The 71,655-nt window shown below is 46.8% G+C and overlaps 1 protein-coding gene across 1 annotated transcript; it reads left to right on the top strand.

Moving 5' to 3' along the window:
- On the top strand, positions 16,573–39,978 carry BAG3 (BCL2 associated athanogene 3). The gene is made up of 4 exons (XM_018041528.1): positions 16,573–17,163; positions 32,878–33,201; positions 34,968–35,372; positions 38,603–39,978. The coding sequence occupies exons 1-4, from the start codon at positions 16,978–16,980 to the stop codon at positions 39,416–39,418; spliced, it is 1,731 nt and encodes a 576-aa protein (XP_017897017.1). The 5' UTR covers positions 16,573–16,977; the 3' UTR covers positions 39,419–39,978.

Genomic DNA, 71,655 nt, shown 5'->3' with positions numbered 1-71,655 from the left:
TCCATTATACAGAGATATCCATGCTTACGAGGAACTGCCCTTCCGCTGGTTTCCTTTAAAAGCAATTGCTCCAAATATAATTCCATAGGCATCCAAATTAACCAAAGCTTTTTTTCAACACCAAGAAGGCCACCTCTACGTAATGGAATGATGTCATCAGAAGTCTGAGAAAAGTCTCCCTGTGGACTCCCCATCAGATAACTTGTCCTCCTTCTACAAAAAGCCTCCCAACCAATTCAGAATATAATGTCTGGAAAGTAACACTTTCAGAAGCTCAGGCCATGCTGCTGCTGCTGCTGCTAAGTCGCTTCAGTCGTGTCTGACTCTGTGAGACCCCACAGACGGCAGCCCACCAGGCTCCCCTGTCCCTGGGATTCTCCAGGCAAGAGCACTGGAGTGGGTTGCCATTTCCTTCTCCAATGCGTGAAAGTGAAAAGTGAAAGTGAAGTCGTTCAGTCGTGTCTGACCCTCAGTGACCCCATGAACTGCAGCCCACCAGGCTTCTCTGTCTATGGGAGTTTCCAGGCAAGAGTACTGGAGTGGGGTGCCATTGCCTTCTCCACAGGCCATGATAATAAACAGCTTATAGCAGATTCACGATTTCTACATAAGTGAACTTAGGTCCAAAGATGCCAGTTGCAAATTTTATACTTTAAATATCTGAGGGCCAATTTTATTTCTGGGCTTTCACTTGGAGTGAGAGTTGCTTTGTTGAAGCCTGGCCCTGGGTAGGAGGACCAGTAGGTTGTAGAAGCTCCTGGAAGCTGCATGGTCCATGGTTAAGAGCCTGCTCCCTGTTAATATGGTTAACAGCCAGCTTGTTGTTATTGCTCAGTCACCAAGTCATGGCTGACTCTTTGCCACCCCATGGACTGCAGCACACCAGGCTCCCCTGTCCTTCGTTATCTCCTGGAGCTTGCTCAAATTCATGTCCACTGAGTCAGTGACACTACCTCACCATCTCATCCTCTGCTGCTCCCTTCTGTTGCCTTCAATCTTTCCCAGCATTGGGGTCTTTTCCAGTGAGTTAGCTCTTTGCATCAGGTGGTCAAAGTATTGGAGCTTCAACATCAGCCTCAGTCCTTCCAATGAATATTCAGGGTTGATTTCCTTTAGGATTAACTGTCTTGATCTCCTTGTAGTCCAAAGGACTCTCAAGGGTCTTCTTTAGCACCACAATTTGAAAACATCAGTTCTCCGGTGCTTAGCCTTCTTTATGGTCCAACTCTAACATCTGTACATGACTACTGGAAAAACCATAGCTTTGACCAGATGGACCTGCCTGGGCTTATATCCTGACTCTGACACTTTCTACTCTGTGACCTTGGGTAAGGTTCAAATGTTGACTCAAAGTGCCCAGGTTCAAATCTTGACTCTCCATTCACCAACTGTGTGACCTTGGGCAACTTTCTTAATCTCTCTGAGCCTCGGTGTTCTCTATAAAACAACAATAATAAGGACTTCCCTGGCAGTCCAGTGGTTAAGACTTCACCTTCCAATGCAAGGAGTGCGAGTTTGATCCTTGGTTGGGGAGCTAAGACCCCACATGCCTTGGGGCCCAAAACCAAAACATAAAACAGAAGCAATTTTGTAACAAATTCAAGACTTTTAAAATGGTCCATATCAAAAAATATCTTTAAAAAAATGCAACAACAGTAATAATGACACCTAACTTCACAGGCATTTGTGAGGCTTGAATGAAATCACTCAGGTGCCTGGTACTTAGTTATACATTCAATCAAACCTAATTTTCATTACTATTATCCCTCTTCTAGGCCCAGCAACACCATCTCTCACTTAAATGCTCATGTTGGCCTCCTAACTAGTCCCCTGACCTCCAACCTTGCCTTCCTACAAGATATTCTCCTTATGGCAGCCGAAAGATTTCTTAAAAACACAAATCTGGGACTTTCTTTGTGCCCCAGTGGTTAAGAATCTGCTGCCAAAGCAGGAAACTTGGGTTTGATCCCTGGTCTGGGAAGATTCGACATGCCTCAGAAAAACTAAGCCCAAGCGTCACAACTACTGAGCCTCTGCTCTAGAGCCCACAGGCTGCAACTATGGAGCCTGTACGTCGAGAGCCCATGCTCCTTAAGAGAAACCACTGCAATGAGAAGCCTGTGCCCTGCAAGAAAGTAGTCGCAACTAGAGAAAGTCCCTGCACAGCAATGAAGACCTACCACAACCAAAAATAAATAAATAGATAAACACAAGTCTGATCGGATTACTCCTCACTTAAAATTCTGCAAATGGCTCCCCTTGTCCTTACCATAAGGTCCCACAACCAAAACTAACTAAATAAATAAACACAAGTCTGATCGTATTATTCCTCATTTAAAATTCTGCACATGGCTCCCATTGTCCTTACCATAAGGTTCCACTAAAGAGTCCTAAATGGCTCTGCAAGATAGGGCCCAGCTCACTTCACAGCGGAGCCCCATGCCACCACACACCCACCACACTGGCCTTGTTTCCTTTCCTGAAGGTTCCTTAACACAGACCTTCACACATCCTGTAGACTGGCTCCTCCGCAGTCCTCAGCCCCGCCAACTCCTACTCACCCAGCAAGGAGGGTGACTTCCTCAAAGATGCCTTCCTAATTTCTGGGCTAGGACGGCTGTTCCTTCTTGGTGTTAACAATTGTGACTAAATTCTTATCTGTACAACCTTCCTGCCCATATGGGAATTTGGTCTAGAGTCTGTGCTGTTCATGGAACATCCCCAGAGCTTGGCGTGGTGTGCAGTCCATAATGACTACGCAATACATATTTCAAGAATTGTGAATGGATGAACAGATGTGGCATTTCCTGGGAACTAACCCTCTTCTGCCCGTGCCGTTCTCAGAGCCCTGATTCACTTTGGCCTCTCTTGCTCTGTGTGGGTAGTGGTGAGGAAGAGGAGACACATTGTCTAGAAGCCAGCAGGCTGAGGACAGGCCGCCCCATTGCAAAATCAGAGCAGGCAAGTCATTTAGAGGCTGTTTGTTCAGTCTTCTTCCTTGTCCACACTGTCAGTGAACCAGGAGCTCATGCCTAACTGTGAGCAAGTTCTTCCCCATCTCAAACTTAATCCTGCCTTCTTAAAAGTTCCCATCTCTCCCTGAGATGTTCATTTTCTTCTGAGACTTCTGTACTTCCCAGCATTTACAGAGTTATATAAATTGCTTGGGTAGTTACAGAGAAAACAATACAAATTTTTAAATTCTAATCACAAAACCTAGTTTTGCTTTTTTTTTCTTCCTTCTGCTTTTTATATGGACAAGAAAGAAACCTAACTGCTGGCCTCCTCTCCCACATGAGGTTGGGGATGGAGTCCAGCTTGAGCATAGCTTGGCCTCCCTTTTCTCTGGGACTTTCCTGCTGTTGGCAGGGACCATGAGCTGCTAATAACTAGCAACTGCTTTTCCCAACTTTCTTTTTTTAAATATGTGTTCTATTTTTTAAATATTTTTAAATTTGTTATTTTTTTATATTATAAAGTGGTTTGGGTTTTTTGTTTGGTTTTAAAGGGATAATGTTTTGGCCATGCCACATGGCATGTGGGGTCCTAGTTCCCTGACCAGGGATGGAACCTGTGCCCCCAATGCTGGAAGCTCAGAGTCTTAACCACTGGACCGCCAGGGAAATCCTTTCCCAGCTTTCAAATGCACCTTTACCAGCCTAGCGCTGTGGGTAAGGAACACAGTATGGACTCCCAGGGGCCCACCAGGCCTGTTCCAGAGCGTGTAGGTTGTAGATACTGTGAAGGTAAAAACTGCTTGCTCCAGTTCCCAAGTAGGTCTTGGTATCTTGTGGCCCAAGAAACAGTATGGGATAGCTCGATGGGTAAAATGAATAAAATTAATCTGGGAAACAAAAAAATTTTGGAAAACTAAAACAGACTTTTCCTAGGTGAAAGTGAAAGTTGCTCAGTTGTGTCCAACTCTTTGTGACCCCATGGGCTGTATAGACTGGAATTCTCCAGGCCAGAATATTGGAGTGGGTAGCCTTTCCCTTCTCCAGGGGCTCTACCCACCCCAGGGATTGAACCCAGGTCTCCCGCATTGTGGGCAGATTCTTTACCAGCTAAGCCACAAGGGAAGCCCTTTCCTAGGTACAGGTGGGCTAAGCTCTAGCCTACACCTGTAAGAACAACCGTAAAAAATGCCGAGAAATAACAGATTAAGACATTGGATGAAATGCTCCATTTATAAGTGAGTAAGTGAAGTCACTCAGTCTTGTCTGACTCTTTGCGACTCCATGGACTGTAGCCTACCAGGCTCCTCTGTCCATGGGATTTTCCAGGCAATAGTACTGGAGTGGATTACCATTTCTTTCTCCAGCGGATCTTCCCAACCCAGGGATTGAACCGGGGTCTCCCGCATTGTAGACAGACGCTTTACCATCTGAGTCACCAGGGAAGAGCTTAAAATTTAAAGCACATTTTCAAACAACAGTGCATCTTATTTATTATTTATGCACCCAAAATGAACACCACTAAAATAAATCCAAACAAAAACAAAGGAAATGCTGCTAATTATTCCCCTCTATTTACTAAGGATAATGCATCTTTTGGTGACTGAAGAGTGATAAAAAACTAAACCAGTTTGGCCTGTCAGGGTGAATAGTTGCTGCCCAGTAGAAGAATTCGACCTTTAAACACAAAAACGAAACCCTCCCCCAAAAAACATTAAACTAAAGAGGCTGAGTTTCCAGGGAAATCTAAGGAAAAAAATGAAAAGGGTCCTTCAAATTGAACACCCCGTTTTGTATAAAATGGAAATGGCTCCAGAGAAATGCCCTGAGAGGTCTGTTCCCCACAGCCTTGGAAGGGGAAAGGAAAGCGTGTATGCAAGCGCAGCAACAACAAAAGACTGTGTGTGCAGCAGCCAAAAGGCCTCCCAGGAACACCCAAGCTGGGCAAAGCTTGGATTGTGTGAGACTGTCTCTAATCTGCCCAACCCTCCTGGAAGGCAGGGAAACCCTGTGTCTGACTTTTACCTTTGTTTTCAGTCCCTAACACACAGCAGTAGGTGCGCAATGAATATGACAGTCCTGGTTCAAGAGCAAGGAAAATTCTGACAATGTGGCAATAATAACAAGCATGGTGATTAAAAAAATTTTTTTTGTTAGAGAGGAGACTTCCCTGGCAGTCCAGTGGTTAAGACTCGGCTCTTCCTCTGCAGGGGACTTGGGTTTGATCCCTGGTCAGGGAACTAAGATCCCACATGCTGCGTGGCCAAGAAAAATATTTGTTTTCAACTGAAGTATAGTTGATTTACGATGTTGTGCTAGTTGCTGCTATACAGCCACGTGAACCAGTTATACATATATCCACTTTTTTCAGATTCTTTTCCCATATAGGTCATTACAGAGTATTGAGTAGACTTCCCTGTGCTATACACAGGTCCTTATTAGTTATCTGTTTCATATACAGTAGTGCGTATATGCCAAGCCCAATCTCTCAATTTATCCCTCCCCCCACTTTCACCCCTTTTGGTAACTGTAAATTTGTTTTCTCCATCTGTGACCCTATTTCTGTTTTGTAAATAAGTCCATTTGTACCATTTTTTAGATTCCACATGTAAGTGATACATGATATTTGTCTTTCTCTGTCTGGCTTACTTCACTCAGTACGACAACCTCTAGGACCATCCATGTTGCTGCAAATGGCATTATTTTGGCAGTTAAGGGTGATTTAATGTTATTTAATTTCCATCTCATTTCCAGGCAGTGGGACTACAGAAGTTCTATTTTCTATTTGTCTGCATTGTCCGAGTTGTTCACGAGTACGTTTTTTAAAAATAAAGGAATAAAATTATCTTCCCATTGGGACATAGTAATTCTCTTAAGCATCACTGCCAATTTCTTGACCCCTTTTGGAACAAGGTTGGGAATTCATTCTTCCATAGATTATAATTCAATATGAGGACAAAGTGAATGCCTTCACTCCATAAATATTTATTTAACACTGACTCGTGAAGGATCTAGGCAGGCATGGGGAATACGCATGCTCAGAAAATACCAGTTTCCAGCCTGAGATGGAGTCAGACATTAAGCACGTACTTCCACTAACAAGGTCCAGTTCATCTGACAGCTGCAGAGGAGAAGGGGCCTGGAGCCAGGAGCCCTGTGTCTCTGTCGTGTCTCCTGCGTGGGTCTCAGGCCACAGCTTTCCTCTGCTGTCTCCCCTCCCAGAAGGCCCTTCCCCCCTTCTTGCACCTACGCAGACTTGACCTTGCTTCAGAATCCTCCTCAGCTTTCCAGGTCTTGCTCAAGGTCCCCCTGACTCCCGAGGCCCCCGCTTCCTCCCTCCCCTCAGCATGTCTTTCCACCTGGGCTAAGTCAGATACTGCCTGGAGGGCCACACAACCCACAGTCATTACATTCGTCAGAGTTCTCCAGACAAACAGGACCAACAGAGTCCATCTATCCAGCTATCTATCTGCCTATTTATCTACAGAGTGAGACAGAGGAGAGAGGGACAGAAAGACATTTATTTTAAGGAATTGGTTCACACGATTGTGGAAGGGCAAGTCCAAAAGCTTCAGGATAGACCAGCAGGCTGGGGGCCCAGTAAAGAGTTTTAATCCAAGTGCAGTCTGCTGCAGGACTCCGTCTTGCTCAGGGGGACATCACTTTTTGTTCTGATTAAGACCTTAGTGGATTAGACGGGGTCGACTCACATAATGGAGGGCAATCTGCTTTACTCCGAGTCCACTATTTTTAAACCTTCATCTCATCCAAGACACATCTTTACAGAAACATCCAGAATGTTTGACCAAGTATCTGGGCTCTGTGGCCCAGCCAAGCTGACACAGACTATTAACCACCACAGTACTCTTATTCCTCTAATTAGGGTCTAACATTTTGGAAGCCACAGGTCAGCTTCTACATGTCTGAGTCTGTGGGAACAGGGCCAAGCCCAGGGACTACTGTCAACAAATCCACCAAGAATGGAAGAATGGAACAATGAGACCTGACAGACGCTCTGGAAGCCACCTCATGCACTTTCTAGAAACAATAGAGGGTGTGTGACTGGCATCTACCTGATTCCCAGCGTACAAACCATGTGACCGCAGAGACACCAAAGCATAGCTTGATCCTTTCTCAGTTCTGAAAACAACTCTTCAGACATCCTCAGTCATACCTTCCAGGAAAATAAAGACAGGAGAACAACAACACAAAAGCATGTTGTGGCCTAGAGAGGAATTTCTGAACTTGGCCACTGACTGTCTTGTTAGGACATACGGTCCTGTTTCAGGCTTCATCTCTCTCCTAAATCGATTACTTATTCAAACCACGAGCTCCAACCTCTTACGCCCCTGCCTCCCCTCCACCAACTTTAATCAGCCCGTTGGAGGTAAACCAGGCTCAAGAGGAGGGACCTAGTGATTTCTCAGACAATTCACAGTCCAAGCTCAAATCTGCAATTCTAGACTTAGAATGTAATTTCCAGACTTCCCCTCGGTACCTGAGCAGGCTGTCGCTCAGGCTGGAGGAGGAGGAAAGGCCTGGCCCAGATATCTCAAGCAACTGCAGAGGTGGTAGGTCCTCAAGCTATTTTTCAATGCCAGTCCTCATCTTCCTGTGCCCCACAATTATCCAGTTCCCTTTAAAATTCCCTCTTTCTGCATCTGTAAAAATCCTTTTCATTCCTCCTCAGTTCCAGCAGAAAAATGGGCAAAGGATAGGTACAGGCTGTTCAAAGAAAAAGAATACCAAATATCTCTTAGACAGATGAAAAGATGCTCGATTCTGCTCATAATAATATAAATGCAAATTTAAAGTACAAAGGGAATATATCAGATTGGCAAAGATCGCAAAGTAAGGTACACAGTCTGGAAAGACTACAGGGAAGCAGGCACTGTAAACACAGTTGGGGCAAGGCTGACCTTTACTGACCTCCTTGGAGAACAATTTGGTAAAACATCTCAAAATGCACTGGTTCAATGACCAAGCACTTCCACCTCCAGGTATTAATAGATGTACTTGTATATTCATGCAAAATGACGTATGCCCAAGAATATACATTGTGCTGTTGTTTGTAATAGGTCTCTAAAGGTCTATGAACAGGGTTCCAGTGAAATAAATTATAGCCTATTGTACAGCCACTTAAGGAAATAAGGAAGGTCTGTGTGGACTGATGTGGAAAATTTCACAGGGTATTAAGTGAAAGGAATAAGGAGGTTGCCAGTGCATGTGATGTGCTAGAATTTGTGTGGGGGAAGAATGTACATACATTGCTGGGAAATGCATGGAGGACCCCTGGCGATATTGGTTGCAGGGATTTGGCAGCCAGAACCCAGCAGACTTGGGAACATCTGAGAAAAAAACGAGATTTACTTTTATTCTTAATACTCTTATGGGTTGAATTGTGACTCCCAAAAGTTATTTGCAGAAGCCATTATCCTCAGTATCTCAAAAGGAGAACTTATTTGGTAATAGGGTCATTGCAGATGTAATTAGCTAAGATGAAGTCACACAGGAGCAGTGTGGGCCCCTAATCCAATAGGCCATGTATCCTTATACAAAGGGAACATTTGGATCCAGACAGGCACACGGAAAACACTGATGATGAAGACAGAGATTGAAGTCATTCTCAGCAAATTGTTAGAAGCCAGGAGAGAGGCATGGGAACAGATTTTTTTTCCCTTGCAGTTCTTAGGAGCCATCAACCCAGCAGACACCTTGATCTTGGACTTCTAGCTAGCAGATCTATGAGACAGTACGTTTCCATTGTTCTAAACCATCCAGTTTGTAGTACTTTGTTACAGCAACCCTAGCAAATGAAAATAGTTTCCTTGGGTGCCCTTTGGAGGTGTGTAAGCAGGCAAATGTATTACCCACTAAAGAATAATTTTTTTTCCAGTATAAATGTCCAATGCTCCCTGAAGCCATCTCAGATTTACCAGTCTGGGTTGATTTCTCTGTCTTTCTAGCTCTTAGAACGTTTTATTCTCTGCCACAACATTTTTACTGTTTTGTTATGTGATATAACTGTTCATGAGGTTCTCACCTCCACAAAGGGGACTAAGCCCACATTTCATCCATCATTATGATCCTAGAGACTGGCCCTCAAGTGTTAGGTGGAGTGAATGAATACTTAGGTAACTAGGCATTTTTCACCCCCTTCCTCCATTTCTATTTTGTTTTTGGCTTGATAAACTATCAGTTCATTGATGGGTAGAATAATGTCACTGCAACCTGACCCTAAGATTTGGAGAATTTGGTAGGTGAAAGGAAAAGAAAAAAAAATCATTTAAAAATACACTTAGGGGACTTCCCTCGTGGTCCAGTGGCAAAAACTCACTCCCACTGCAGGGAGCCCCGGCTCTGTTCCTGGTCAGGGAACTAGATCCCACATGCCACAGCTAAAGTTCAGTTCAGTCACTCAGTCATGTCCGACTCTTTGCAACCCCATGGACGCCAGGCCTCCCTGTCCATCACCAACTCCCGGAGTTCACTCAGATCATGTCCATTGAGTTGGTGATGCCATCCAACCATCTCATCCTCTGTCATCCCCTTCTCCTCCTGCCTTCAATCTTTCCCAGCATCAGGGGTCTTTTCAAATGAGTCAGTATTGGAGTTTCAGCTTCAGCATCAGTCCTTCCAATGAACACCCAGGACTGATCTCCTTTAGGATGGACTGGTTGGATCTCCTTGCAGTCCAAGGGACTCTCAAGAATCTTCTCCAATAACACAGTTCAAAAGCATCAATTCTTCGATGCTCAGCTTTCTTTATAGTTCAACACTCATATCTGTACATGACTACTGGAAAAACCATAGCCTTGACTAGAAGGACATTTGTTGGCAAAGTAATGTCTCTGCTTTCTAATATGCTATCTAGGTTGGTCATAACTTTTCTTCCAAGGAAGAAAGTGTCTTTTAATTTCATGGCTGCAGTCACCATCTGCAGTGATTTTGGAGCCCAAGAAGTCTGTCACTGTTTCCATTGTTTCCCCATCTATTTGCCATGAAGTTATGGGACCAGATGCCATGATCTTAGTTTTCTGAATGTTGAGTTTTAACCCAACTTTTTCAGCTAAGGTTGGGCACAGCCAAATAAATAAGAATAATAAAAACAATATACAGAAACTCAAAACACATTCAAGTGTTTCACTTCAAATGAACTGAGAGTTTAGTATTTTGCAAGGGAGATCAAACCAGCCAATCTTAAAGGAAATCAACTCTGAATACTCATTGGAAGGACTGATGCTGAAGCTGAAGCTCCAATACTTTGGCCACTTGATGCAAAGAGCCAACTCACTAGACAAGACCTTGATGCTGGGAATGATTGAGGGCAGGAGGAAAAGGAGGTGACAGAGGATGAGATGGTTGGTTAACATCTCTGACCCAATAGACAGTTTGCTCAAAGAGTTTGAGAAAACTCTGGGAGATAGTGAAGGGCAAGGAGGGAGGCCTGGTGTGCTGCGGTCCATGGGGTCACAAAGAGTTGGACACAACTTAGCAACTGAACAACAACAAAGGAACTAATTCCTCAGACAAGGAAAGCTGATTTGGGACGATAAGGAATGAAGAAAGTCTTCCTGCCCGCATGGCTATTCTTAATGAGGGGCAAGTGAAACAATCTGTCAATTACGCTCCAAAGGGTAGTTCTTGTTATGGATTACAGAAGCAACGTTTGGGACAGGCAGTAGAGATTGAGAGTATGGCTGCTATATCAAGTTCCTACGGCTGCCTTAATTAAGTACTACAAACTAGATGGCTTAAAACAACAGAAATTTACTGTCTCAGGACAGGATCCCTCCTTAGCTCGCCCAGCTTCTGGTGCTTGTAGGGGAATCACTCCCATCACTGCATCACATGGTGATTTCCCTGTGTGTGTGTGTCTGTGTATCCACATTTTTCTCCTCTTATAAGGACATTTGTCATAGGATTAAGGGTTGCCTTAATCCCCTGACCTCACCTTAACTTGAATACATCTGCAAAGTAAGGTCACATTCCAAGGTTCTGGCTAGATATGAATTTGGGAGGAACACTATCCAAGCTGGGCTTCCCTGGTGGCTCAGTCGGTAAAGAAGCTGCCTGCAGTACGGGAGACACGGGTTTGATCGCTGGATCTAGAAGATCCCCTGGAGAAGGAAATGGCAACCCTCTCCAGTATTCTTGCAGGGGAAATCCCATGGACAGAGGAGCCTGGCCGGCTGTAGTCCATGGGGTTGCAAGAGTTGCACACAACTTAGCAACCACCAACTACCACCTATCCAACCCAGTACAGCTGCTCATCTGGGTCTCACTGAGGGTGGAGAAGCACAGGCTGTAGAATCAGACAGATTTCATTTCAAATCCTTATTCTACCTGCCGATCAACTGTGTGAATATGGGCAAGTTACTCACCATCTCTAAACCTGTGTCCTCCTCTGTGCAATGGGCTTAATGCCTCCTAGAATTGCTGAGTGGAATAAATAAGATCAGGTCCTGGGGTGCTTAGCACCAGTGCCTGATATTTAAAAAAATTAGATTTTAACACTAGAGTCCCCATTTCCAACGCTCCTGTCATCCTTTCAGGGAAGAACATAGACAGTTAAATAGCAAAACAGAATAGTTTATAATTAAAGGCCCAGCTGCCTGGAACAGGATGTACCTGCCTCAGGAGGTCAGAGAGCACAGGGCTGGCGCAGGCACAGACTTTAACTTTTAATAACAAACAGATGCAAAGTTAGTGCTGAAATCTGAAACTTTGAGCGAAACCATATTGATTTCCCCTCCCCCTCTGCAGGGCATATATCTAGAGCTTATTCTTGAGGTCTCTACAGCAGAACCAGACCAGGTATCTATTCCTCTCTCCCATTGACTACCTCCTGCCTGTGGCCCCCTCCCAATGAACCTGACCATCAGGACATTCCAAGAAGGCCAGAGCTTCCATCCTAATGGCCCTGGATTCCCCTAGTCTAGGCTGCCCATAGAGGAAGGGTCCCCTTGGGAGGCCCTGGCTGGTGAAGCTGTGCATGTGTTGATCTCTGAACACATCCCAAAGCAAACAAAAACAACTTGGGATAATCAGCATTTTGCACAGATCAGGGAAAACTGGCTGTTCTACACCAGCTCATGTGTTCCATTAGAAATGGATTAAATCATCCAGACAGAGATCTTTCAGGTGACATTTTCATTTAGAACTCACCATTAGAGCTGGGCTTGAGTCCTTTCTCGGTGACCTGCACTATGAGTCAGCCAAGCCCATCCACACCTTTGACAGGACAGGTTGTGATCATCCACAGCCGTCCGCTACTGCCCTGATTTCCTTGGCATTGAGAAGATTATATGCACGAAGCTCTGTTTCTGGATGTTAGTCACTCGGGCGTGTCTGACTCTTTGAGACCCCGTGGACTGTAGCTCGCCAGGCTCCTCTGTCCATAGGGATTCTCCAGACAAGGATACCGGAGAGGGTTGCTATTTCCTTCTCCAGGGGATCTTTCCAGTCGAGGGATGGAACCCAGGTATTCCACATTGCAGGCAAATTTTTTACCATCTTAGCTACTAGGGAAGGATAGGAACTAAATTTTTTTACCTTGGTGACTAGTGGAAAATAAGCCATCAATTCACTGACTGGATTTATCAAGTGCCTGGTTAGAAACATAGGCTCTAGAGTCAATTGACTGAGTTCAAATCTCACCTCTCCAAATCATGAGCTTTGGGACACTGGGCAAGTTACTTAGTGTCTTTAAACCTTAATTGAGGAGAATCTTAGTAATAAGTATCCATTAGGCTACCGGGAGGATTGTTCCAGGGTTAGTTCCTTGAGAAGCAGATGGCGAGAGAGAAATTGGCCAACAGGATTTTATGAAGGGATCCTCCTAAGAGTAACACCAGTAAAAGTGAGACCAGGAAGCAGGACTGGGCAGAGGGAGAAGCTGAGCTGGGATGCCGTCCCAAGCAAGTAGCAGCCCACCCCAGGAGCATGCTCTGGAGCTGGGAGAGCACGTTAGCAATGCCTTGAGATGAACCCAAAGGACAGGGTCCTGGCGCCCCTCCGTCAAACAGTCATCGGATCCAGGCTGCCCTGAGAAGGAGATGTGACCTTGGGCAAGGCAATTTTCATCAACTTAGTCAGTCTGCAAAGGACGCTGGTGATTGGTTTCCTACAGTGTTCTCAACATCTAGATCCTTCATTCCTCCAAGGGGATTACATTCACTGTCACAAAGATTAAGTGAGATTATCCACATAAAGCTCATACCACAGTATCTGGCATTCAGTAAATGCTTGCCACTTGGCCACCATTACAATCATTGTTTTTACAACTATTAATTGCCAGGCACTGTGCTAGAGGCTGGGGACTCAGTGTCAATTGAGATTCTGCTCCTAGGCTCAAGAAACTCAGTGCATAGCAAATCAGACCATCAGGCAAGCAACTGCAATGCAGCGCACTTGATAGGGTGCCCTAGGATTTGTATGGGAGCATCTAGAAAGGACACGTGACCCAGACTAGGAAGGCAAAGGAAAGTGATACCAAAGGTGATACCTGGAGATGGAGGGGAGTCAGCCAGGCAAAGGGTGTGGGAGCTGTCAGCAGTGGTGAAGAAGGTTGAGGAGGTAGTGTGCTCATGATATAGTCCAGCAGAGCCAGCAAAGAGTGGGCATCAGAGAGAGTGGAAGAAGGGTCTTTTACACACCAGGCCAATGAGTGTTGGATTTGGAGATAAAAAGGGCGATGGGGAGCCATTCAAGCATTCTAACCAGAGAAAGGACATGGCCCACTTGTGCTTGAAAATGGTCACTCTGGCCACCATTTCGGCAATGGATTGGACATGAACAACCTAAGAGGCTGTTTCCAGGGTCCACATGAGGGACAAGGATGACCTGGACTAGGCTGGTGGTACTGAAGAAAGAGAGGATACCCATAAACAAAGAGTACCGAGGTGGTGCCATCTACAGACTCGATGATGATTAGATGGAAAGAGAAAAATGGAAATTCAGGGTCATGCTTCAGCTTCTGATAGGCAAATGAACTGCAGAAGGCCTTGTGTCTTGGTCCATTCGAGCTACTATATCAGACTAACTCAGACCGGGGGGTGCTTATAAACAATAGAAATGTATTTCTCACAGTTCTGGAGGCTGGAAATTCCAAGATCAAGGCACCAGCTGATTCAGTGTCTGGCAGGTGCCAGAGGACAGCCATCTCCTCACTGTGCCTTCACATGGTGGAAGCAAGCAGGGAGAGAGCTCTCTGGTTTGGGTTTTGTTTTTTTTTTTTTGTATAAGGACGTTAAGCTTATTCATAAGGGCTCCATCCTCATGACCTAAGCATCTCCAAAAGGACCCACCTCCAAAAGGCATCACATTGGGGAATATGTTTCAATATATGAGCTTTGGGGGACACAAATATCTAGTCTATAGCCCCTGGGGAATGAGTGTCATAAGATCTAGAAAAAGAAAAAGCCATCAAGAGTAGACATATCCCTCATTATTCAGCATGGCTTAAAGGAGCTTCTTCTAGACAGTTCTCCAAGATTTATGACTCCATTGTAGACAAACCCACTTGAAACCCCTGATGGGCTATAACTCTCAGAAGCGGGGTATGTTAATCCCAGAGGAAACTGTTTCCTCTCTGTTTCTCTAGCAAATCTAACAAAAAAGCAAACACACGTTAACACTAGCAAAGAACGTTCCGTCTTTAAATGCAGTTGTAGTGAAATCGAGCAAAGGAAGAAAATACAAATAAACATTCACTTTGGAATCAACCTTCAATATGCATCCATATTTATTGAATACGGACTCCGGGCCCAACCTTCTGCTCAAGGCTTCAGAAATAAGGAAAAATATGAGAGCCGCTGGGATTTCCCTGGCAATCCAGTGGTTATGACTCTGTACTTCCAATACAGGGGACACAGGTTCAAGCTCTGGTCAGTGAATTAAGATCCCACGTGGCACCCAGTGCGACCAAAAGTAAAAATAAAAAAGAGGCCCACTGACTAGTGCACTTGCGGGCCCAGCTCTTCCAATAATAATACTTCTTATGGTAAATTGGTGCACTAGCATTTGGGTTTATACCTCAGTCTCTTATGTATTTGGTGGTGACTTGAGTCAGTTTTGTTTAGTCACTAAGTCATGTCTGACTCTTTTGTGACCCCATGGACTGCAGCCTGCCAGGCTCCTCTGTCCATGGGATTTTCCAGGCAAGAATACTAGAGTGGATTGCCATTTCCTTCTCCAAGGGGAACTTCCTGACCCAGGGATCAAACCTGCATCTTCTTGTTGGCAGGTAGATTCTTTACCTCTGTGCCACCTGGAAAGCCTGACATAGTACAGGGGCTTAAACATCTCTGTGTTTTCACAAAGCTGAGTTTTTGTACTTCAAAGCTGGTAAGTAGACCTATGTAAGTGAGACCCCCATTCCACTGAAAATGATTGGCAGTTCTCTTCAGCATTTGCTCTAAAAGGAGTAATTTGGGGGTGGGAAGAGACCCCAAAAAAGTGTTTCTGAGGGTTCCAGAATGTCCTCTGCATTTGAGTTGGAATATTGGGACCAATATTACTTAGCCCAAGGCATCTTCTCAAAAATGTTTCTGGGGAAGGGAGTGAGCCTGCAGGCCTAAAAATCTAAAATGAGACCTCCCAACATACCACCTCTGGGGGCATACTTTCTCTCTCTCTCTCCCAGAGGAAATGAGGTGCTTGGTGGAGGTTACAAGTGCAACCACCATTTCATTAACTACACAAATTTTTTTTCATAATTTGTATTCTTTCCTACTTTTCAAAGGGCTTCCCAGGTGGCTCAGTGGGTAAAGAATCCGCCTGCAGTGCAAGAAACATGGGTTTGATCCCTAGGTAGGGAAGATCCCCTGGAGAGGGAAATGGCAACCCACTCCTGTATTCTTCCCTGGACAGAGGTGCCTGGCAGGTCCACAGGGTCGCTAAGAGTCGGAGGTGACTGAGCACGCATGATTTACACTACTTTCCAAATGAAGGTTGGATTAAGATAGCAAGAACCAACCTGCACCATCAACAAGCCCCAAACCCCAAAGAATGTTTTTTCTTGAAAGTTCTTCACTGCAACAACAGAGTCTACGTTTAAGACATGTGCTTCAGCAACATGCAAGCGCTGATGCAATCTTTCTTTAGGATTCGAAAGAAAGGCAGGTGAATTTCTATTTGTACTTCCATTATTCGCCCTGGCTTGCTTCTGGTGTCGGATCAACATTCCAGAGCCCTTTCCGGACGGCCCTTAAGCCCATGGGGAAAAAGTGATTAACTGAGGGTCACCTATGTCCTGGAGTATCAGTAATCTGGGGGTACAAAGGCGAGGTGGGAGAGACTCTAGTTTAATCCCCAACGACTTAAAAGGCTAACGATGAGTTTGTTTTTACACGAAGGAGCCAGTCCCGGGAACACCCACGCGGCTCGAAGAAGACCAAGCGAGTCTGAAAACCGAAACCGGCCCAGGACTCACAGATGACGTCCCCGGATGTTCGCTCGACCTGCAGCTCGGCGACACAGGGATCCCGCGGATGTAAACCCCTCGCCCAGCTCAGGGAAGACTCCGCCAGGAGCCCCCGACCCGGGGAGCCGCGAATAGGGGGAAGAGGTGGCGGGGTGGAGGAGGGGCGGCCGGCGGAGGCCCCGCCCACGCCCCGCCCACGCCCCGCCCCGCCCCGATTATAGCTGATGACTCAGGGCGGAGCTCCGCATCCAGCCCGCGTCGCCGCCAACTTCTCTGGATGGGACCAGAAGTTTCTAGCCGGCCAGTTGCTACCTCCCTTTATCTCCTCCTTCCCCTTTGGCAGCGAGGAGGCTATTTCCAGACACTTCCAGCCCTCTCCGGCCACGTCACCCCCTCCTTTAATTCATAAAGGTGCCCGGCGCCGGCTTCCCGGACACGTCGGCGGCGCTCCCGACTTTCCGCTCCGGCCGCGGCCAGCGAGCGACCCTACACCTGGAGGTCCGGCACCCCGCGACCCCGTGACCCGGCACCCCGCGACCCGGCACCCTGCAACCCAGCACCCCGGCGGCCGCCCCTCCGGGCCGACCCCGACCCAGCATGAGCGCAGCCACCCACTCGCCCATGGTGCAGATGGCGTCCGGCAACGGCGCCAGCGACCGCGACCCCCTGCCCCCCGGCTGGGAGATCAAGATCGACCCGCAGACCGGCTGGCCTTTCTTCGTGGACCACAACAACCGCACCACGACGTGGAACGACCCGCGCGTGCCCCCCGAGGGCCCCAAGGTGAGCAAGGCCCGCGCCGCACCCTTGCCAGTGGCTCCCCCTCCACCTTCCCCCCAACCCCCCATCGACGGCCAGTCTGGGGACAGGGCCGGGCGGGGGCGGCTGGACTGGGCCCGGCTGCTGGGGACGCGAGGCGCCAGGTGCCCGCCGGCCGCAGCCGGTGCCTCGGAGGTCAGTGAAGGCCGCCTGGAATGCACGGATCCCCAGAAGGACTCCAGCTCCCAGGGGGGTCGGCCTGCTGCGCCCCCCACGAGCCCACTCTCCAGGCCCGCCCTTGGCCGGCGTCTGGGCCAGTTTGGGGAGCTTCCCAAGAGGACTGCCCTTCCTGGGCCGTGTTTGGTTTCCGGGGGTCGGGCGGGAAGCGGGACCCGCGCGGTGGCACCAGGTCCCGTCCACCGGCTCCATTCGAGGGGCCCTGGGCCAGGAGACGACGGGTGGCCGGCCTGCTCAGCACCAAGGCCCGGGCCAGGCCCTGCCACGGTCTCCACCCGGCTTCCAGGGCTCAGATCCTCCTTTCTCTCTGCTGACCGTGCTTTGGCAGACGCCAGGGGACCGTTGGCAAGCTTCTGTGGGGGTCCTTTAGGGTCTCTTAGGAATTTTACATCCTCAAGTTCCTGAACTTGGTTGAGGGTATCTTGAGTTCACTCCCACCTCAGGCACAGAGTGACTCAGGAGACTGATGTAAATGCATTCCTTTTCTTTATTTTTTCCCTTCTGTATTTGAAATTAAAACTCTATTATTGTTTGAAAGTTGTCTTCACTAGGAATATATTCTAGTATGACTTGTTAAAAATAAGATGCAATCTTCCAGGCAATTTCTAAACTGAAGATGTGAGACTGTCTCCTAGTTGACTATTGCCTTAGATACTGCCTCACCCTGGTCAGAAAGAGATTTAAAAAAAAAAAAAAAACCAACACATTCCCTTTCTCGTTATGCTACTAAAATATTTAGGATTTTTTCTTATCCCCAATACACAAATAATTTAGTAGTAATACTTTTGTATTAGAAGTATGCCTTATTTACATATACGCAGGGGTGTATATACTACTTAATCCTTAGAACCATGAAAATTTGAAAATATAAACTTGGAATGAGTCCGTTAATTTAAAAAATTATAACTAATTGTACTGCTCTTGTAATTTTCTATAACTTTGAGCTTTTTCAAAACGTAAAGCTTGGCAAAAAGAAATAGTCTGGGCAAAATAGAAGACATAAAGAGCTGGTAAGTTATTTTTAAGATTTAAAAATTCACAGAATTAAAAATGTTTTATAAACCATTGTTTTAGAAGAAAAAAATCTGTGTTAACCATCTTCAGTTTTATGCAGCTTTTTCCTTTAAAATATTTATGAAACTCTGGTGCCCAACAGTGAGATATTGTATAATCAGCAGCTTATACTTATGAGAAATTAATTGTATATTTATTTCTGAAAATTATTTCAAGAGGCTGTAATTAGCTGGGATCGACATAACCATGTATTCCTTTCGCTTGTCTGTTCAGCCCATTATTGAGTGAAACTAAAGCTCATTTTAAACCAGCTCTGTTACTGCAGACTGCAGGGGTGTAGATCTTTACTGAGGCCAAACAAACAAAAAAAAAAAACCCTGTCTTTTTGAGGCTTCCTTCCTATAGAGACAGGAAGAGTCAGAATCCACTGGCGTCGGTGGTGGTGAGTGTAGGTCAAGTAGGAACATATCCACTGTGAGTTCAGTGTACATGCCACATTGCTGGCGCTTGGTTTTCGACGTGAAACTCACCCAGCAGGTTGAGATCTTACGTATGATGGATGGGTTAGGCTGTGGTTTTACAAACTTTTTCAGGGGGTGGGGGGGAAACAGGTTAAGTTACTGTTATCTTTCTCAACAAGTAGAACATAAGAGCTAGTAAATCAGAAGTTTGATGCCATAAAAGTTGATTTGAAAATTTAACAGAATTTTAAAGTCGAAAGATCGTTTAAGATCTTTTAGCTCAGCCTCTCTTTTTCTGAGAAAGAAACCCAGAGAGTTCACATGTGTTTCCAAAGGCCATTCAGCCAGGACCAATAGCAAAGAGAGACCTACACCGGAAAGTCCTAATTAAGAGGCAGTTTATTGTTCAGAGGAAGGTAGAAGAGTCTTAAATTTCTTAAATTTCTATGAAATTTAAGTGTGAACTGCGCAGGCTGGAGTACTTGATTGTTTTTCTGCCCTTCTGACTTTTGTGACTACTTGGATGGTGATGGCTGGATGTGATCAACTCAAAAAAAGAGCTGCTTACCAAATTAATTGAGATTTCTCAACGTGGCACTAGAACATAAGGAGAAAACTAACATTCACTTCGTTAGCTCTGTGGGCTTCATGGCTTTCAAGACTGTGCTTTGATGTACACAGAACAACTATGTGACTAATTCACTTTAACTTCTGTGAATGACACCTCACTCCAGAATAAATACAATGGAAAATAAATACAGTGGAAAATCTTTCAGTCAGTTCAGTCGCTCAGTCATGTTTGGCTCTCTGGGACCCCATGGACTGCAGCATGCCAGGCTTCCCTGTCCATCACCAACTCCCGGAGCTTACTCAAACTCATATCCATTGAGTTGGTGATACCATCCAACATCTCATCCTGTCATCCATCCCCTCTCCTCCCGCCTTCAGTCTTTCCCAGCATCAGGGTCTTTTCCAATGAGTCAGTTCTTCGCATCAGGTGGCTGAAGTATTGGAGTTTCAGTTTCAGCATCAGTCCTTCCAATGAACATTCAGGACTGATTTTCTTTAGGGTGGACTGGTTGGATCTCCTTGCAGTCCAAGGGACTCTCAAGAGTTTTCTCCAACACCACAGTTCAAGAGCATCAGTTCTTCAGTGCTCAGCTTTCTTTATAGTCCAACTCTCACATCCATACATGACTACTGGAAAAACCATAGTCTTGACTAGAAGGACATTTGTTGGCAAAGTAATGTCTCTGCTTTTTAATATGCAGTCTATGTTGGTCATAGCTTTTCTTCCAAGGAGCAAGTGTCTTTTAGTTTCTTGGCTGCAATCACCATCTGCAGTGATTTTGGAGCCCCCTCCCCAAAATAAAGTCTCTCACTGTTTCCATTGTTTCCCCATCTATTTGCCGTGAAGTGAATATCCTTCACTAGCACTTTATATCAGAAATTGGTTTCTTAATGTGGATTGAGAAAAGAGCTCTGGCAAAAAACAAAGGATCATTTTAGAGGAACTGAGCTAAGAGGACCCTCTGAGCATCCTTACCTTCCAGGGAAGATGCTGTCAGTCAATAAAGAGCTACTCACCGAACATGAAAAGCAGAGAAAGCCGTCTTCAGGGGAAGACAGTTTCTGGGGTGTTTGCAGTTTAATCATATGGGTAAATGAATGAATTTCTTGGAAAGAAGACGACTAGAACTTTGTGTATGGTTTAGTTTTATTTGCTGTTGTCTTAGAGTTGATCCTCTCCCATTTCCCTGAGGTGTTTAGAGTGACTTTTTATCCCATTTTTAAAGAGGGGGCAAGTGAAAGTATCTTGCCCTTCACTGCAGAGGCAGGACAGCTAAAGGCAAAGGCTTTGGGCCTACTCCAGCTCCACTCTGAGAATCTGAACCTCCCCACCTGCAGTCTTCCTGGATATCGATTTTCTGCATACGTCTCCTGGCAAGTTCCTACCAGTCCAGGCCCCTTCTCTGGAAGAGGGCTTGGCATCGTCTTTGAGATGTACAGTTTCTATGCAGGCCGCTCCTTTGGCTCGCCTTGTGAAATAAACAGGCCAGATGCTTTGGAGTGTGGCACTGTGCCGCTCCCTTGCAAACCTCCCTGGGCAGAGGAGCAGGGCAGTTCTAGCTTTTCTGGTCCTGGAGGTGCCTGGGCACGGATTCCCAAGCCTGGCAGTCTCCAGGGAAGCCTGAGGAGAACACAGGTTGCCAGCTGTGCGTACTCCCTTGTTGGGTCCAGGTTGTTCAGGGTAGGACCTAGAAATCTATATGTCAGAAAAAGCTGCCCTGTTGGTTCTTGATTCTGGCGCCCGGGCACTTGGGAGTCACCAAAGGACAATGATCCCACATCCTAGAGGGGGTGGCGTGGGGGAGCTATGACTTTGTGTGCACCTGTGTGAGCCTTGGCATCCTCAAGGGAGCCTGCTTCGCATCTAAACCTGCAGAGCTATCTCCTGAGCCTCCCTTCCTTCCTGGTGAAACTCAGCAGGTGCCTGAGTTTCTGGGGGTGACGATGAGGGTGGCAGGGGGAGGGATGGAGCCTGGCAGGGTGCCAGTGCCAGGTGTGGGGAGGTGATCCCCAGACCCTTGTGAACCCCAGGAGAAGCAGGCCAGCTGAATCTCACCAGTCATTTGACAGATTATCCTCAGGCCCTATAGGGAACAGATAGGAGCATCCTTGCAGAGGAACTCAGAGCCGGTTTGAGTTTCAGCTGAAGCAGAGACCCATTTGTTCCCCTTCACGTTCAGGAGAGCTTCCTGAATATTCCGAGAGATGAGATCATCTTGTGGTTTGCAGATTGATCGCAAGCTCTTGTGCCTCTTAGAATCAGAACACAGGAAAGGAGCGGCCATTCTTTCCTTTGTGTTTCCAGCCAGTTGCAGTGACTCTGGAGCAAATGTCTGTATCACAGATGAATAGCAATTTGCTGAGGGTTTGTTGATAAAGAACATGGCCAAACAAATACCTTTGGAGCCCAGCTCATCCAGGACCTTCGTTCTTCCCTCTGACGAACAGTCTGTGTTTGGGCTATGCAAGACCTGACCAATAACTTGCCCCCTGTGTCGTGGCGTATATTTGCCCGTTACAGGGGGTAGAGACAGCGTACAGGAACTGTGGCGGTGGTTGACGTTAGCCAGGGCCGGGAAGGCTTAGCTGTTTGATGCTGCTGCTGGGGCTGCCTGTGAGTCAGAAAGCTTCATACCACCCATGAGGCTTGATTAGCGTTGTCCTCGTTTCTGGAATGACACACAGTTGCCTTATATAAACCACTCTACACGTTGGTTCCTTCCCATTGACATTTAAAAATGACCTGGCATTTTTCGTAAAAATTAGGAAGCCATGCATAAATCCAAACCTACTCTTTCTCCTTCATAGTTTTGCTGTGTTAATGTTGCTCTTAACATGTTTAAGACGCCTTATATAGAGAAACTGGGAGAGCAGCTGAAGGCTTTGCTTATTGGGAACCTCCGAGGATCCTCTAGTGTTGATGAACTGCAAGGAAACCTCTCTCATACCTGACAGTAGAGTTCCCCAGGCGCTCGCGGCTCCCCGTGGCTCGTGAATCAAGTCTGCATGCCCGTGGTCCTTTTGTCCCTCAGCTCTCAGACAAAAAGCTGGACTTTTGAAGCGAGGCTCCAAGTCCCCTCCTTTTGCAGATGTGAAAGTTGATCTCCAGCCCTTGTTTGGCATCGTGCGGCCGGGTGAAATAGCTGATGTTGTTCAGTCTTCACATATTTCTAGGACGATTTCTTTGGGGGCCTCGGCAGCTTTTCAGCCAGTCAGGCAGCTCGCAAAAGCTTAATCAGAATTTCTGTAGGAAGGGAGGAACTAATTTTTCCCGTCTGTCAACGCCTTTGCAGACATGTGCCAGACACAGGTGGGTGCTTTTACAAACCTTATCTGTTTAAACCCTCAAAGGCGCTCACGAAGGTGGAAGCTGTCAGATTCACCTTATACACGAGGAGACAGACGTGGAGAGAGGGGAGGTGCCTGGCCTGAAGCCCGTCAGCTGTGACAGAACAGACTGTTGTGAGCAGAGCTTTGCCTCCACCCCAGGTGACAGACAGACTCGCTGCTAGCAGGCCTGGCTGCTGCTTTAAACTTAGACCTTTATACTCCGAGCTCGCAGGGCACAGCCCCGATTTTAAACAGCCTTGAGTCCATCTCCTACAGCTCGTCAGGCACATTGGCTCCTTTCCTGAGCCTGGGTCTGAGCTGAGAAGACGAGCCCCGGTCTCCACTCATTCATCTCTGCCGAAATTTTTTGAGTGCCCGCTCTCTGCAAGTCATGGTGTTAAATGTCACACAGAGGACAGTTCTGCCTCCTTCAGGGCCATTTTCCCCAAAGCGTTTCCCCCGTCTCTCGGATTGGAAGCAGCCCATCCCGGCTCTAGATGCCACATTACTTCAATTTGAAACTTTCCTCCAAAAGGCAGCACGTTCCTGCTTTGCCTCAAGGTCACGTCCCCGTGGGCTGAGCGTCCCAGAGGCAGACTGCGTCTCTTTCATCTCTCTGCCTCTTCAGGGCCTGGCAGGGTCCACAGGGTCAGTGTGTACGACTCTGCTGTGCGGAGAAGAAGAAAACGTGGGCCTGGGCTCCGGAGTGGACAGGCTGTTGAAGAAAAGCGTCCCTTACTGACGTGCGTGTTGTGGGAAGCCTTCTGTCGGTTCCTAAGCGGCGTCAGCCTCATCCCCAAACATCTCCCAGTTGCCGGTTCCTTTTTATTGAATTTCTGAATGGCCTTTTCTCCACAGGGGACGTGGGTATTGATTGCCTAAGTTCATCTTTACATGTCTGGATGTCCCCGCCAGTGACACAGCGTCTTAGAGCCGGCCTGCCAGGGAGGTTGGTTGCTGTCGGCAGCCAGACGCCACTAAGCCAGGGCTGTCCGAGGAGCCTGTCTCCAGTTTTTCCGTTTGTGAGGCTGGCAGTAAGGTCAGACACTGCAGAGCGGCGAAGCCTGTTACTCACTGTCAGTTCTGAAGAGCCCAGGATTGCAGATTGCTCGCTGCCTCCATAATATAGTGTATAGCGTGTGTGTACTCAGTCATGCCTGACTCTTTGCGACCCCATGGACTGTAGCCCACCAGGCTCCTCTGTCCGTGGGATTCTCCAGGCAAGAATATTGGAGTGGGTTGCCATTTCCCACTCCAGGGGATCTTCCCGACCCAGGGGTCGAACCCACGTCTCTGTGCCTCCTGCAGTGGCAGGCGGATTCTTTACCACTGTGCCACCTGGGAAGTCCTATATACATTGAGTGCCCCCTGAGAGCCCCCCCACCTAGAGCTGCGTCCTGAGTGAGGGAGATGAGACTTAGCCCTGAAAATTCCCTAGCATCCTGTTGAAGAACAGGTATTTCCTATTTTGAAGTAACTTCCTTGGTTTCTTGAAAATTTAAAGTAGAATTGTTGTGTTTTTTTCAGTTACGTTAAAAATTCTTTCTTGGACAAAGAATGAATGAATGAATGGTTTAGAAGTGGAAACGGCAGGAAGACAGGAAAGAACATGTGTGTAGCAGGGAAGGCAGCCACATGGCTTTTTTGAATGTTCCAGATTATCCCACGGAGCCCAAGGGTCAGAGTAGGACCCAGCTCTGCTGCTGGGCTGGACCTGGGTTTGCTTCCAGCAGAGGCCCTGGACTGGGCCTGAGGAGTCTCCGGTCTGTGGTGACTCAGAACTGAGTGCCCCACTCTTGCTGCCCTGCCTCAGCCAGGCGGTGACTCAGCATTGAGCCTTGGCTCCCTGGCCCGGAGCACACTTGAACTGAATGTTCCAGGTCTGCGCCTCAGCTCAGCTCAACTCCACCAGGCGAAATGAAATGCTTTCCCTCCTGCTGCGAGTTCACCCCCAGGAAGACGAAGGGTTTGCAGACATTCGTTTGACCTTAGCCACCAACAGTCATTAATCCCACAGTGTACAGGTGTGGCAGGAATAGCGAAAGGGTTCACATGTCCGGTGGTCTCAGGTAAAATCACTCACCTCCCCACCCCCCAGCCTCAGTCTCCCCTTCTGAGAAATGGGCGTACACCAGTACCCATCCAGCAGGGTTGTGAGGAGCCAGGGCCTGACCTGAGACGTGTGTGCAATCTGTGGGGAGAGCCCCAGGCTCCACCAAGAAGTCGGAGGGGATTCTCGGAGAGGGGCTCTGCTTCCCCACACAGTAGAGAGTGCTGGCTGGATGTGGGTCTGCCGATTCCCAAATGTGCATGAAGTCTTGTTTCCTGAGGCAAGGGCTCCTCTTATGGCCCCTGAACCGCCTCAGCTGATTGTCCTTCCACCAGTGTCTGGATGCCCTCAGCACCCTTCCCTGGGGGTTCCTAGGCCCCTCGTGGGGGATGCACAGGAGCTGGGCAGGAACTCAGCGCGGGCGTCAGCCTTCTGGAGCTTCAGCCAGACCTGCAGCCCACAGCCCCAGCAGCTTGTAGCCTTGGCCCCAGATCCCCTGCCCAAGACAGGCCAGGGGAGTTGTGTGTTCTGTGTTCTTCAGGGAGAGCTGTGTTTACCCTCAACCCTGTCTGATCGAGGGGAGGGTCTCTGTCTGGGCCTGAGGACAGTGCCAGCAGCAACCAGGTGCCCAAGGGTGTTGGGGGGGTGGCATCGGCCATATGCACAGGTGTTCTGGACCCTGACCTAAGGGGCGGAAGGAGAGGGAGGGTGTTTCTAATTTTCACCATCCTCTTGAGGGAGTGTGGTTGTTGGGAAAGGAGTGCTTTGAGAAGCTGCCTAGGTGGGGAGGAGTCCCTCCCCCCCACCCCCCCGCAAGAAATTCCTCCCAGGGCTGCCACCATCTGTCAGTCTCCCCTTGCTTGAGCTGTGGTTGATGAATTGGAGATTTGACTTTTTCTTCTATTGGGGAATTGTGTTTTGTGCAAAATACATGTCCAGTAAAGCTAGCACCCTGCTACCAACAGATGCTATGCATGGCTGGCCTCTGGGACAGAACCTTGAGAAACCAGTGGAAACGTACCCATGGGGGTGAAGGGGTCTCTTTCCCTAAATTCAGTCAAGAGTTTGCTTCCTGATATGGAGATTTCAGGTACTTTTCCGTCTGTGACTTGTGGCTTTAGATTGATTAAAGCAGATCCCTACTTTTTTTTTTTCCTGAGGAGGAAGTAGGTAGTTTTTTAAATTCCCTGAAGCCACTGAGTTCAGGAGCTGAACTCCCATGACCCACGGTTTTCTTCTTGGTTTTGCAGCCACTTCCCCTGTGACCTTGGGAACCCTTGAAAGGGGCTCCAGGGAGTGAGAGACTCTGAGCTCTGAGCACTCTCTCCAGCAGGGGACATACTCGGCTGTGGCCTGGAGATGACTTACATGCCATGGAGGACACCCTGGGGATGTTGAAGGGACATTAGCAGACTTTCTACTCCTAGGCGACTCCTTCTGCCCCAGCCTGGCTTGACTCTTCCCCCTGGGCCTGAGGGGCACGTGTGCAGGCATTACAGTCACTGCAGACTGGGTGTTGATTGTCTGCAAGGCAGCCCCTCCAGGGTTGGGGGCCTCCTGAAGACAGAGGAAAGTGTAGGGCTCAGGCCTCTGGAGTTGTCTTTGGCTGTGTTTGCTTCCAGTATGAAACATTAGATAACATGTCTTAACAGAGAAAATGGCATCCCTGCTAATTAGTGCTCTTAGGACTCTCAGATAAAAGGGCTTCAAACTTTTAACAGGCTCATTACCAACTTGGGTGAGACCACTGAGGAATCAAACCTGAATTTACAACTTTCTGAACAGTAGGCCCAACCAGCAGTTGCTTGGGAGAAGCTGGGTCCATCAGTCACTGTTTGTGGACTGGAAGAGCGCGGTTGTACAGGGCACGGGACAGCTCAGAGTTCACAGAGACTTTCTTGTGCCGTACTTCACTTTAATTTGGCAACAGGCACGGGGATTTTTATAAGCTAGGGGACCTGAGTCTCAGTAGCAAGGAGTCCTGTCTGAGAGCACATAGCTGGCAAGCAGCAGGGCGGGACTGGAGTCTAGGATGGCAGCTTGGAGATCGGGGCTCACGCTGGTTCATTCCTACCTGTTGGGACACAGCTGTAAAGAGAAGCAATGTCATGTTTTTGAAAAAAAATTTCCCTAATAAAAGCGCTTAGGGACACCCATCTCAGTAATCCCAGGATCAGGGCCACATACTTCTTTTAAAAAAATTGCTGTTAGAATATAGTTGATTGACAATACTGTGTTAATTTCAGGTGTATAGCCAAGTGGATGAGTTACACATTAACTATATCCACTCTTTTTAGATTCTTTTCTCAGGTAGGCCGTTACAGATGTATTGAGTAGAGTTCCTTGTGCTATTCAGTAGGTCCTTATCAGTTATCTGCTTTATGTGTATATGTCAATCCCCATCTTTCAGTTTATCCCCCCTTCCCTACTGGTAACCATAAGTTTATTTTGTACATCTGTTTTGTAGAGAAGTGTACCTACTCTAATAACAGGTATATTAGATAAAACCTTCAATCACCTGGGACTAGATTGCTTAGAGTGTAGACTTGTCCCATCAGGAGTGCTGTAAACAGACTTTGGTGGATGTGGTCTTTGCTTATCATTCAGAGTTTGCCCGGTGTCTCTTAATGTGCCCCCAAACAGGGTTGGGGGCAGTGGACGAGACCCTTTACCACACTCTAGTGGGAGCTTCGAGTAGGTATCTGTTTATATATCACATTGGCAATAATTCCTGTTTCTTTTCTGTGGCCTATAATACCAAACGGAAGGTTTTGTAGGACCTTGAAGCTCGGGTCTCTGTGTGCACTTTAGAAGGAAGCTTTTCTTTTGTTTTGCTTCCTGCCTGAGAGAGGCAAGCCCAAGCCACTTTATTTTGATCCAGGTCCTTGCTAAATGGGGAGTCCCTGGATTCTTACTTCCCCTCATCTCTTTTTTTCCCCCTTGTTTTAGAAGTCTTGGAAGTATCATTAGTAAAAGTCACTAGCTGACAGGCATGAGGCTCTTCTGGCCTAAAAACCCAGTTAATAGAGTGTGTCCTACTTAAGATTCCAGGGCTGTCAAGGCGGTGGTGCTCTGAGTTGCCTCTGTGGCTGTTCCCCTTCATTCAGATCGTGGTTTGTAGCTGCTCCGCCCACGTTTTAAAGAACACGCACTGTGGAGCTGAGGTTGGGGCTCACGGGGGCACGGTTTTCAGGGCTTATGGTCCCAGCCTGCTTTTGAGGTCCCTAGTCTACTGTATAGCACAGGGAACTCCTCCTCTTCCTGAAACTTCAGGGCGCCTTGAGTTCCAGCGATTACTGATGTGATTTAACTGAGTACAGTTAAGAGTGATCATTTTTAGATTTCTGCAGCATCAATTTTTCCTTGTGTTTGAGCCTTATGTAGGTGTTTACAGCTAGGAGAGATCTTGGAATCAGAAATCAGGGAGAAGGTCAGCTGGAAGGACCCTCATTTAGAGCTGTGCTCCCAGGGCCGTTGGGGCTGGGTTTCCCCACAGACCTTCTGAGTCAGACTTTGTTAGGACTGAACAGCGAATCTGCATTTTTTTTTTTTTTTTAATTTCCTGGGTGTTCCAGACGCCCCTAGAGTCTGAGAACCACTGCTTTATAGCACACCATTTCACAGCTCAGGAAACTGGAGGTGGGGGGGTAGGAGTAAGCTGCTTCCGTAGTGCCGCCTCAGGGGCAGAGCTGGCTCTGGGACCACGTGCGGTCTCTTTCCAAGTCTACTAGCTGTCCCTTAGTGCCCACGCTGTTACTAAAAATCAGTGGTGAAGCGTAGTCATCCTCTCAGAGTCCCTTGGACTGCAGGAGATCCAACCAGTCAATCCTAAAGAAAGTCAACCCAGAATATCCACTGCAAGGACTAACCCTGAAGACGAAACTCCAGTACTTTGGCGACCTGATGCAAAGAGCTGACTCACTGGAAAAGACCCTGATGCTGGGAAAGATTGAGGGCCAAAGGAGATGGGGACCGCAGAGGATGAGATGGTTGGATGGCATCACCAACTCAATGGATGTGAGTTTAAGCAGACTCCAGAGATAATGGAGGACAGAGGAGCCTGATGTGCTACAGTCCATGGGTTTGCAAAAGTTGGACACAACTTAGCAACTGAACAACAACAATGAGTAAATAAGACCTGTTTGTAAGCCACACCCTTGTCCCAGCTCAGAACCTGACCCCAGGCTTATCTAGTAATACCTGGTATTTGCTAGGGCAAGTTTTGGCTCATCTCAGGCAATTTTTCCTGCTTTTCATCCTGGCCTTCTCGTGGAGTTGTTTGGCACCTGCAGAGGATTTTAACATAATGCCCAAAGAAGAAGAATTGGCCAGTTCATTTTATAAATTAGTGCAGTGAGATAAGCAGTGGAGTCAGGCTCTGATTTCCTAATTGGATTTTGTATGAATGTATTCCTGATGGCTCTGCCCGCAGATAAGGGTAATGAGCTGAGCTGCCTGGAGGGTAATTCCTGTGATGCTGTCACCGATCCTCAGGAAGCGAGGCAGGCGGCGGTGGGGAGGCTGGCCCGGCCATCGTCCGCTTGGCCACTTCGCTGGCACCCCGTCCCTATCGCAGGGCCTCGCAGGAGCGAAACCCCCAGGAGATGGAGGCCCTAGGCCCCAGCAAGGTCAGGGCGGGCCAGGTAGTGCGTCTTCATGACAGATGCCGGCCAGTATAACCAAGAGGCTTGGGCTTGAACTTGAGAACACTTCTTACGGGACTAAGGAGACACGTTCTAGACGTTTTCTAGGAGAATTAGAAATATATAAATAGATATTTATTATATACATTTGAATGTATAGAAAGAAAGTGAAGTCACTCAGTCATGTCCGACTCTTTGCGACCGCATGGACTGTAGCCCACCAGGCTCCTCCATCCATGGAATTTTCCAGGCAAGAGTACCTGGAGCGGGTTGCCATTTCCTTCTCCAGGGAATCTTCCTGACCCAGGGATCGAACCCAGGTCTCCTGCATTCCAGGCAGACGCTTTACCGTCTGAGCCACCAGGAAAGCCATTTGAATGTATACTTATTTTAAATACATGGTTATATAAATACTTTAATATAAATGGCTCTCTGGGGTCCTGCAGTTTGGTTCGTAGTCCTGAAGCATTTGTTGCTGACAGGGCTCTAACGAGAGCAGAGTGGGAACGGAGGCGGCATCAGCACCCTGTGCGGACCTTGTCACGGGTGGGCGTTTCACTCGGGTTTAAATTTTCGTTCATGGAGAAGTGTTAGTTTTCTAGTCCATAGACGTGAGATGGTTTTTTTAAACTTACCTCAAGCAGTGTTTTCTAAACAAAGCCTGCCACACACCCCCGCCGCCACCCACCAGAGTATCAGGGCGCCTGCCTTCTTTTAGACACGACAGTCATGAAGAGATGCGTGGGGTTTTTATGAAGCGGCATAAATGAGCCGTTTGTTCACAAGGAACCGGAAGTGCAGGCCGCAGATCTATAGGAAAGCAGCCTCCGGGCCCCTCCCAGCCTCCCTTTTTTCCAGCTTGGCCCCTGACGCCCCCGCCCCGGCCTACAGCGACCGCGCTTCCCTCCACTGCCCCAAGACCCAGGCCAGGTACTGGCTGTGCTCTCACAGCCCCAGGGCAGGCGGAACTGCTCCTCTGCCTCCTCCCCTTCTTCCTTCCTTTTTTTTTCCCTTTCCATTTTCAACTGAGGCACAAAATATATTTGGCGAGATGCATAAAATGTATTGGCAGGCCCGCCCTCGGACCTTCTGGATCCAGGGGCTTCCCCCAGGAGTGGCCAGGCCTCACTCAGCCAGGCCTCTCTAAGGTTTCCAGGCCCCGGGAGGCTCTGAGGTGGAGGCACGGCTAACAGCAGGGTGGTGGGGGGTGGCCGCCCTCGGGTTCAGCCTGGGTGGACTGAGGCAGGAGATGGGCAGCGTGGGGGCTCCAGAGACAAGGAGACTGTGAGAAACTGCTCTTATACATGGGTGTACACTCATTTATCTCCACCACCCAGAGAGAGAGAACTTTTCCATCTCCTCAGAGGGTCCCTTCCCAGACGACTACCATTTCCTCCAGGTGTGTCCATCTTCCTGACTCCGGTTACCACCGGTTAACTGAGTCCTTCAGATTTGATTCCTTTGATCCCTGGGCGTCTTGAGTTGAAGCATCCTGTGCCCATTTAAGAAGGGAATGTCTTTCAGCCCCCTGGGCAAACCCCTCACCATGGGTGCTCGTAACAGCTCACTACAGACCTGTGAAGTGGGTGTTGCTAACTCCACGTTCTAGCAAAGGGGATTAAGGCTCCGAGAGGTGAAGAGACTTAGCGCCAATGAAAGAATGGTTACTAACAGAGCTAAGAAAGAACGGGAGCCCTCTTTTGGAAACCCCACCCTACTAGAAAAGCCCAGGTGGGCCCCTGTGCTCTCCAGGCGGTCGTCCTGTTTGTTCCACGCGGCCCCGGCCGGCAGGGATTGAGCGTTGCTGGTTGTGAACCATCGTACCCAGTAGCTTGGGAGCAGGCCGTTCACCAGGGGCCAGCCAGCGGATGAGGGCTGCTAACCTGCCCATCTCTGCTCTAGTGCGTGGCCAGGAGGAGGCCAGCAGGGACACCGCCCCCAGCACTTGTCCAGGCTCCGCTCCAGGCTGGAGGGATGGTGCCCCAGGGCGAGGACGAGGTGCCTAGCCGGCCTGTGATGAGTCAGCACCCAGCAGCACGGGCCTCCAGCGCTGCTGCTGCCTTCCTTCTGGTGCCCGTCTCGTGGCAGGAATGCGCTTCTGAATGTGACGCCTGGACCCACTCCCTGCTCTTGGATGACCCGAGAGTTAAGCACGCTAAAATAATGCCGCCACCCTGAGCACGTGGGTATTCTAATCTGAGAGTACCGCCTGTCTGCCGGTGTCCCCAAGGACACGGCAACACTCGGGCCTCTCTGGAGTGCTGGGAGGCCCACTGGGGTGGCGAGCTCAGCAGGAGGCCAGAGAGAGGTTCACAGGTCTGAAAGATCTAAGGTCCAGGGCTTGCCCTCCTTGTGACCAGCTTCGCCCCAGAGGGAATAGAGCCTCAAGCCTTCTGGTGTTTGCCGTTCAGGGGGATGCCTCGTAAGGAGGCATAATAGCTTGTTCACTTGGATCCATGGAAGTGGCACGAATCCTCAGCCCCCTCCTCTGTGAAAGGACCCTCTAGTGCTCAGGAGATGGTCAGGACAGAAAGCCGCAGGGGTCCCTGGCTTCAATTGCCCAGCCTTTGCTTGGTGAGGAGTGACATTGCCTGGTGAGTGACTGGCCAGCCTTGTTGTCTGAAACAGGATCTTTCTCTGTGGTACATCTGGAACTTGGCCTTCTCAAGGGTCCCAAAATAGCCAGGCCACTGAAGAGAGAACTTCATGAGAGGACATAGGAGGGACCCCAGCCACTCCTCGCCAAGCAGGCTTTGTTGGCATCACAAGACCAGCACAACTAATCCCCGGGTTTTGTTCTCATCCTGTGCTTCTTCTGCATTCCTCGGGTATCTCCCTTTCTTGCCGCTTGTTCTGAAAATATTCCTGAGGAGGCTGCCTGCCCGCCGCTGCCCCTTCTCTGCAGATTTCTGAGCTGTAGCCTGTGTCGAGGGTCCCCTGCGAGTCTGCGTTGTCAAGAAATGTGAGCACCATTTAGGAAGCCGAGATGCTGGCTGTAATCCCCTTAGCGAGTTAGCATTGAATCCTCCTAGCATCTTCTGATCTGGGTCTCTGAAGGTTTGGGAGGCTGTCGGGGACTCCGCTGTATGCAAGGCTGCCTTGTCATCCAGAACAAAAACCTGTTACCAGCTGGGGAAACTGGGACTTCTCTGTGCCACAGATACCTTGCTCATCTCTTGCTTTTTCTTGATGCTTCTCATTCTTAAACTGCTGGGCCAGCAGCAGCTTCAGCAAGGGAGGAGGGGTCTGGAAGAAGTAGGGGATCGGGGGAGGTACCCACAGTTTCTGTGCTCAGCTGTCCTGGCTCCTGGCTGGCAATGTGGGGCCCAGAGTCACTCTGGAAGATCGGAGCACGTGGCATTATGCTTTCTCCTCCTCAGGGCTGTTTCCTTCTCAGTTTCTAACAGGTCTGTGTGTCTCCTCTCACTTTTAGGAAACCGCATCCTCTGCAAATGGGCCTTCGCGGGAGGGCCCCAGGCTGCTGCCCACTAGAGAAGGTCATGCCGTGTACCCTCAGCTCCGGCCAGGCTACATTCCCATCCCCGTCCTCCATGAAGGCGCCCCGAGCCGGCCGCACCCTGTCTTTGCCTACTCCCAGCCCGGGACGCAGCGCTTCCAAACCGAGGCTGCTGCAGCAGCTCCCCCGAGATCCCAGTCACCCCTGCGGGGTGTGGCGGAAGCCAGCCAGCCGGATAAACCGAGTGCACCAGTGGCAGCTGCTGCAACGGCCCAGCCTCCAGCTTCCCATGGACCCGAGGTAAGGAGAGGCCTGGCTCACAGGCCGATATGACCGTGACCTGTGCGGGCAGGGGGAGGGATGGCGGGGAGCTGGGTTTCATGCTTCCTGGGCTGCCCCGGACCACAGATGACACCAGACCCTCATGACAGCCCCGTGAAATGTGGGGCATCGGGGCCTGGCCGGCATCACACAGCAAAGATAGCTTGCTGACAGCCCCATGTCCCCCCAGCATTTCACAGGCTGGTTTTTCTGATGAGCAGAGATTGTGGTTTGTTTCTGAAGCTCAGGAACTGGGGCTCTAGAAGGGGTAAACAGCTTGGTCCAAAAACATAAAGTCGGAAGTGGCATTGCAGGGCCTGAAAGCCTGGCCTTTTGGCTTCCCCTATGACACCCCTCATTCCCCCTGAGCTTTCTGTGTCAGAAACACAGACTCTGTGGCATTTCACTCAGTTCAGTGTTCACGGGTGAGTGTTAACTGCTCGGAGCTACGCTGACGTGAAAATGAGACCACATGCCTGCCCTCACAGTGTCCACCGTGTAAAACAAAGCATAAAATAATATTTTCAGACTTTAAGTCTGAGGTCAGCATTTCCTTGCACTAACATTTAAAGCATAGTCCTTAACCTGGTTCTTAGCTGAGACTTGAAGGCCAGTCGACCCCAGCAGGTACACTGAGCCATAGGCCCTCTGGGTTTTCCTGTCAGCACACCATCCCGCTGTGTCCCCCGCACTGCTCTTGAGCAGAAATGCTCACTCCAGGTGAAAAACATAGTTAATGGAGGCGTCAGGTGGTTCAGTGGTAAAGAACCCGCCTGCCAGTGCAGGAGAGGCAAGAGACGTGAGTCGGATCCCTGGTTTGGGAAGTTCCTCTGGAGAAGGAAATGGCAATCCACTCCAGTATTCTTGCCTGGAAAATTACATCCACAGAGGAGCCTGGTAGGCTGCAGTCTGTGGGGTTGCAAAGAGTCGGACGTGACTGAGCACACACTTCACAGGAGGCACTTTCCCTTTCTTGGAGAGGTAGTACCTGCATTTGTAATGATTTTGTTGTAAAAATCAAAAGTGATGCATCAGTCAGAGAAATCTTCACAAATTTAACCTAGCAGGGGCCTTAGAAGCCAGCTAGAGAAACACTCTTCTGCTCTTCCAAAATAGAAAGTAGGCGGTCAGGAAGGGAGAGAGGCCTGGCCTGCCTCGGTCCACATGGGTAAGCAGGAAAAGAGTTCAGGAAAGCGGAAATGAAGTGACAACAATAACTAAAACTTAGTGAGCACTTCCTGTGGGTGGTGCTGGTGCCAGACACACCCGCTGATTCTTTTATAGAACCTTCAAGTCAGTCAGGTGAGGAGGGGTTACTCTTTTCTGTACTTTAAATGCAGCTCATTAACAGTAAAGAATCTGCCTGCAATGCAGGAGACCAAGATTCAACCCCTGGGTCCAGAAGATCCCCTGGATGAGGGCATGGCAACCCACTCCAATATTCTTGCCTGGAAAATCCCATGGACAGAGAAGCCTTGTGGGCTTCAGTCCATGAGGTCGCAAAGAGTCGGATGCAACTTAGCGACTAAAACAGCAAGGCTATCGGGCTGTTGAGAATTTGAGCCCAGGCCTCTTGACTGCTGAATTCCCCATCTTACCAGTACATGTAGACACTGGAAAGGCTTAACAGGTGGGAGGTTGTGTTAAACCTGCCACCCTGAGCAGGCGTGTACAGGGGGCAGAGTCGGCGAGCCAGGCAAGGAGGGTTCACAGGGCCATTTGGCTGCGTGTTCTGTGTCTTGCAGCGGTCCCAGTCTCCAGCGGCCTCAGACTGCTCCTCGTCCTCCTCCTCAGCCAGCCTGCCCGCCTCCTCCGGCAGGAGCAGCCTGGGTGGTCACCAGCTCCCCCGGGGCTACATTTCCATCCCTGTGATACATGAGCAGAACGTCACCCGGCCGGCAGCCCAGCCATCCTTCCACCAAGCCCAGAAGACGCACTACCCAGCTCAGCAGGGCGAGTACCAGACGCACCAGCCCGTGTACCACAAGATCCAGGGGGATGACTGGGAGCCCCGGACCACGTGGACTGCATCCCCCTTCCGGCCTCCTGTCCGGGGTGCGTCCAGCCGGGAGGGCTCTCCAGCCAGAAGCAGCACACCGGTGCCACCCCCACCATCTGTCCGTGTGCAGACCACGGTCGACAGGCCTCAGGTATGGGAGTCGGTGTCGCAGATGGGCTGGGGTGGCATCTCTCCAGGGCTGGAGGAGCTCTGTGCAGGTGTCCTGGGTCCCCTGCCCTCATCAGCCCTTCCTGGGGAGACGGAGATCCTGGAACAATGCTGGTCACCAGCAGAAATGCGGGTGAGGGCTGTGAACCTCCGGTGCCTTCTACAGCTTTTGCTCGTTCTTTGTTGCAGCTGCTTCAGGGGCAGAGTTCCAACCACCATGATGGGGAAAGGTGGGCAGAGCACAGCATCACATATCTGGGGCCCAGGTGTCCTCTGCCCATCATGCCCTGCCACTCCCCACTCCCCACTCCAGCTGCAGCCTCCATCTCATGCCTCACGGATACCCCTTTCTGCACCCTGCTGGCCCTTTCATCTGTTGTCTCTTCTCTTGTTTCTTTCCTCACACTGAACCCACTTTCTGAGATGCCTCCACAATCTAAACTTTTCCCATCCTTCAGGGGACAAGCTGGTCTTGCGGCTTCCATGCAGCCTCCTCGTCTTTTCCCAGGGTGCCTAGTCTCTTACAGCTCAGCATCTGATTATTCTATGCATTTTGGAAGTGTTTATCTGCTCTCTTCAGCTCTGCTCTGACCTTAACCACAGGCAGCATGTCTTACCCTTTGCAGTAAAGGACCGTGTTGCCTGGCTGATGCCCGGCCGGCTGGGTGGCTGGGAAACCTTCCCGCCTATCTGGTGAAAGTCACAGGCAGTGCCCGTTTAACCTTCGGTAGAGGCGTGCACTAGCTTTCCAGGTGGCACTAGTGGTCAAGAACCCAGCTGCCAGTGCAAGCGATATAAGAGACGCAGGTTCGATCCCTGGGTCAGGAAGATTCCCTGGAGGAGGGCATGGCAACCCACTCCAGTATTCTTCCCAGAGAATCTCATGGACAGAGGAGCCTGGTGGGCGCAGTACATAGAGTTACAGAGTCGGTCATGACTGAAGCAACTTAGCACAGCACACAGCACAGAAGTGTGCAGGCACTGATCCCTGGGGGAAGCAGTCTTCTAGTTTTAGAGCCGCAGAATACCCAGCAGTCAGGGCCCCTCAGCTGCTGAGTGAATTCTTGACCACTGTTCTTAAAAGGAAAGCCCCCGTTAAACAAATGGAGGGCATCGTCTTCCTACGAATGGGGACACTGTCCAGGGCCCTCTAACAGAGTGTTTTCCTGTTGCTGGCTTTTGTTTTTGTTTTGTTTTTGTCTTTTCTATTTGGAAATGATTCCAACCTTACAGGATGGAGTCCAGTATACATAAAGGTCATGAAAGCAAAGATTCAGCCATATTCACTGTTTACATTTTACTCCATTTGCCTTGTCATTTTTCCTCCCTCCACATATTATGTATATTTTTGTTTGAGATTTAGTTATAAATAACATGCCCCTGTACCCCTAAATATGACAGCAGATGTTTTCCTAAGAGAGCTACCTTCTCATTCGTAACTACATTAGAAATATCAGATGTAGGACGGTTAACATCCTTACGACATTATTGTCTCATACACGGTTCATCTCCACATCTCCTTTAGAGCAGTTTCCCCTTTGTTCTAGGATGTAGTCTAGGATCATGAGCCCTGCATGCAGGTGTCACTTGCCTTTAGTCTCCTTTAATCTGGATCAGTTTCTCAGTCTTTTTCTGCTATCATGGCCTTGAAAAGTTTTGGAAAAGTACAAGCCAGCGGGCTCACCCCCTCTTAAGTGTTTCTAAAATCACTTACTCAGCTATTGCTTTAAAGTCCAAGGAGAGGCGTGTGGCTAGTTCATGAATGCTAGGGGCCAAAGTTGAGGACTTCTGGTTGGCAGAAGAGATTTGATGGAAAAGGAGGCTAGTGGTGTTCAAATAGCCAAGCGTCCATCAGATCCTTACTTAAACTCAGTAATCCTTTCAAATGGGAAAGAAGTGCTCATTTGCAAAGCTGGCAGTGTTTCCTCTCATATCTTTCCTATATATTTTGTGTAACTGGTGAAACAATATGTAATCCTATTTCCGCTTAATCTTACTTGTTTGTATTGGCCTACCTTTCACAGCTTGTTCAGAGATCCCATGTTGGAGGCTTGCAAAGATTTGACCTAATTGAATATTATAGTGGGATTTAGTGTTTTTAATATAGAGTACTTTACAAGTGTTATCATCTAACTCCTATTTCCCAGTTGATGAAATCAGAGTGTGTGAGATTTTTTTAAGAGGGTTTTAGATATTCACTTGAATGTTGCAGGCATAGTTCATTTTTTAGAATACGCCTGTAGCTTATAGTCACGTTAAAGAGTATCTCACGTTAGAGTATCTCAGTCACGTTCAAGAGTATCTCAGCCTCTGTAGCCGTGTCGTCAGTGTGGAGGTGCTGCACTGTGCCAGTATCAGCTGTGGCACAAATGCGTCCAAGCAGAAGTCTTCCAGGGTTACCCGTTTGGGGCATCTTGCTTATTCTCAAAAAAATACATCAGTCTGGGCAGAAACCACAAGGCTGTCATAGGTTTAAAAAAAAAAAGACGATTATAACTTTGCTGAAACAGGAGCTGGGAAGGTCACACCCTGAGCAGAGACTGTCACACAGAAGGGGTCAAGTGGCAATGATTACTCCACGGCTCCATCCCCTGATAGTCAGTCACCCAGGACTTTGCTTTGAGCTAAAGTGACTCAGGAGTCAGCATGAATTGGGGTATTTTCCTTTTGGAAAAATCGTGTTGGTTTTCTTTTCATTGCCATAAGAATTCCATCTCCAGAAAAAGTTAGTAAGAGCTAACAGACTGAGAGCCCGAGGTAACAAACGGAAGCGTAACAATGGATTGGGTACATACAAGGCATGTGTGCTAGTCACGCTAAGTCTCTCGGTCATGTCTGATTCCTGGGGACCCCATGGACTGTAGCCCGCCAGGCTCCTCCGTCCATGGGATTCTCCAGGCAGGAATACAAGAGTGGGTTGCCATGCCCTCCTCCAGGGGATCTTCCTGACCCAGGGATCGAACTCACATCTTTATCTCTTGTGCATTGGCAGATGGGTTCTTTACCACTAGCCCCACCTGGGAAGCCCCATAATACATGATGAATACCATATTTTATTGTTATAACTGGTTTCAGTTGACTTTGAAAATCTCTTTTATACTGTTAAACTTTTTAAAAGTCGTTCCCATTTCCTTCTAGTCAGTACTAGCTACAAATGACCACCTGTGACTCTCAGCCGTTAAAATTGTCTGTGTCCTTGCCTCTTCCCCACAGCCCATGACCCATCGAGAACCTTCGCCTATTCCCCAACCTGAAAACAAGCCAGAAAGCAGGCCAGGCCCAATTGGACCAGATCTCCCTCCCGGACACATCCCGATCCAAGTGATCCGAAAGGAGGTGGATGCTCAACCTGTTGCGCAGAAGCCCCCGCCTCCCTCTGAGAAGGTGGAAATAAAGGTTCCTTCCGCTCCTGTGCCTTGTCCTCCCAGCCCCGCCCCTCCTACCATCCCCTCTGCCGTCCCCTCTCCCCCTAAGAATGTGGCTGCAGAAGAGAGAGCAGCCCCCAGTCCTGCCCCTGCGGAAGCTGCACCCCCTAAACCAGGAGAGGCTGAAGTGCCCCCAAAGCATCCAGGTGTGCTGAAAGTGGAAGCCATCCTGGAGAAAGTGCAAGGGCTGGAGCAGGCTGTGGATAACTTTGAAGGCAAGAAGACGGACAAAAAGTACCTGATGATAGAAGAGTATCTGACCAAAGAGCTACTGGCCCTGGATTCGGTAGACCCAGAAGGACGAGCTGATGTCCGCCAGGCCAGGAGAGATGGGGTCAGGAAGGTTCAGACCATCTTGGAAAAACTTGAACAGAAAGCAATAGATGTCCCGGGTCAAGTCCAGGTTTATGAACTCCAGCCCAGCTCCCTTGAGACCGATCAGCCACTACAGGAAATCATGGAGATGGCTGCAGACAAGAGCAAGAAGAGTGCTGGAGACGGAGAAGACTCCAAAACCGAGACCCAGCCGCCGGAAGCCAAAGCAGCAGCAGCTCCAGACCCCAGCGGCACAACAGACACAGCTGCTAACCCGGCAGCACCATAGTCTCCACGAAGTGAAGGGTCAGCCCTGGAGACTGGGAACTGATTGTGTGCTTTAGGGAATTAGAAGTTGCATGCATTTCAGGGACTTAAAATCAGTTGGTTTTTACTCTTCATAGCCGCTGGGTATGCAGTAACTTGGGTGGAGGCAAAACACACTAATAAAAGGGCTAAAAAGGAAAATGATGCTTTTCTTGTGTTCGTATTCCGTACAAATAAAGAAGTTGCTTGTTACAAGTTTAATAACCCCATAGCTTGTTGTTTTGAAGCCTTCTCTGTATGGGCCCCACGTGTTAGCCATGGATGTGAACTGTCTGTCTAGCTCTGGATTGAGGGAGTTTTTTTCGGCTGGGGGAGTAGATGGGGAGTCAGTTTCTCATCACTAAATATGAAGCCCGTTTTTCAGAAATGTTGCCATTTTAATGGGATGATTTTTGTCATCTCATAGCTATGATACTTTCGATAGAATAAAATGTGTAAGGAGCCATAGAAATATCTGTATGTGGGATGACTTTAATGCTATGTGTAAAAAAAAGGAAAATAAAGTAATAATGTAACTCAAAATGTCTTCTGTGGTTCCTGAATTTTGAAGAGTGGCAGCATCAAGATAGACTTGCACTGGCTTCAGAAAAAATAAACAGCGGGTGCATTCACAAGCATGCTCTGGGATTTGTGACGTCCCTACTGGTGAGATGAGAAAAGGAGTCTTGGTCATTTTTCTGTCTCAGGTCGCAGCTGGAACCTGGGAAGACCCAGGGCTATAAACCCAGGTAATGGGAATGTGCCCATCGCACCTCTCTGACTGCCCCAGCCGAGGTGCCTCTCTGCCCACCTGGCCCCAGGCCACGTGCAGGCCTCACCAAGCAGCTGCATGGGTTCAAGAATGCACAGAGAAACCAGTTCCCAGTATTGCATGAGGTTGGCCCACGCCTTCCTGGAGTCCAGGTCACTGGGGCTTGGGCACGTGTTCTGTGAGTGTCTTGGGGTCATCTTGATCTGACATTTCTCTGAGTCACCAAGCCAAGCTGGGACCAGGTATATCTTCGCAGATTGGGTTCCTCGAAGTCACTGGGGTTAGGGATCAGATGCACTATGAAGCCACAGGAGGGGAAAGGATCTTTCTGGACTAATGTATTTTAAGAGCTTGGGAAATATCCCAGCCCCAGAATGTATACGTTTTGTCACACATAAGTGGAAATTGAGAAGAAAGAGAAAGATGGGCCTGAGATAGAGCTGTGAGGAAGCCTGCTGACTTGAGTCCCTGAGCTGAATTCCTCATGACTGTATTGAGTTTAATATTGGTGCCTGACAGTGCTGCACAAAAATACACTCCGGTGTGCTTGCCACTCAGCTTCATGAGAAAGGCTGAAGTCATTCCCATGGGAGTCCGCCAACATCTTTACGCGGTGAACTCATTTGAGGAGTATAAGCTGACCGCTAACAACAACACTGATTCTAGAAACACAAAGTGTGTAAATAGAAAAAAGCCTTCTGGACTGTTTTTTTTACTAGATGAATCAATGTAAAGAATGTGACCATCTTTTTGATGACTTGGGCATCTATGCTCAGTTCAGTCGCTCAGTTGTGTCCGACTCTTTTCGACCCCATGGACTCGAGCATGCCAGGCTTCCTTGTCCATTGCCAACTCCCTGAGCTTACTCAAGCTCATGTCCATCAAGTCGGTGATGCCATCCAACCATCTCCCATCCTCTGTTCCCTTCTCCCTCTCCTTCAATCTTTCCCAGCATCAGGGTCTTTTCCAATGAGTCTGTTCTCATCAGGTGGCCAAAGTATTGGAGTTTAGTTTCAGTATCAGTCCTGAAACTCCAGTACTTTGGCCATCTGATATGAAAAACTGACTCACTGAAAAAGACCCTGATACTAGACCCTGATCCTATACTCAGTGGATCTCAACATGAAGGCTTCTTATGTGGTCACTGAATGAGGTGGATATTTTATCCCTGAAGATCAGGTAGTCCTTTGATGCAGTGAGAATGTTTTCAGCCATCAAAATTAGATGGCATGTGGGTATTGGGCAGGAGTTACCCAGCCTGTGTTGGTGGTCCCTTGGCCTTGCATGGTGGTGACAGGCTGGTTGTAGGGCTGGATGCAAGGCTCTTGTTAATGTGCCTATCCTGCCTCTGTGGAAGTCAGGGACATAAAGTCAGGGACAACTGTCTCCCTAGTGTCAGAGGGGTTCGGCATATGCCAGTGCTCTTTAAGAGAACGTTTTAGTTCAGAACAGTCTTAGAACTCCTGGGATCAAATCAAAGCCTCACGGAAAAGCTCTGGAACAGTGGGCAGTTACAGAGCCTTTTCTTTCCTGGTTTCCTCAGCTGTAACGGGGTGGTGGTTTAGTCACTAAACCACCTGGGGATTGAACCCAGGTCTCCTGCATTGCAGGTGGATAGCTTAATCTGTAATGAATCTGCCTGCAATGCAGGAGACCTGGCTTCGATTCCTGGGCCGGGAAGATCCCCTGGAGAAGGAAATGACAATCCACTCCAGTATTCTTGCCTGGAAGATCCCATGGATGGAGGAGCCTGGCAGGCTACAGTTCACAGAGTCGCAAAGAGACATGACGGCGACCAAACCACTAAACCATCACCATCTTTACCAACTGAGGCACCAGGGAAGCCCATAAACGGGGAGGTGGGGGTGGTTAAATGAAACCAGACAGTGAAAGTGGTGCTTGGCACATGACAGACCTTAGCTGTAATTGGCATCCTTGTGTGACGGGTGAGGGAAAAGGAAGTGACAGGTGCCCGCAGACCTAGGAGCAGGAGAAGGGTTGAACCAGACCCCAGGAGGCGTGAAAGGTGCACTCTGGTCTCCTCATCTTTAGCACCAAGACAGAAAGGACGCTGTAAGTGCCACAGAAATTGGAGAATAACCCCGCACCTCTCCCTTGGTCAGAGAGTTGGTTCTTTTTTTTAATATATTGTGTCAAAATCTATGAAATTATTCCTGCTTCCCAGATAAAACAAGGGACTTGGAAATTTTATTTTTCCTTTTGGCTGTGCCAGGCATCTTGTCGGATCCTAATTCCCCCTCAGCGGTGAGAGCAAGGAGTCCTAACCACTGAGAATTCCCAACTTGAAACTATTCAGTAATGGCATCTATGCTAGGGTCACTTGCCGCCCAGTGTTTCGTTTCCAAAGGTTCCTGGAGCTCCCCTCTCCCCTTCACCTTGCCTCTACTCCCCTCCAAGCATCCCCACCTGAGTCGACACCCAGCGTGGGGGCCCACCTCTCTGTGAGACCTCTGCTGGGATATAACCCTTCTTCTCAGACTTCATTTCCCAAAACTCCCACCAGCCTTCGGCTTGTTTGCCAGGGGTCAGTTGTTGTCCAGCTGTTTTAGCATCTAGTCATTTCCCAAGCAAGACTCTTAAGTCCCCTGAGGGCAGGTCCATTGTGACACCTTATACCCACCTTGTTGTCCAGACCTGGCATGTGGGCACCCTAGCTGACCGTGAGGCCCTTGAACTTCCTTGACTTGACTTAGCATTCCAAGGCTAAAGTGATGATGACTTAGGAATAAACATCTGAATTAGCTACCAGAATACATTGTAAAACACAAGGAATGTAGTTAATTTTCTTTTACAGTAACTATAAGGGGAGTAAAACCTTTAAAAATCGTGAATCATTATACTGTACACCTGTAGTAAAAGTGAAAATGTTATTCGTGTCCAACTCTGCGACCCCATGGTGTGTGTAGCCTATCAGGCTGTCCATGGGATTCTCCAGGCAAGAATACTGGAGTGGGGTGTCATTTCCTTCTCCAGGGGATCTTCCCAACCCAGGGATCGAACACAGGTCTCCCGCATTGGCGGGCAGATATTTTACCATCTGAGCCACCAGGGAAGCCTTGACACCCCACTTATATAATATTGTACAGCAACTGTACTTGAATTTTAAAACAGGAGAAAAAAATCAGTATTACTTGATGAGCAATTAAGGGCGGCTCTTCCAACAGCTTTCTCTTGTAATCCCCAAACTGTAAGTTTGGGTGTTCCGTTCCCCTCTCTGGGTCTTTTTCTCCCCGTCTGTGGCAGGTAAGCACTGACCCAGGCCCTGCTCTGTGGTCTGGATGATTCTGGCGAGTCAGCACTTCTCCCTGTTGTGGTCTCTGCGCTTCCTTTTTCTCCAGCACGGAGCCTCATCCTGGGCTGTGCATTCCTGCAACGCCCATGTGAGTGTGGCCGCTGCTCTGTAACATTATACCAAAGTAATCATATGCCAAGGGACAGGATCCAGGGTTGCAGTTATTTTGGGACGAGCAGGAGCCTGTGGGAAAATGCTGGAACATGTCTGAGTCACCCAGGCAAATACCTTTCTTTCCGTGTTCCAGCATGTTTTGAACTTTAGGCAGTGCAAAAAAAAAAACAAAGCCCCGGCGAGGGCACACGCCCTCTGTGTCTTTGAGCCCTTCCTGGGCTGCGCCTGTTTCTAGGCTGTGCCACCACATCCTCTGAGCTCTGAAATGTTTGCAGGCAGAGCCGTGTGAGGCAGGGCTGGATCAAGCCCTCGGAGGCCCTAAATGTTGTGATGCCTCCCACAGTGAAATTTAAGATAAAATCTAAGCCACCAAAGAAGAGCAAGGATGATCCGTATTTGCCAGGTTATACGTTCTAGTTACTTTTTAAAAATCTCTCCATCTGTGTGTGTGTGTGTGTGTGTGTGTGTGTGTGTGTGTGTGAGCTTGGGGTGTCCCTAACTTTCCCGATACTCAAACTGCCTGCTGTCCGACACTGCCCACTGGGAACCAGTGGAGATCAGGGGAGAGTGCGGAGCCACTCGGCAGTGCAAGGAAGGTCCAGGAGCAGAGGAGAGGGCAGTTGAGGCCAGCACGGTGCCATCTGCTCGCTGTGGAAGGGAGGAGGGGCAGCCACAGGTCATCTGCTGGGGTCCCCACACCCGGGAGCCCAGGACAGCGGTGTTGGGGGGAGAGTAGAGTTCCCAAAGCAACTGGAAGGCAGCCTAAAGGAGGTGCAAGGAAGTGGGGAGGGCACTGGAAAAAGAATTCCAGGCAGAAGGGACCTCTTTCTGGAACACTCCTGTCCTTGCCTGCCCTAGCCAGCACTTGGTCCTGACTGTCCTGGGTGGCCTGTGTGGAGCAGTGCTTTCTTCTCAGCCCTGTTGCTGAGGGAGAAGGTCTCCCCTCATCCACAAAGAAATCCCACCACTCTGTTCAATGTTATGTGGCAGCCTGGATGGGAGGGGAGTTCGGGGGAGAATGGATACATGTATACATGTGGCTGAGTCCCTTCGCTGTGCACCTGAAACTGTCATGACGTTGTTAATCAGCTATACCCTGATATAAAATTAAAAGTTTAAAAAAAAAATAAGACTAAGAGAAATCCGACTACCAGCCTCTCCATTTCTTCCTTTCCATTACACCTCTCCTCCTCTCCCACCTGTCTCCTTCCTTCTCCTGAGCCTACAAAGTACAAATTAAAAAAAAAAAAAACATTTTCCCTTCAATCCTCAGTTTACCTTATTATTAAATATCTGGGAAGTGCAGATGAACTCACCGCCTGGTCTCCAGGCTCTGCCCCTCCCACAGTGATCCACTGCCCTGCCCGGTCCTGTGGCCCAGGCTGCAGTCCCAGGGCGGCCCTCCCAGCAGAACTACCCAGACTCACCTCGGCCCCCGCCCACTCCTACTCTGAGGTCTCCCAAGCTCCTGTCCTCATCCCACTGCTCCCATCACTGCGTGACAGCTCTGCGTCAGCCGGGCTGCATGACGGCACCCAGTTACCAAGCAGACGCTAGTCTAGGTGTTGCCGTGCAGGTATTCCGTACACGTGCAGGAGATCACGACCCTCATTCATGTGCATGGGCTTTATACAGTTGGTGGAAGGCCTTAAGACCACTAACAGATTTCTTGGAAAAGAAGACATCCTACCTCAAGACTGCAGGATCAGCTCCTGCTGAGGAGGTGGTGTATATGATGAGGGAGGTGTTTTTCCCATCAAAATCGCTTCCCATTCCCCTCCTGCCTGCTCTCCTTTTGGTCACTTCCAGAAAGCAAAGCAAGATAAAAAACCAGAGCATCCGTTTATTATTTCATAACTGCCTACCTGATAAAATCTAAAACATCAGTATCCTCTCTTTACTAAATAATAGAAATAAATTGAGAAAAAATATATACATAAACACACACATTTTCTGGAGAAGCCCAACTAATGATACATCCTGTTTACGTTCTCACTGGATCACTGACTTCTACTTCCCAAACCCCAGTTACTGCTGGGTGTGTGTTTCTGGTACCTACTTCCTCCTGAACACCAAACTGCTATGCGCAGTTGCCTCCAGGGCACCTGGGAAAGTGAGCATTCACTTCTGCCTTCCAGGAACCCCGAATCCCGACTGCAGAGTGCCTTCAGCCCTATCAGCGCTCTCACACCACAAGCCTTCTGTGGGGACACAATCCCAAATGTTCACAGAGGCCACAGGCTGGAGGGGCAGCGGACCCAGGTCCCACAGAGGGACATCCCTGCTCAGTCCCAGCCCTTGGCTGCCACGGGAGGACGTGGGGCCAGTGTTGTAAGGGCTTCCTAACTTCCAAGAAAGCCAGAAATCTGGGGGGGCGGTTTTTGTGTGAACTCTCTCAATTTTAAAATATTTTTAAATGTTTAAAAGTACAGGGAAGCCTGGCGTGCTGCAGTCCATGGGGTCACAAAGAATCGAATGTGACTGAGCGATTGAACAACAAATGTTAAAAAAAAAAACAAATGGGATCCAACAAAACCCATCTGCAGGCCAGATTTGGCCTCCAACTGCCCATGTGCAAGGCTCAAGTCCTACTGTACTGTGAATACTTAATTCTCTCAGCCCTCCTTCCTTCCCTCTACGCCTGGGAGTTGAGAGAGCAAAGCCCTTTGGCCTGGATTCTCGGAGCCCTGTGCCTGGGGTGGAATGCATGACTGGGAGAAATGGCAGCAGAGACAGAGCTCGGCTCCCTGCTCCCTTCTCCACATCTTGCTGAAATCCTGTTTTATTCCCCACCACGTCCAAGGCTTTCATCCTACCCCTCAAGACCACCAACGGTGCCAGCAGTGTCTAGTTCAGAGTTGGCCTGCCTTCAAGGTCCCCAGTCCCCGATCACGCTGTTCCAAAGAAGTCAGCAGGCTGCCGCCAGGTCCCCTCATGCAAACACACTTTCGGGTCCAGCTCTTTTGCTGGCCCACGTGCTTCACACATGTTTTAGGGTCATCCACTGGGAGTCGGCTCTGGTGTCAGGTAGGCTGAGCCCCGGTCTCAGCTTCTTCACTAAGTAACTCTGCCTCCGTAAGACATGTTCTTGGCCTTTATGAGACTGGTGTCTCCCTCAGTTAAAGTGAAAGTTGTCATTGTTGGTCAGTTGCTCAGTTGTGTCCGACTCTCTGTGACCGCATGGACTGCAAGACGCCAGGTTTCCCTAACCTTCACCGTCTCCCGGAGTTTCTTCAAACTCATGTCCATTGAGTCAGTGATAAGTACCTAATTCTATTTTGTAGTGATGTGGATGGACCTAGAGTCTGTCATACAAAGTGAAGTAAATCAGAAAGAGAAAAACAAATATCATATTAACATATTCATGCATATTTATGAAATCTAGAAAAATGGTACAGATGAGCCTATTTTGCAGGGCAGGAATGGAAATACAAACATAGAGAACTGACATGTGGGCACAGCCAAGGAAGGGGCATGTGGGCTAAGTTGCTTCAGTCGTGTCCAACTCTTGACGATCCTATGGACGGTAGCCCACCAGGTTCCTCTGTCCATGGGATTCTCCAGGCGAGAATACTGGAGTGGGCTGCCATGCCCTTCTCCAAAGGAAGGGGAGGGTGGGACAAACCGGGAGAGCAGCGCTGACATATATACACTACCATGTGTAACAGAGAGCTAGCGGGAAGCTGCTGCGCAGCGCAGGGGGCTTGGTTTAGTGGTTTGTAATGGGGGTGGAGGGACAGGAGGGAAGCTCAGGAGGGAAGCTCAAGGGAGAAGGGGTATGTGTATATGTGTATACACTTAGAGCTGGTTCACTTTGTTGTACATTAGAAACCAACACAACATTGTAAAGCGATCATACTCCAATCAAAAATAAATTTTAAAATATAGAGTACCTAACTCTACACAAAGTAACACATTTAATCCTGGGGACAACCGTTTGCCCAGTTGGTAGCATTGTTTCTACCATCCTTCCCTACACATGCCCTGATGACAAGGAGAAGAGGGCCAAGAACAGGTCCTTAGGTCCTTCTGCTCTGCAACCTCAAGATGGGATCTGGGCAGAGTCTGGGGGAGGAATAATCGCACACGCCTCGGTTTCCTCTCGCCCTGCCATCCCCATCCATCTCTGCAACCCCCCACCCCCAACTACCACCACTCAGGCCTCGATGGCATCTTTTTTATTTATTTATTATTATTTGGCTGTTTTAGGCCTTAGGTGTAGCACATGGGATCTCCTGTCTTTGGTTGAGGTATCCGAATGCTTAGTTGTAGCATGTGGGATCTAATTCCCTGACCAGGGCTCGAACCCAGGCCCCCGCATTGGGAGTGTGGAGTTAACCACTGAACCACTAGGGAAGTCCCCAGATGACGTCTTTTTATAGTGAGTGCCAGGCAAAGATTCCACAGTTCCTAGAAACTGGGAACAGAGACCCCTTCCCTCATAGGACCTCAAGCAACAGGGTTTACTGCAAAGATCTCTGATCCCTGGAACCCAGGAAACACCCGGGTCAGGCCTTGAGGCAATCAGGAGCTGAAGCAAGGCCGGGATCTGGAGAGGCCCAGGGTCTGCCATTGGGCTAGGCTGCCAGCTCTTTCTTAAACTGCTCTGCTGTTCTCTCCCCAACAACGATTAGGACATAAGAATCAGGGCGCATGATGCCATCAGGGAAGCACTCAGGCTGGCAACCACTGGCCATTCCAACCTCTGTGAGATGGAACCTTTGGAAAGAGTGACCTTGGCAAGGAGACCAGGAAACAGCATGGTTCCTGGGAGCTGGAATCTGCTGTTGGTAAACACAGGAATATACAAATGGGGGCTGGGCTGTAAGAGCATGCCCACCCTTAATGCCCCTGACAGTTGGTACCTAACCATGGCAGTCACCATTCAGGGCCCTTCAACGTCGTGTGTATGGAAGGGAACAGGCCAATTCCAAAACTGAGACACAAAAAGATGCCCCTTTATACTTTTCTAAACAAAATGTAAGCAGTCAATCCCAGGTGGTGGTGTGTTGAACCAGACAGAGCATGCACGAGGGTCAACTTGAAGACCTGGAGTCTTCAAGGCATCTGTGCCCAAAACCCACCTGCTTTCCTAGCAGCCTCCCACGGATACTGGAAGGATGTGACAGAACAGAAAAGTTTCCAGCAAAAAAGCCTCGGCCAGGAATTAGCCACCTGGAAATTCACAATGGACAAGCTCCAGGAATACCTATCACGAGGCTTTTCATGACCTATAGATTCTTGGAACTACTTAGCTTCAAATGACCAAGCCAGTGTGGTAATAATGTGAACATCGGTGTGCATGCGTGCGTGCGTGCGTGCATGCTCAGTCGTGTCCAACTCTTTTGTGACCCTATGGACTGTAGCCTGCCAGGCTCCTCTGCCCATGGGATTTTCCCAGCAAGAATACTGGAGTGGGTTGCCGTTTCCTCCTCCAAGGGATCTTCCCGGCCCAGGGATGGAACCTGAGTCTCGGACGATTCTTTACCACTTGAGTTATCAGGGAAGACCATGGACGTGAGCATTAGCTCTCACATGAGAAGGCTACTCTGGAGGACAAGGATGTACCTCCGCTGGCTCACAGCTGGGTGAGACAGAGCGCTGGAAAGTTGTGGAGGAGTCTTTAGAGACGGTGGCAGCCGCACTGGCAGCAGCAGGACTTAATCACGCACCTCCTCCTTTCACTCCTCCCTAGAGACGCAGCTTCTACACACTCACCGCTACGGTTTACACAGGCTGCTCATGGCCAATTGGTCTTTCTTTGTATCTGAGCCTTTTTGCTTCCTCTGCCACTGTTCACTGTTTCATTACCTACATAAGCTTTTTGGTTTTGTTTTACCGGGGAGCTCTGCTGGGTCTTCATTGCTGCGTGTGGGCTTTCTCTCCTCCCAGCGAGCAGGGGGCTACTCTCCATTACGGTGAGTATGGTGCACGGGCTTCTCATTGCAGTGACTTCTCTTGTTGTGGAGCCCAGGCTCTAGGCATACGGGCTTCAGTAGGTGCAGCACATGGGCTTAGTTGCTCTGCGGCATGTAGAATCTTCCCGAACCAAGAATCGAACCTGTGTCCCCTGCATTGCCAGGCAGATTCTTATTCAATGAACCACCAGAGAAGTCCAAGTTGTTTTTTTTTTTTTTTTAATATTTACTTTTTTTTTTTACTGGGATGGGTCTTAGTTGTGGCATGTGGGATCTAGTTCCCCAACCAGGGATCAAACCCAGGCCCCCTGCATTGGGAGTCCTAGCCACTGGACCACCAAGGAAGTCCCCCATGTTTTTTTTTTTTTTTTTTTTTTTTTAACGTCAGCCTTCAGTTCAGTTCAGTTCAGTTCAGTTCAGTTGCTCAGTCGTGTCCAACTCTTTGCGACCCCATGAATCGCAGCACTCCAGGCCTCCCTGTCCATCACCAACTCCCGGAGTTCACTCAAACTCATGTCCATCGAGTTGGTGATGCCATCCAGCCATCTCATCCTCTGTCGTCCCCTTCTTCTCCTGCCCCCAATCCCTCCAAGTATCAGAGTCTTTTTCAATGAGTCAACTCTTCGCATGAGGTGGCCAAAGTATTGGAGTTTCAGCTTTAGCATCAGTCCTTCCAATGAACACCCAGGACTGATCTCCTTTAGGATGGACTGGTTGGATCTCCTTGCAGTCCAAGGGACTCTCAAGAGTCTTCTCCAACACCACAGTTCAAAAGCATCAATTCTTCGGCCCTCAGCTTTCTTAACAGTCCAACTCTCACATCCATACATGACCACAGGAAAAACCATAGCCTTGACTAGAAGGACCTTTGTTGGCAAAGTAATGTCTCTGCTTTTCAATATGCTGTCTAGGTTGGTCATAATTTTCCTTCCAAGGAGTAAGCATCTTTTAATTTCATGGCTGCAGTCACCATCTGCAGTGATTTTAGAGCCCCCCAAAATAAAGTCTGACACTGTTTCCACTGTTTCTCTATTTCCCACAAAGTGATGGGACCAGATGCCATGATCTTTGTTTTTTGAATGTTGAGCTTTAAGCCAACTTTTTCACTCTCCTCTTTCACTTTCATCAAGAGGCTTTTTAGTTCCCCTTCACTTTCTGCCATAAGGGTGGTGTCATCTACATATTTGAGGTTATTGATATTTCTCCTGGCAATCTTGATTCCAGCTTGTGCTTCCTCCAGCCCAGCGTTTCTCATGATGTACTCTGCATATAAGTTAAATAAGCAGGGTGACAGTATACAGTCTTGACGTACTCCTTTTCCTATTTGAAGCTAGTCTGTTGTTCCATGTCTGGTTCTAACTGTTGCTTCCTGACCTGCATATAGGTTTCTCAAGAGGCAGGTCAGGTGGTCTGGTATTCCCATCTCTTTCAGAATTTTCCACAGTTTATTGTGATCCACACAGTCAAAGGCTTTGGCATAGTCAATAAAGCAGAAATAGATGTTTTTCCGGAACTCTCTTGCTTTTTCCATGATCCAGCGGATGTTGGCAATTTGATCTCTGGTTCCTCTGCCTTTTCTAAAACCTTATTCATATATAATTCATGTACCATGTAATTATCTTATTTAAATGTACAATTCAGGTTTTTTAGTATATGCACAGAGTTGTGTGACCATAACCACAGTCAATATTGGAACATTTTCATCACCCCCTAAACGAAACTCCATACCCATTAGTATTTACTCCCCATTTCCTCTTAACCCTCTCCCTACAACCCACCCCTTGGAAACCATTAATCTGCTTTCTGTCTCTGTAGATTCATCTCTGCTCAACATTTCATAGAAACGGAATCACTCAGTATTTGATCTTTGGACTGGCTTCCTTCACAGTGTAATGTTTTCAAGATTCATCCATGTTGTAATATGAATCCAGATTTCCTTTTGTTGCTGAAAAGCATCTATTGTGTGGATACACCACATTTTATTTATCCATTCCTCAGTTTGAGGACATTTAGGCTGTTTCCACTTTGGTGGCTATCATGAATAATGCTGCTATGAAGATTTGTGTATAAATTTTTGTGCAGACATATGTTTTCGTTTCACCTGAGTATATACCCAAGTGAATATACTTGCTGGGTCACATGGTAACTTTTTAACTTCCTGAGGAACTGCCAGACTGTCTTCCAAAGTGACTGCACCATTTTTACATTTCCACCAGCAGTGTAGAAAGGTTCCAATTTTTCTGCATCTCATTCTCTATGTATCTTAGTTACAATGTTTGAATATAGATTGAACTGACAGGGCATCTCTTACCACCAGGATACACAGTTCACTGTCTAGCCCACGGACTCTGCCCTAGGTCGGATACTCAGTGTTGGTCAAGTCACCTTGGGCCAGGGTGACGAAGCAGACTAACATATTCAAAGCAAAGCTGCTGAGTGTCCATACCTTTAGTATAGCCCATGGGGAAGAAAAGAGGTTTGAACGATGTGATTCCCTAAAGACAGAGGCCTTGAGGATGAAACCAGCTTCATCTCAGGACCATTTGTGCACAGAGGGCAGCTGGCTACAGAAAAAAAATGGTACTGCTTTTCTTGAGTCTCTCAACAAGGCAAATTAGGAGACCTCATAATGAGTTTCATCTGCTTAAGCCAATGCTGTGGAGTCTGCATACAGTCAGATCTCTAATTTTTCCCTTAGTCGCTAAAGCATCTGCATGCCGTTGTCAGCAAGAAGCCCAGTGTCTCCATCGCAAGGCCTCTCCTTTCCTCCCTGAGTTGTCCAAGAATCTCAGGGGGCTCTCACTCAGGTCAGGGGGGGTCCATCCTGCTGCAGTTGCAGAAAGAGAGAAGAGGACAAGGAGTTGGCTTTGTTCACCAGCTACTGTCTCATAGACACTTCAGTGTCACCACTGAAAGCAGGCCTTCTTTACTGGGTGGACACTTGCTCCTTTTGCAGAGACCTGACCCGGAAGCCTAAGGCCACCACCTGCAGCCGCATTCCAAGCTCCAAGTTCAAGGCGCTCTTGGACCACACTGATACAACCAGCGGTTGAGTCCAGAGCTTCCTTCTCAGCCATACCCCCTGTGGGAACCGCATTCCCATGAAGATTCATCCCAGGATGAGGCCAAGGGCTTATGGACACGGACCTTTCCAGCTCATTGGATCACAGACTCACACAGCTATTAGCATAAGCAGATAAACAACTTACTTGTTGTTGTTCAGTCACTAAGTCATGTCCAAATCATGTGTGACCCCATGGACTGCAGCATGCCAGGCTCCTCTGTCTTCCACTGTCTCCCAGAGTTTGCTCAGATTCACATCCATTGAGTTGGTAATGCTATCTAACCATCTCATCCTCTGTCATCCCCTTCTCCTTTTGCTTTCAATCTTTCCCAGCATTAGGGTCCTTTCCAATGAGTCAGTTCTTTGCATCACGTGGCCAAAGTATTGGCACTTCAGCTTTAGCAACAGCCGTTCCAATGAATATTCAGGGTTGATTTCCTTTAGGATTGACAAATTTGAACTCCTTGAAGTCCAGGGGACTCTCAGGAGTCTTCTCCAGCACCATAATTCAAAAGCATCAAATCTTTGGCACGCAGCTGTCTTTATGGTCCAGCTCTCAAATCTGTGCATTTTGACATAAAGAATATGCCTGCTGAGAGGGGTACTAGGAAGATGTGCAGAACATGCTTCGCTCACAGACGAGCATGGAAATTCATTACATTTGTCAAATGGCAAAACCAGGAGGGGCCCTGAGATACCCTCCACTGGGCCGCACGTTGACTGTTTACCGTCCTTCCCAGGTGTGATGCACAAGAGGTCTTTATCACCGTAAGAGGACTCTTCACCCAAACTCCAGAAGATGGTGAAGGACAGGAAAGCCTGGAGTGCTGCAGCCCATGGTTTCGCAGAATCATACGCGACTTAGCGACTGGACACGACTCTTCTCAACACCTTCACCTGAACAAGCCTCTTAGCCAGCTTCAACAGAATGCAGATGAAAATAGTCAGCCAGTTTTTTCCTGTGGACCTCCACCTCTGGGCCTCCAGGCATGTCCTCCTGCGAACCCTTGCTAAGCTCCTTGCAGCCTTCCAACCATTTCCCCATCCTGACACTCACACCTCTGGTCTCCAGTTCAGAACTCTCACACAGTTTCCCTTGGGGCTTTTGGTATTCTTTTCTGTCAGCAACCTTTCATTTATCCCAACAGGTTTTCCTGTCTTTGAATCTCAGAGAGAAAAGGCTGAGATTTGGAGACTTTGCCCCAACAAATCTCCTTTACTGTTGAGTGTGTGCGTGCTCAGTCATGTCTAACTGTTTACGACCCTGTGGACTGTGGCCCACCAGGCTCCTCTGTCCATGGGATTCTCCAGGCAAGGACACAGGAGTGGGTTGCCATCTCCTACTCCGGGGGATCTTGCCGACCCAGGGATCAAATCTCCTGCATTGGCAGGTGAGCTCTTTACCACTAAGCCACCTGGGAAGCCAGCCTTCTTTACTGTTGGACAAATTTATATTCTTTCTCCTTGGCTACTGGATTTGCTTATCAAGAAGTATTCAGGGAGAAACAGGCTTCATCAACCCTTTAAAAAAGCTTTATCACCTTCCATTAGGGCAATACTTGCTCAGAATTTTCATAACTGAAAAATCTACATGAAGACTCTTGCCTGAAGATTCCACCCTGTGACACAATCATAATTACGGCATAATTTATAGATTTCTCTCAATAGGTGCCCAGTTGTATTTCTCAAAATTTTTAGATAATTTTGATGAATTATTGTGTCGCAAAGTTCTTTCAGACAAAAAGAGACAAATGATCATTGTTCTTCATATAGTTTTTAACTCTCAGGATTTAAAAAATACTAAAAAATATGGTAACTTCCATTTTGTTCATTATGTTTCACCCTAATGACCAAGATTTTATAAAAGTTTAAAAATAAAACATTTCATAATCATATGATGAATAGTTTTAAGGATTACGTTTCTTAGAATGAAAAACAAGAGAGAGAGAAAAAGAGGGGAAGGGAGGAGGTAGGGGGAAGAAGGAGAAAAAAGGGAGGGGGAAAGAAGGGGTCCCAAGAATAACTTTATTAATTGGCACAAAATGTATGGCTAAGATGGTTTATTTTATTATACATGTGATTTTATTTGTGGTACGTTGGAATGCAAACCTTGAAATAGTTCTTTAAAGTAAGGCTTTACTAAAAGCTTTTTGAAAGTTACAAATCTCCAGGGGAGTTAATTTACAAGCACAGGCTAAAGCTGGCAGCTACTGGCCTGGGTGGATGGACTGTGACTATTACATTAGGCCCTAGAGTCCTGAGATCTTGGCTCTTCACCCCAGAATCCTCAGTAACTCACTGTGTGTATTAGGGACTCGCTTCCCTTGGGCTCTTGAAATTCTGCTTCAGTTCCATGACTGCTAATACAAGACTCAACGCCACAAATAATCAAAATCTGAGGTCAAGGATTTCACCCCATTGAGCGACAGGGGGCGACTCATGACTATGCCTTTTGCTTTTACCCCAGCTGGAAGACAACCTTTCCTGCTTTCACAGGAAGTCATTCCTGAGATTGTGGGCTCCATTTCAGAATGGATTCCTTCTTTCATTATTTTTTATTTCTTATAACACAATCGATGCAGTAACAAAGACCAAAGCCTTATTTGAAGACCAAGTTAAAAAAAAAAAAAATGCAGGATGTGGTGCTGATCTAAGATTAGGACACAGCTTTGGGATGGGAGGGCTTCCCTGGTGGCTCAGCTGGTAAAGAATCCGCTTGCAATGCGGGAGACCTGGATTCGATCCCTGGGTTGGGAAGATCCCCTGGAGAAGGGAACAGCTACCCACTCCAGTATTCTGACTGGAGAATTCCATGGACTGTATAGCCCATCAGGTCACAAAGAGTTGGACACGACGAGTGACTTCCACTTTCACGCAGTCATTCATGCCTTCATTCCATGAATCAATAAGACACCTCCATTTTCTAAAATTGGAAAGATTTATGAATCAGAAAAGATATACAGTCTGATTATAATTCTGTTCCAATAATGAGAAGTGACCGCTCGCATTTGAGATGATATATGGTATGTTATGGCCCATTCATATCTTGGTTGATTTTCTAGCAATGAAAGCCGGATTTTTGGACACGACTGAGCGACTTAACTGAACTGAACTGAAGCCTGATTTTGAGGGGAAAGGCAAGTGTTCTTAGCACTTCTGTTTTTGTCTTTTAGCTGCTAAGTCATGTCCAACTCTTTTTCGATCCCATAGACTATAGCTCTCCAGGTTCCATGGGATTTTCCAGGCAAGAATACTGGAGTGGGTTGCCATTTCCTTAGGCCAGGTTTGTTCTTTCACAAAGAGCAGGGTCAAAATAAAATGTCTTTGTATGAGATGGGGCTATTTTATCCTTGAATGGGAATGGGAAAATTAATGAGTCACATTTATTTCTTAGATAATTAGTAAGAAAACTCATCACCCCACGGCTCTCTCCCATAGCTCTAGCTGGTGGCAGCAATTATGGGAAATCATAGCATCCATCATCATTCCTTCTACAGGGACTAGAGCTGTCCCTCTCCAGGCAAATGGACAAGGTTATGAGCAGAGAAGAATCTCAGCATCATGGCAAGGCCTAAAACCTGCATTTGAAGGACTGGAGAAAAATGAGAAGCAACATCTTCTCCCTGGGGAAAGTGGTGATTCCATAATATCAGACGAGTTCTATTAAGAATAGTGAGGAAAGCCGAACAAAACATCGAAGACAAGTGTGTGAAGGTGAATTACCAAGGTGGTGAGGGTTTGAGGGCCAAGATCCCAGAAAAAAAGGTTAGCGGAGAATTTACTTTTGAGATATTTGCCCATTCTTAAGATGTAGAGACGTTTTCAGCCTCTTATGCTAAAGGGACAAAAATTGGAGTTCAGAGCCTCCAAGGATGAGGAGCCCACGTAATCACCTTGGGCGTTCAGCTGGGAGTTCCAATGCGCTACACCGAAGACTGGGGTGAAAACAGAGAAACTCTCCCAAAGATTGAAACCCAGCTTCCCATCAGCTCAGTTTTTGATTGGGTTAGGGCAAGGTTTCTCAGCTTCAGTGTTATTATCATTTGGGGGCAGCTAATAGGCTTCCCCAGTAGCTCAGTGGGTAAAGAATTTGCCTGCAATACAGGAGATGAGGGTTCCATCCCCGTTTGAGAAGATCCCCCAGAGAAGGGCATGGCCAACCACTCCAGTATTCTTGCCTGGAGAATCCCCATGGACAGAGGAGCCTGGCAGGCTACAGTCCATAGGGTCACAAAGGGTTGGACGCTACTGAAGAGACTTAGCACGCGCACACACAAATAGGACCAGCCTGTGCATTGGAGGATGTTGAGCAGCCTCCCCTGTCTTCTACCCACTAGAGGCCAGTAGCACCCTCTCCCAAGTTCTGACAACCAGAGATGTCTCCAGGCATTGCCAGTGTCCTCTGGTGAACAGAATCCTCTCTGGTTTAAAACCAGAGTGTGAGGGTATCTCCCAAGACCTTACTGCCTGCCAGAAACAAAAGTAAATCCTACCATCATCCAAAGCCTCAAATTATATCTGTAATTTTTTCATACATGATATCCAGTACCAAATAAAAGCATCACTTTAAAACAGATGATGAAGTTGATGGACATGAAAAGAAATAAACAATCCACAATCATGGTGGGATATTTTAGAACACATTTTTCAGGAATGGATAAAATAAATAGGAAAAAAAAATCAACAAGGTTGGGCAATGGGGTTAATAACCTGTGAAGATGGGAGAATTTCTGGAAGGAAAGAGGAGGGCAGTTCCACATGGTGAATGCGGGCTTGCTGGAGGAAAAGGAGGCATTAGGGAAGATGAACAGACGGCAAGCAACGACATGTCTTTGTGGCCCACTTATGCTGAAAGCCTAACGCTATAAGACCTCCTCACTGTGGGTGGTTCAAGGGAACTGCCCAAGTGAAGAGTTTTTTTGTTCATTCCTCTAAAGTCTATACTAGCTGCTCTGTGAGATCTCTGTTCATCTCAGTCCACAACTGTAGCCTCCACTGTGTTCAGTGATGCTTGTGTTAGCAAAGACTAGTAAGGCAGGCAAAGGAGTGGTAAGCGCTTTCTGATCAACTGCGGAGTATGTCTCCAGCAGACCTGCAGTTAAAATCTCTTTTTCCCAGTCCCCTGCCATGGAGGCACCACCAGGTGTCACCAGACTTAGCATCCTATTGTCTAAGGGCTTTTTCCAAATTAGGGCACAGCAGGACTGACTATCTGATTCCTGTTCCAACCCTCCCCTCAAAGTGTTAGCAAAAAGCCCTCCAGGACACAGAAGAGGGGCCTGTCCCTCCTGGGTTACACTGGTGTTATTAATACATGCTATATGGCAGACATTATTCTAATTGCTGCCGAGATGCAGAGAGTGTAAAACCGGGACACAGAGATGGGTAAGACTGTCCTTTGCCTCCAGGGAGCTCCTCCCAGCCTAGTGGGAGTGAAGGGGTGAGTGGAGCAAACCAAGTAAACCAGTAGCTTGAACACAGTGTGTGGAGGCTGTGCATGGCAGAACATAATTTGCTAATAAAATGCAGGTATAATCGGGACAAGTAGTTCATGGAGAGAGAGGACAGTAGATCAGGGGAATCTGGCTTAAGCATCTTCTGGGGGGCAGGAGTAATATGAACAAAAGTCTGCAGATGGAAAAGCAACAAGTTCATTCAGAGAAAAATTTTTCTTAATATTTATTTTTATTTATGTGGCTACACCAGATCTTAGTTGCACATGGAGAATCTAGTTCCCTGATCAAGGATTGAACCCAGGTCTCCTGCATTGGGAGTATAGAGTCTTAGCCACTGGACCACCAGGAAAGTCGCCATTCAGGGAAATTTTTACTCAATAGTTGTTGAGCACCTACTCTCTACCAGGCATTGTGCTAGGAGGGAGATGGATTTCGGCAAGCAAGACTCAGTCCTTCTCTCCAGGTTGCTTAGGGCTGATCCAGTAGTGACGTTTGAAAAGGAAACAGGCAATTTCCAAGCCTTGATGGGGAGAAGTTCTACAGTGAGCTGTCTGGAGTAGCTAGAGCATGGAATGTAGGCAAAGAAGTAGTGGGAGATAGTGAATCCATCTGTGAGGTTAGGCCTTAGGCTTCCCGGGTGGCACAGTGGTAAAGAATCCACCTGCCAATGCAGGAGATGCCAGGAGTTGCAGGTTCAATCCCTGGGTACAGAAGATCCCCTGGAGGAGGGCATGGCAACTCACTGCAGCATTCTTGCCTGGTAAATCCCAGGAACAGAGGAGCCTGGCAGGCTACAGTCCATGGGTCCCAAAGAGTCTGATAAAATTGAGCATGCACGCATATTATGCCTTAAAACTTAAGGTGAAGGAATTCCCTGGTGGTCCAGTGGCTAAGACTCTGGTCCCAATGCAGGGGGCCTGGGCTCGATCCCTGGTCAGGGAACTAGATCTCACTTGCCGTAACTAAGAGTTCGCATGCTGCAACTAAATAACCCACATGCCACCACTAAGACTGGTGCAGCCAAATAAATAAATATTTACCAAAAAAAAAATAAAACTTAAGGTGAGGCTTTATGTGTGTGTCAAATTTGATTGATAATAGGGAGCAACTGATGTCTGTTGGACAGAGAATTTGTGCATTACACATGTGAATTCTTTAGGTAAGATGCCATCTTGTCCTTGATTCCTGCCTCCACCAAAGCCAAGTCAGAGGTCAAGGTGGAATGGACAGCAGCATGTGTGTGATTGATAAGGGTGGATCTTGAGGCCTGAGTTCAAGCTTGTGGGGCATGGAGGTCCCCTGTTAATATCCATCCTATTCCCACTGCCTGAGAAGATAAGATACCTGGCTTGACAGAGAGTCGATACTCAGCAGCTGACACTCTCAGTTTGACACTCTCAGTTTTTTTCCTGGAAAAAACTTTTTTTTAAAGCATGATCACTCTTTATTGTCCCAGCTCATGTGCTAAAACCAGTCTTTATAGTGTGTATGTGAACTATGTATATAAACTGCCAGAACATAACCAACCCCATCTTTGAAGCTCTGTGTTAGAATCGGGTGCTATTAAAGTCTAACAGGAAGCATTCATATATTCATAAGCGGTCAAATGTTACTAGCCAGTGACTCTGCAAGCCTATGAGGCATTTGACATGATATATGATACCTTGAACCCAAGCTGCTAACAGCCTGCTAGAATGGCATGGTGGATTATGACAGAGCAGAGTCCTTGTGGCTCCTCTCTCTTACTGGAAGGCATGGTTAGTGGGGCAGCTGAGAAGAGACCCACTCTGACCTGGGGAGCAGATGCTAGTCAGATGCATCCATGCCAATGACACTGGGCTCATGGGCTCTGTTCGTGGATGATCTCACCACCCACCTCTTCTGAGACCTTTCTTTATCCATTATCTCAACACTCGTGTGTGTCCAGCTTCTGTCTCTCCCTTGATTTTCCCATCAGCATTGAAATATCCGCAAGTCATTCTCATCCTTCTATTCAGTTACTGCTCCATCTCTCTCTTCTCTTGCAAAACCAAGTTTCTGGAGGGAGTTGTCTGCACTCACCACCTCTACGTCTTCACCTTCTGTTTTGTTCAAGTTCCTTTAGAATAGAGACCCATCTGGCTGGCACAAGGGAGCTGCCTTTTACAGGGACATACGAGAAACTGTGTGCAAGTCTGGAGTTAAGATAATGAAATAAAGCTAGTCCCATAGAAATTTGGAATAAGGATGGCATGTCCATCAGGATCAAATTCTCCTTACCTTTCCTCCCTTCCACTCCACTCCCTTCCCCTTCCCTCCTCTCCTCTCTTTCTCTGTTTCTCTCTGACCATCTCTTCTCTTCTCCCATCTCTCTACATCTCACCTAGTGCCCTCTCATAAGGATGTCATCAGCTCCAGCCACTTCAGAATCTTTAGCCTGGCTTCTACTGTCAACAGACATATGCCCAAGAGAGATGCAATGTAATTAGCCTGGTAATTTCCTCAATAGAGGAGAGGAGTCAGGTCTCTGACCTCATATTACAGGATGTGTCTATTTAGGGCCAAGGGATCGTGCACAGGGCAGCTTCCGTTAGAAGGGTCTGCGGAGGAGGAGAGCAGACCATCAGAAGCATCTTTGTTTTCCTCCCATTCACTCTTCAACTCAAGGCAATTGGCTTATGTGCTCAGCAGCCCAGAAGCTGCCCTCACTGAGATCATAAACAATGCTTTTGTGGTTGAATTCAATGGCTAGTATTCATTTATTTCTGTCTTTGAACGTTCCAAGGCTTTTAAACTATTGACCCTTTTCCACTTCCTTTTCCTACAATTTCTGTGACATTGACACTCCTTAATTCTCCCCTTACTATTCTGGCTGCTCTCCTCCAGCCTGTCTTGTGGGCTGCTCTTTCTCCAGCTCTCCTTTCGATGTCGGCCTCCCTCTGGGCCCAGATTTCCTTTCTTCTCCAGAGTCCTTCCTTCTCCAGGCCCCCTGGTCTTCTGACACGGCCTCAATCACCAGCTCTATACTTAGAGCTTCCAGTTTTCTGTACCTGCCTGACCTCCTCCCAGAACTCTTCACCAACTGGACTGCTCCACCTGGATGCCCCCACAGGTACCTCAAAGTCCCTGTGTGTACACCTGAACTCACCACCTTCTCCCTCAAACTGTTTCCTCCTTGAATGTTTTCAAGTTCACAAGATGGCACCATCCCCTTGCTCAAGCCAGAAACTGGGCTCATACTTTATGCCTCTCTCTACCTCACTCTCCACACCCAAACAAATACCAAGCAAAAAAGAATTGATAATAACTCCTTAATATATCAAATACCCAGGATTCCACTTTCTAAGTGTCTCTGCTTTTTTTTCATTTTCCCTCCTGCCATCACCGTTACTTCTAGGGTCATTCAAACAGCCTTGATCCCAGGCTCTCGACCTTCAGTTTTCCAACCTGTCCAATTCAGTCACCCCACTAAGGCCAGGGTGTTCTTTTTCTTTTTCCTCTTTAAAAAAAAATATAGTTTTAGTGTTTTTTAAATACTCAAACACTCAAACCACTACAAAAAATGGAGGCGGGGACTTCCCTTGTGGTCCAGTGGTTAAAACCAGGAGCTTCCACTACGGGTGGCATGGATTCCATTCCTGGGGCCCGGCTGGGGAATGAAAATCCCGCATGGTGTTTGCACAGCCAAAAAAAAAGAAGAAAAGAAAAAAAAAAATGGAGGCAGGCCTGCCTTAATATGAATTTGCATATGTAATTTTATTACTTTTAAACTTTTTGTTACGCAGAATTTTGAACATACATTAAAGAAGACAGAATACTATGATACTACATGTTCCTATTCCCCCACTCCCACAGCCATCAGCCCAGGACAGGTCTGCTGAATTCCTGTCTCAATCTGCTCCCCACTCACATGATATTTTGAAGCAAACCCCATATAACCTATGATTTTATTCCTAAATAGTTTAGTTCAGTCCCTCAGTCGTGTCTGACTCTTTGCGACCCCATGAACCACAGCACACCAGGCCTCCCTGTCCATCACCAACTCCTGGAGTCCACCCAAACCCATGTCCATTGAGTCGGTGATGTGATCCAACCATCTTATCCTCTGTTGTCCTCTTCTCCTCCTGCCCTCAATCTTTCTCAGCATCAGGGTCTTTTCAAATGAGTCAGCTCTTCACATCAGGTGGCCAAAGTATTGGAGTTTTAGCTTCAACATCAGTCCCTCCAATGAACACCCAGGACTGATTTCCTTTAGGATGGACTGGTTGGATCTCCTTGCAGTCCAAGGGACTCTCAAGAGTCTTCTCCAACACCGCAGTTCAAAAGCATCAATTCTTTGGCGCTCAGATTTCTTTATAGTCCTACTCTCACATCCATACTTGACCACTGGAAAAACCATAGCCTTGACTAGATGGACCTTTGTTGGCAAAGTAATGTCTCTGCTTTTTAATATGCTATCTTGGTTGGTCATAACTTTCCTTCCAAGGAGTAAGCATCTTTTAATTTCATGGCTGCAATAACCATCTGTGGTGATTTTGGAGCCCAGAAAAATAAAGTCTGACACTGTTTCCCCATCTATTTACCACAAGGTGATGGGACCAGATGCCACGATCCTAGTTTTCTGAATGGTGAGCTTTAAGCCAACTTTTTCACTCTCCTCCTTCACTTTCATCAAGAGGCTCTTTAGTTCTTCTTTACTTTCTGCCATAAGGGTGGTGTTATCTGCATATCTGAGGTTATTGATATTTTTCCTGGCAATGTTGATCCCAGCTTGTGCTTCCTGGATTTCTAAAAGATAAAAGATTTTTAGAATACCATTATCAGGCTTAAAATAACAATATAATTCCTTAGCATTAAATATCTAAAATATCTAGTGTTCAGATTTCCAATTGCCTCATAAATGTCACAAGTTTTTAAAAACTTATGATCTAAATGAAGTTTATACATTTTAATTATTGCTGTATCTTTATCTTTTTAATTTTTTTACTTAAAAAATCTTTATTTGTTTGGCTGTGCCTGATCTTAGTTCTGGCACGTGGGATCTTTGATCTTCATTGCAGCACGCAGGATCTTTTAGTTTTGGGATGTGACCTCTCAGTTGTGGCTTGTGGGATCTAGTTCCCTGATCAGGGATTGGACCTGGGCCCCCTGCATTGGGAGCAAGAAGGCTTAGCCACTGGACTACCAGGGAAGTTCTTGCTGTGTCTTTAAATGTCTTTAACTCTGTTTCTTCTCCTCTCTCTTTATTTTCCGTGCAGTTTATTTACTGAAATTAAGAGAAAAGAGACATATTGTCTTGTTCTGTAGTGATTCCCACATTCTGGGTTTTGCACCCCATAGTATCATTTAACTAGATGCTCAGTCTTCTATATTTCCTATACATTGGCCATTGGACTTAGAAAATCTTTTAGTCAGTTAGGGCCTTCTAACAAAATACTGTAGGCTGGTTGGCTTCAACAATAGAAATCTTTTTTTTTTTCCCCCCCGGGCCACCAATGAAGTCCCTCAAGTTTTCAAATGCAGTGGCTCTACCTTTAATTCCCTTTTAGGGGACAGTGGGCAAGGGGGATAGCAAAAAGAGAAATTTAATTTTCCAGGGTAGAACTTCTACTGTTTGATGCCAGAAAACTTGCTAAAAGTCACTCAATTATTCTGGCCTATCATAAAGCTCTGAGAATTCAAACTGAGAAGGTATGCACAAAGAAATCTCACCCCTGGAAGGGGCCAGCACCCATTATACCTTATACCTGATGAAGCTGTCTGAAGTTTCCCTCAGTTTGACTAAACTTTATTTTTTTAATATAAATTTACTTATTTTAATTGGAGGCTAATTACTTTACAATATTGTATTGGTCTTGCCATACATCAACATGAATCTGCCACGAGTGTACACGTGTTTCCCATCCTGAACCTCCCTCCCACCTTCCTCCCCATACCGTCCCTCTGGGTCATCCCAGTGCACCAGCCCCGAGCATCCTGTATCATCCATGGAACCTGGACTGGCGATTCTTTTCACATATGATATTATACACGTTTCAATGCCATTCTCTCAAATCATCCCACCCTCTCCCTCTCCCACAGAATCCAAAAGACTGTTCTATACATCTATGTCTCTTTTGCTGTCTTGCATACAGGGTTATCATTAACATCTTTCTAAATTCCATATATATCCATATATATTCTTTCTGGCTTACTTCATTCTGTATAATAAGGCTCCAGTTTCATCCACGTCATTAGAACTGATTCAAATGTATTCTTTTTAATGGCTGAATAATACTCCATTGTGTATATGTATCACAGCTTTCTTATCCATTCGTCTGCTGATGGACATTTAGGTTGCTTCCATTCCTGGCTATTATAAACAGTGCTGTGATGAACATTGGGGTACACGTGTCTCTTTCAATTCTTGGTTTCCTCAGTGTGTATGCCCAGCAGTGGGATTGCTGGGTCATATGGCAGTTCTATTTCCAGTTTTTTAAGGAATCTCCACACTGTTCTCCATCGTGGCTGTACTAGTTTGCATTCCCACCAACAGTGTAAGAGAGTTCCCTTTTCTCCACACCCTCTCCAGCATTTATTGCTTGTAGACTTTTGGATAGCAGCCATTCTGACTGGTGTGAAATGGTACCTCATTGTCATTTTGATTTGCATCCCTCTGATAATGAGTGATGTTGAGCATCTTTTCATGTGTTTGTTAGCCATCTGTATGTCTTCTTTGGAGAAATATCTGTTTATTCTTTGGCCCATTTTTTGATTGGGTCATTTATTTTTCTGGAATTGAGCTGCAGGAATTGCTTGTATATTTTTAAGATTAATTATTTGTCAGTTGCTTCATTTGCTATTATTTTCTCCTATTCTGAAGGCTGTTTTTTTCACTTGCTTATAGTTTCCTTTGTTGTGGCAGAAGGTTTTAATTTTAATTAGGCCTCATTTGTTTATTTTCGCTTTTATTTCCAATATTTTGGGACGTGGGTCATAGAGGATCCTGCTGTGATTTATGTTGGAGAGTGTTTTTCCTATGTTCTCCTCTAGGAGTTGTATAGTTTCTGGTCTTACGTTTAGATCTTTAATCCATTTTGAGTTTTTTTTTGTGTGTGTGTATGGTGTTAGAAAGTGTTCTAGTTTCATTCTTTTACAAATGGTTGACCAGTTTTCCCAGCACCACGTGTTAAAGAATTGTCTTTTCTCCAATGTATATTTTTGCCTCGTTGTCAAAGATAAGATGTCCATAGGTGCGTGGATTTATCTCTGGGCTTTCTATTTTGTTCCATTGATCTATATTTCTGTCTTTGTGCCAGTACCATACTGTCTTGATGACTGGGGCTTTGTAGTAAAGCCTGAAGTCAGGCAGGTTGATTCCTCCAGTTCCATTCTTCTTTCTTAAGATTGCTTTGGCTATTCGAGGTTTTTTGTATTTCCATACAATTGTGAAATTATTTGTTCTAGCTCTGTGAAAAATACCGTTGGTAGTTTGATAGGGATTGCATTGAATCTATAGATTGCTTTGGGTAGTATACTCATTTTCACTATATTTATTCTTCTGATCCATGAACACGGTATATTTCTCCATCTATTAGTGTCCTCTTTGATTTCTTTCACCAGTGTTTTATAGTTTTCTATACATAGGTCTTTAGTTTCTTTAGGTAGATATATTCCTAAGTATTTTATTCTTTTCGTTGCAATGGTGAATGGAATTGTTTCCTTGATTTCTCTGTCTATTTTCTCATTATTAGTGTATAGGAATGCAAGGGACTTCTGTGTGTTGATTTATATCCTGAGACTTTACTATATTCATTGATTAGCTCTAGTAATTTTCTGGTGGAGTCTTTAGGGTTTTCTATGTAGAGGATCATGTCATCTGCAAACAGTGAGAGTTTTTACTTCTTCTTTTCCAATTTGGATTCCTTTTATTTCTTTTTCTGCTCTGATTGCTGTGGCCAAAAACTTCCAAAACTATGTTGAATAGTAGTGGTGAAAGTGGGCACTCTTGTCTTTTTCCTGACTTTAGGGGAAATGCTTTCAATTTTTCACCATTGAGGATAATGTTTGCTGTGAGTTTGTCATATATAGCTTTTATTAATGTTGAGGTATGTTCCTTCTATTCCTGCTTTCTGGAGAGTTTTTATCATATATGGATGTTGAATTTTGTCAAAGGCTTTCTCTGCATCTATTGATAATCATATGGCTTTTATTTTTCAATTTGTTAAATGTGGTGTATTACATTGATTGATTTGCAGACATTGAAGAATCCTTGTATCCCTGGGATAAAGCACACTTGGTCATGGTGAATGATCTTTTTAATGTGTTGTTGGATTCTGATTGCTAGAATTTTGTTGAGGATTTTTGCATCTATGTTCATCAGTGATATTGGCCTGTAGTTTTCTTTTTTTGTGGCATCCTTTGTCAGGTTTGGTATTAGGGTGATGGTGGCCTCATAGAATGAGTTTGGAAGTTTACCTTCTTCTGCAATTTTCTGAAGAGTTTGAGTAGGATAGGTGTTAGCTCTTCTCTAAATTTTTGAATAAAATACTTAGGAATATATCTACCTAAAGAAACTAAAGACCTATATATAGAAAACTATAAAACACTGGTGAAAGAAATCAAAGAGGACACTAATAGATGGAGAAATATACCATGTTCATGGATCAGAAGAATCAATATAGTGAAAATGAGTATACTACCCAAAGCAATCTATAGATTCAATGCAATCCCTATCAAGCTACCAACGGTATTTTTCACAGAGCTAGAACAAATAATTTCACAATTTGTATGGAAATACAAAAAACCTCGAATAGCCAAAGCAATCTTGAGAAAGAAGAATGGAACTGGAGGAATCAACCTGCCTGACTTCAGGCTCTACTACAAAGCCACAGTCATCAAGACAGTATGGTACTGGCACAAAGACAGAAATATAGATCAATGGAACAAAATAGAAAGCCCAGAGATAAATCCACCACCTATGGACACCTTATCTTTGACAAAGGAGGCAAGAATATACAATGGAAAAGACAATCTCTTTAACAAGTGGTGCTGGGAAAACTGGTCAACCACTTTGTAAAAGAATGAAACTAGAACACTTTCTAACACCATACACAAAAAAAAACTCAAAATGGATTAAAGATCTAAACGTAAGACCAGAAACTATAAAACTCCTAGAGGAGAACATAGGCAAAACACTCTCCAACATAAATCACAGCAGGATCCTCTATGACCCACCTCCCAGAATATTGGAAATAAAAGCAAAAATAAACAAATGGGCCTAATTAAAATTAAAGCTTCTGCACAACAAAGGAAACTATAAGCAAGGTGAAAAACAGCCTTCAGAATGGAGAAAATAATAGCAAATGAAGCAACTGACAAACAATTAATCTCAAAAATATACAAGCAACTCCTGCAGCTCAATTCCAGAAAAATAAATGACCCAATCAAAAAATGGGCCAAAGAACTAAACATACATTTCTCCAAAGAAGACATACGGATGGCTAACAAACACATGAGAAGGTGCTCAACATCACTCATTATCAGAGAAATGCAAATCAAAACCACAATGAGGTACCATTTCACACCAGTCAGAATGGCTGCTATCCAAAAGTCTACAAGCAATAAATGCTGGAGAGGGTGTGGAGAAAAGGGAACTCTCTTACACTGTTGGTGGGAATGCAAACTAGTACAGCCACTATGGAGAACAGTGTGGAGATTCCTTAAAAAACTGGAAATAGAACTGCCATATGACCCAGCAATCCCACTGCTGGGCATACACACTGAGGAAACCAGAATTGAAAGAGACACGTGTACCCCAATGTTCATCACAGCACTGTTTATAATAGCCAGGAATGGAAGCAACCTAATGTCCATCAGCAGACGAATGGATAAGAAAGCTGTGGTACATATACACAATGGAGTATTATTCAGCCATTAAAAAGAATACATTTGAATCAGTTCTAATGAGTGGATGAAACTGGAGCCTTATTATACAGAGTGAAGTAAGCCAGAAAGAATATATATGGATATATATGGAATTTAGAAAGATGTTAATGATAACCCTGTATGCAAGACAGCAAAAGAGACATAGATGTATAGAACAGTCTTTTGGATTCTGTGGGAGAGGGAGAGGGTGGGATGATTTGAGAGAATGGCATTGAAACGTGTATAATATCATATGTGAAAAGAATCGCCAGTCCAGGTTCCATGGATGATACAGGATGCTCGGGGCTGGTGCACTGGGATGACCCAGAGGGACGGTATGGGGAGGAAGGTGGGAGGGAGGTTCAGGATGGGAAACACGTGTACACTCGTGGCAGATTCATGTTGATGTATGGCAAAGACCAATACAATATTGTAAAGTAATTAGCCTCCAATTAAAATAAGTAAATTTATATTAAAAAAATAAAGTTTAGTCAAACTGAGGGAAACTTCAGACAGCTTCATCAGGTATAAGGTATAATGGGTGCTGGCCCCTTCCAGGGGTGAGATTTCTTTGTGCATACCTTCTCAGTTTGAATTCTCAGAGCTTTATGATAGGCCAGAATAATTGAGTGACTTTTAGCAAGTTTTCTGGCATCAAACAGTAGAAGTTCTACCCTGGAAAATTAAATTTCTCTTTTTGCTATCCCCCTTGCCCACTGTCCCCTAAAAGGGAATTAAAGGTAGAGCCACTGCATTTGAAAACTTGAGGGACTTCATTGGTGGCCCGGGGGGGAAAAAAAAAAAGATTTCTATTGTTGAAGCCAACCAGCCTACAGTATTTTGTTAGAAGGCCCTAACTGACTAAAAGATTTTCTAAGTCCAATGGCCAATGTATAGGAAATATAGAAGACTGAGCATCTAGTTAAATGATACTATGGGGTGCAAAACCCAGAATGTGGGAATCACTACAGAACAAGACAATATGTCTCTTTTCTCTTAATTTCAGTAAATAAACTGCACGGAAAATAAAGAGAGAGGAGAAGAAACAGAGTTAAAGACATTTAAAGACACAGCAAGAACTTCCCTGGTAGTCCAGTGGCTAAGCCTTCTTGCTCCAATGCAGGGGGCCCAGGTCCAATCCCTGATCAGGGAACTAGATCCCACAAGCCACAACTGAGAGGTCACATCCCAAAACTAAAAGATCCTGCGTGCTGCAATGAAGATCAAAGATCCCACGTGCCAGAACTAAGATCAGGCACAGCCAAACAAATAAAGATTTTTTAAGTAAAAAAATTAAAAAGATAAAGATACAGCAATAATTAAAATGTATAAACTTCATTTAGATCATAAGTTTTTAAAAACTTGTGACATTTATGAGGCAATTGGAAATCTGAACACTAGATATTTTAGATATTTAATGCTAAGGAATTATATTGTATTTTAAGCCTGATAATGGTATTCTAAAATCTTTTATCTTTTAGAAATCCAGGAAGCACAAGCTGGGATCAACATTGCCAGGAAAAATATCAATAACCTCAGATATGCAGATAACACCCACCCTTATGGCAGAAAGTAAAGAAGAACTAAAGAGGCCTCTTGATGAAAGTGAAGGAGGAGAGTGAAAAAGTTGGCTTAAAGCTCACCATTCAGAAAACTAGGATCGTGGCATCTGGTCCCATCACCTTGTGGTAAATAGATGGGGAAACAGTGTCAGACTTTATTTTTCTGGGCTCCAAAATCACCACAGATGGTTATTGCAGCCATGAAATTAAAAGATGCTTACTCCTTGGAAGGAAAGTTATGACCAACCAAGATAGCATATTAAAAAGCAGAGACATTACTTTGCCAACAAAGGTCCATCTAGTCAAGGCTATGGTTTTTCCAGTGGTCAAGTATGGATGTGAGAGTAGGACTATAAAGAAATCTGAGCGCCAAAGAATTGATGCTTTTGAACTGCGCGGTGTTGGAGAAGACTCTTGAGAGTCCCTTGGACTGCAAGGAGATCCAACCAGTCCATCCTAAAGGAAATCAGTCCTGGGTGTTCATTGGAGGGACTGATGTTGAAGCTAAAACTCCAATACTTTGGCCACCTGATGTGAAGAGCTGACTCATTTGAAAAGACCCTGATGCTGAGAAAGATTGAGGGCAGGAGGAGAAGAGGACAACAGAGGATAAGATGGTTGGATCACATCACCGACTCAATGGACATGGGTTTGGGTGGACTCCAGGAGTTGGTGATGGACAGGGAGGCCTGGTGTGCTGTGGTTCATGGGGTCGCAAAGAGTCAGACACGACTGAGGGACTGAACTAAACTATTTAGGAATAAAAATCATAGGTTATATGGGGTTTGCTTCAAAATATCATGTGAGTGGGGGAGCAGATTGAGACAGGAATTCAGCAGACCTGTCCTGGGCTGATGGCTGTGGGAGTGGGGGAATAGGAACATGTAGTATCATAGTATTCTGTCTTCTTTAATGTATGTTCAAAATTCTGCGTAACAAAAAGTTTAAAAGTAATAAAATTACATATGCAAATTCATATTAAGGCAGGCCTGCCTCCATTTTTTTTTTTCTTTTCTTCTTTTTTTTGGCTGTGCAAACACCATGCGGGATTTTCATTCCCCAGCCGGGCCCCAGGAATGGAATCCATGCCACCCGTAGTGGAAGCTCCTGGTTTTAACCACTGGACCACAAGGGAAGTCCCCGCCTCATTTTTTGTAGTGGTTTGAGTGTTTGAGTATTTAAAAAACACTAAAACTATATATTTTTTTTAAAGAGGAAAAAAAAAAGAACACCCTGGCCTTAGTGGGGTGACTGAATTGGACAGGTTGGAAACTGAAGGTCGAGAGCCTGGGATCAAGGCTGTTTGAATGACCCTAGAAGTAACGGTGATGGCAGGAGGGAAAATGAAAAAAAAGCAGAGACACTTAGAAAGTGGAATCCTGGGTATTTGATATATTAAGGAGTTATTATCAATTCTTTTTTGCTTGGTATTTGTTTGGGTGTGGAGAGTGAGGTAGAGAGAGGCATAAAGTATGAGCCCAGTTTCTGGCTTGAGCAAGGGATGGTGCCATCTTGTGAACTTGAAAAACATTCAAGGAGGAAACAGTTTGAGGGAGAAGGTGGTGAGTTCAGGTGTACACACAGGGACTTTGAGGTACCTGTGGGGGCATCCAGGTGGAGCAGTCCAGTTGGTGAAGAGTTCTGGGAGGAGGTCAGGCAGGTACAGAAAACTGGAAGCTCTAAGTATAGAGCTGGTGATTGAGGCCGTGTCAGAAGACCAGGGGGCCTGGAGAAGGAAGGACTCTGGAGAAGAAAGGAAATCTGGGCCCAGAGGGAGGCCGACATCGAAAGGAGAGCTGGAGAAAGAGCAGCCCACAAGACAGGCTGGAGGAGAGCAGCCAGAATAGTAAGGGAGAATTAAGGAGTGTCAATGTCACAGAAATTGTAGGAAAAAGGAAGTGGAAAAGGGTCAATAGTTTAAAAGCCTTGGAACGTTCAAAGACAGAAATAAATGAATACTAGCCATTGAATTCAACGCACAAAAAAGCATTGTTTATGATCTGCAGTGAGGGCAGCTTCTGGGCTGCTGAGCACATAACCAATTGCCTTGAGTTGAAGAGTGAATGGGAGGAAAACAAAGATGCTTCTGATGGTCTGCTCTCCTCCTCCGCAGACCCTTCTAACGGAAGGCTGCCC

This window comes from Capra hircus, chromosome 26 (genome assembly GCF_001704415.2).
Source record: "Capra hircus breed San Clemente chromosome 26, ASM170441v1, whole genome shotgun sequence".
Lineage (NCBI taxonomy): Eukaryota > Metazoa > Chordata > Mammalia > Artiodactyla > Bovidae > Capra > Capra hircus.
This window is presented reverse-complemented; position numbering and strand designations above follow the sequence as displayed.

Coding starts and splice junctions, on each gene's coding strand:
- BAG3 (XM_018041528.1), top strand. CDS start 16,978: ATGAGCGCAGCCACCCACTCGCCCATGGTGCAGATGGCGTCCGGCAAC. Junction 33,202..34,967: donor CAGCTTCCCATGGACCCGAG/GTAAGGAGAGGC, acceptor TGTGTCTTGCAG/CGGTCCCAGTCTCCAGCGGC. Junction 35,373..38,602: donor CCACGGTCGACAGGCCTCAG/GTATGGGAGTCG, acceptor TCTTCCCCACAG/CCCATGACCCATCGAGAACC.